At 44.6% G+C, this 60,948-nt stretch overlaps 2 protein-coding genes across 3 annotated transcripts in view; one reads left to right on the top strand and one right to left on the bottom strand.

Moving 5' to 3' along the window:
* The window catches only part of FABP1 (fatty acid binding protein 1), a 6,514-nt gene extending 2,814 nt beyond the window's left edge, over positions 1-3,700 (top strand). The window contains exons 3-4 of the mRNA XM_015112816.3: positions 1,805-1,897; positions 3,578-3,700. Coding sequence (XP_014968302.1) covers positions 1,805-1,897; positions 3,578-3,628 — 144 coding nt within the window. The 3' untranslated portion in view covers positions 3,629-3,700. The remainder of the gene's footprint in view (positions 1-1,804; positions 1,898-3,577) is intronic.
* Positions 3,701-13,298: 9,598 nt separating this feature from the next.
* Positions 13,299-57,779, bottom strand: SMYD1 (SET and MYND domain containing 1). 2 transcript variants are annotated; one of them, XM_015112814.3, is made up of 10 exons: positions 57,533-57,779; positions 40,735-40,911; positions 37,291-37,504; positions 34,224-34,354; positions 31,870-31,908; positions 28,640-28,829; positions 22,387-22,479; positions 19,374-19,537; positions 18,124-18,292; positions 13,299-16,319 (listed from the first exon to the last, which is right to left on the bottom strand). In XM_015112814.3, exons 1-10 carry the CDS (start codon positions 57,667-57,669, stop codon positions 16,161-16,163), a joined length of 1,473 nt encoding a protein of 490 aa, XP_014968300.3. In that variant the 5' UTR covers positions 57,670-57,779; the 3' UTR covers positions 13,299-16,160. The 2 variants fall into 2 exon arrangements, with proteins under 2 accessions (XP_014968300.3, XP_014968301.3); XM_015112815.3 differs by lacking the exon at positions 31,870-31,908 and having other exon boundaries at positions 57,533-57,777.
* Between the last annotated feature and the right edge of the window lie 3,169 nt (positions 57,780-60,948).

Here is a 60,948-nt window from a genome sequence, read left to right on the forward strand (position 1 = left end):
ATGTTTGTCTTTTTATCTCTTCGGGTCACTCTTTATTTCTGCCTCTCCAATTAGAACATTACAGGTCAGGATGATTTTAGGAGGAAAATATTCTTGATGTGCTCATGGTCAAGGGATTTAACTATGGGCCTTTTCCAAATTTTCTTTTTGGAGGCAAAATGTTTAACATTGTCCAGGGTCTTCGGCTCCCTGCTGGGTTCCTGTCATCTCTTCCAGGATGTATAAGGGCTTGGAAGGAGGCCACAAAACGAAACGTTAACGTTCTGGGAAGAATAATACATGCCTGGTTGGGCAGGTGGCTCATGCCTACAATCCCAGCACTTTGGGAGGCTGAAGTGGGAGGATTGCTTGAGCCTAGGAGTTCAAGACCAGCCTGGGCAACATACAAGACTTCATTTCAATTTAAAAAAAAAGAGAAGAAGAAGAAGAAGAAGAATACATACCAAAGCAAAAGATGTATTCTCTACTGGTCAATATTTTGAATTTTGCCACTACCTCCCTCCATTAGCTTGGGAGAATTGAGATTTTACTTGATTTGATTTTAGCATTTGTATTTGGGGCCACTTAGGTGTTCCATGCTCATTTCTAGATCACATGCCATGAATTAAAATTCTGACAAAATAGTCCTGACATTTTATTTAGTTCTTTTTTTTTTTAATACTTTAAGTTCTAGGGTACATGTGCACAATGGGCAGGTTTGTTACATATGTATACATGTGCCATGTTGGTGTGCTGCACCCATCAACTCGTCAGCACCCATCAACTCGTCATTTACATCAGGTATAACTCCCAATGCCACCCATCGCCCCTTCCCCCTCCCCACAATAGGCCCCAGTGTGTGATGTTCCCCTTCCCATGTCCAAGTGATCTCATTGTTCAATTCCAACCTATGAGTGAGAACATGCGGTGTTTGGCTTTCTGTTCTTGCGATAGTTTGCTGAGAATGATGGTTTCCAGTTGCATCCATGTCCCTACAAAGGACACGAACTCATCCTTTTTTACAGCTGCATAGTATTCCATGGTGTATATGTGCCACATTTTCTTAATCCAGTCTGTCACTGATGGACATTTGGGTTGATTCCAAGTCTTTGCTATTGTGAATAGTGCCGCAATAAACATACGTGTGCATGTGTCTTTATAGCAGCATGATTTATAATCCTTTGGGTATATACCCAGTAATGGGATGGCTAGATCATATGGTATTTCTAGTTCTAGATCCTTGAGGAATCGCCACACTGTTTTCCACAATGATTGAACTAGTTTACAATGCCACCAACAGTGTAAAAGTGTTCCTATTTCTCCACGTCCTCTCCAGCACCTGTTGTTTCCTGACTTTTTAATGATTGCCATTCTAACTGGTGTGAGATGTTATCTCATTGTGGTTTTGATTTGCATTTCTCTGACGGCCAGTGATGACGAGCATTTTTTCATGTGTCTGTTGGCTGTATGAATGTCTTCTTTTGAGAAATGTCTGTTCATATCCTTTGCCTACTTTTCGATGGCGTTGTTTGTTTTTTTCTTGTAAATTTGTTTGAGTTCTTTGCAGGTTCTGGATATTAGCCCTTTGTCAGATGAGTAGATTGTAAAAAATTTCTCCCATTCTGTAGGTTGCCTGTTCACTTTATTTAGTTCTTAAATGCACCTCACTTCTATTTGGAGCCAGAGAACTGCAGGCTTGGAATCATAGGAACCAGAACATTTCAGTTGTTGTGACCTGAGACCTGTGCAGAAGAAGCAACTTCATTAGCAAGGCTCTTGCCCCCCACCACCCTTTCCTCACAGGCCATCTCTCTGTTCTCTGCAGACAGTGGTTCAGTTGGAAGGTAACAATAAACTGGTGACAACGTTCAAAAACATCAAGTCTGTGACCGAACTCAACGGCGACATAATCACCAATGTAAGTTGGTAGTGCTCTGAGCCTGTGGCTTCCCGTGCTTGAGGGGAGAGGGGAGGTGAAGCATGGGGAGTGGTTCACATACCCTAATGCCACCCCTCCACCCTCCAACCCCTAAACTTCTTTCCTGTGGTCAGTATCTGCCAGCACTTACTGGAGATCCACAATGTCCCAGGCACTTTACACACATTATCACTAATCCTTTCTGCTCAGCACTAACCAAGCAGCCACAGAGGCCTCCACCTGCCCTGCATGCCCACAGTGCTTCATAAATGCCTTTGCCCATTTAGTGTTTATAAACAGAATCCCATTCATGGTGATATTATGGCACCTGACAAGCCTGGCACAGTCCGGTTATGCAGTCAGCCTTGGTGCCTGGCTGCCAGCCACATCCTATACCCTATTTGGGGGTAGGGGAGGAATAGTGCAGTGTTTCTCCCGCAGGTATGTCCCCCTGACTCTTCTTTGCCCCCAGTATATGCTTTGAGGAGTCACATACAACAGAACACTGCCTCAGGAGGCTGTCATCACTCTGTTCAAATGGAAAAATTCTTTTTTTTTTTTGAGATGGAGTCTTGCTCATCGCCCAGGCTGGAGTGCAGTGGCACCATCTCGGCTCACTGCAAGCTCCGCCTCCCGGGTTCACGCCATTCTCCTGTCTCAGCCTCCCGAGTAGCTGGGACGACAGGCGCCCACCACCACGCCCGGCTAATTTTTTGTATTTTTAGCAGAGACGGGGTTTCACCGTGTTAGCCAGGATGGTCTCGATCTCCTGACCTCGTGATCCGCCCGCCTCGGCCTCCCAAAGTGCTGGGATTACAGGCGTGAGCCACCGCGCCCGGCCGGAAAAATTCTTAAACTAGAGAGAGTGTGAGCATTACCCACCCAATCTGCAGTTTCCCCCTCCACCCCAGCACATTCCCAGGAGGGCAGGGGAGCAGGAGATGAGCCGTCCTGCAGTAAGTCCTGGCCAACGCCCTTTGATAGACTCCATCTCACCTAATCCTCCTGTCTCCTTCGAGGGAGGCTGGATGAGGGATTCAATAGACAGGTTGACCTATCCAAGTCATCAGCTAATAAATGGTAAATCCAGGGCTTGAACCCATCAAGCAGCAACCATTGCATTGCTGCTGAAGCTAAGGGGCTCCTTTTCACCCTGATGGCATGGTATGTCATTCCAGCAGTCTTATTCAAGAGAACTGGCAGGGGTGGAGGGAACATCCTTAAAAACTCAAAAGCTGATGCAGCCACTGTTTTTATAAGCTTCACAGCTCCAGGGGTACAATTATGCACTACTCACTGCCTTCCAGGCTGTGCGCCCAGTTGTGTCCATGTGCATGTATCCTTGGTGCTCAACATGTATTTGGTGCATAGTAGGTACTCAATGAAACTTTGAGAGATTGGATTGGGCTAGTTTGGATGGTCTTGCTATAACAGTCATTGATGTGGAAAAGAATTGAGTCAAAGGCAGGAGGACTTTCCAGGTGAGGAGGAGAAGTGATAAAGACTTGGCATAGGATTTTGGAAAACATTGCTATCCCTTCCTCCAGTCCTGCAGGAAACCAGATGAATTTTTGAATTGTTTCATATGCCAACATATTTGGTGCTGTTTTTTAAGCTTAGTTTTGCTTTTTACAATACAACATCAGATGAACACTTCGTAATTTCTTTTCTGGCTTTCAGACCATGACATTGGGCGACATTGTCTTCAAGAGAATCAGCAAGAGAATTTAAACAAGTCTGCATTTCATATTATCTTAGTATGTAAAATTAACGTAATAAAGTGAACTTTGTTTTTAAAAAAAACTGTCTTTTCTTCTCAATGCCTTTTCACTGATGGTGCTATTGCTCACCATATTCTCATAAACATATTTTCATAAATGTTGATAATCCACGTGATCCCCACTACCAGGTCAAATCCGAAGAGTAATTCCCTGAACACAAAACCCATGCTGGCCACTCAGGTGTCTCTGCCAGGAAAGCCAGGTGTGGCTAGAGCTGCAGGAAGGCCCTGGAATGCCCTTTCCCAGTCAGGCACGTGGGCAAGGAGCTGGAGCCAGAGGATGTGCAGTGGGCTGGCCTTGAGGTGGCTCTCTCAAGGGAGCAGGAAGACTGGGCAGAAAAAGAGAGCTATACCCACAAGCACAGCCACGGTACCAGCCCACCAGCAGACAGGTGCAGAAAGGTCGGCACTGACCCGCCAAATAAACCTTTCCTCCTGTGGGAGGCTAAGCAGGGGGCTTAGTGAGAGGTACCAGAAGTGGACAGAGGAGGCTCAGTGGAAGTTCCCTCCATGCTATGGTCAGGGGCAGAAGGTAGGGGAAGGGGAGGAGTCCCTTCAATACCACTTTGTGCCAAACTGTTAGGGGTTGAATTGCATTCCCCAAAAATTTATATGTTGAAGTCCCAGACCCCCGGTATCTTGGAATGTGACCTCATTTGGAAATAAGGTCATTGCAAATGTAATTAATTACGATGTCATACTGAAGTAGGATGGGCCCCTAATCCACTACGTCTGGTGTCCTTCTAAAAGGGGGACATTTGAACACAGAGACGTGCACATGGGGGGTGTCCATGTGAAGACTGGAGCTATGCTGCCACAAATCAAGGAACTGTTCGAAGCTGAGAGACAGTCCTGGACCAGATCCTTCCCTGACTCCTTCAGAGGGGACATGGCCCTGCCGTCACCTTGATCTTAGGTTAACGGCCTCCAGAATTGTGAGATAATACATTTCTGTTGTTTAAGCCTCCCAGTTTGTGGTACAATGGCAGTCCTAGCAAACTAATAATAGTACTCATATCCCTCAGAGCTGCCATTTCTACCTTCATAAGACCTTTCGGCACCCAGAACTCTATGCAGACCGCAGTAAGCCTTGACGAATGACTGAATCGTTCACATTCCCCCTCTTCTCTTCCCACTTCTAGAGTTGAAACTATTACTTGTTACTTGGACTGTTTCCCAGGCTACCTGTAGCACCTCCCTGCCCCACTCTCACCTGCAGATCTCCAGACCACAACAGCATCCTCCTTAAACGCACCACCAACCATAATGTGTCCTACCTCATTGTCCAGCACATAAGAGTCACACTCCTAAACCTGGCATCCAAGTCCCTATATCATGGGTCAGCAAACTTTTTCTGTAAAGATCCGGAGAATACATTTTCTCAGCTCTGCGGGCCATTTGGTCTCTGTCACAAAAGTACTTAATTCTGCCACTGCAGTGTGAAAGCAGCCACAGCCAAATAATGTGGCTGTGTTCCAACAAAACTCTATCAGCACTGAAATTTGAATTTCATATAACTTGTACATCATAAACTATTACTCTTCTTTTCATTTTTTCTACCATTTAAACATGTGGAAACCATTATTAGTTTGTACCTTGTATGGAAACAGGTAGCAGCCAGATTTGGCCTATGAAATGTAGGATGCTGATCCCTGCAATCATAGCCTGTCCAACCTCTTTTAGCCTGTAATATACATTCTAATCAAACTAAACAACCTCCCATTCCCCTCACAATTCAAGCACCACCTGCTTTGAGATGGCTTCCCAAACCGCTCCGCTGAAAGTGCTCTTTCCCTCTCTGCCATTTTCTCTGGACCAGTCTTTGCAACGCAGTTCCTCCTGCCTTGCACTATTATTTTCTCCATATATTTGCTCTCCTTCTCTCACCTGGAGTGGAGCCTTAGGGAAAAAACACATCCATTGTTTGGAGAACTAAGGCAGACTGAAGGAAAGAGTTTCAGTCTGCCTTTAGAGAATGATATTACTTCAGTAAGAAGTCAGAGTCAGGAGTTACAGGAAGCAAGAAAACAATAGCACACTATGATATGCCATTCACAAGAGTAAACTCCAGATGAACTAAAAAGCTAAATAGGCTGGGCGCAGTGGCTCACACCTGTAATCCCAGCACATTGGGAGGCCAAGGCAGGCGAATCACTTGAGGTCAGGAGTTTGAGACCAGCCTGACCAACATGGTGATACCCTGTCTCTACTAAAAATACAAAAAATTAGCCAGGCATGATGGCAGGTACCTGTAATCCTAGCTACTCGGAAGGCTGAGGCAGGAGAATTGCTTGAACCCAGGAGGTGGAGGTTGTAGTGAGCCAAGATGGCACCACTGCACTCCCGCCTAGGAGACAGAGCGAGATTCTATCTCAAACAAATAATAAAAATAAATAAATAACAAGCTAAATAAATATGAAATGTTAGAGACAGATATGACTATAGATAGCTTCCAATTATAGAAGACTTTTTTATACCAGATTTTTTATTCAAAAACCATCTAGGAAAAGATTAATAAATTTGACTACCTCAAAAATTTTAAGTTTTGTATAAAAAAGGCACCATGAACACAGTTTCAAAAAAAGGCGTGGCTTACATAACAAAGGTTAATAGAATATAAAAATATCCCCCAAATCAATAAGAAAATCAACAAGTCAATGGAAAGGTGGGTTGAGTACATTAATAGACATCTCACAACACAAAATATGTTTAGTCTTGTAGTAACCAGGGAGGAGGGATACAAAATGAGGTACCATTTAAAAAATCAAACTAGTAAAATGTTAAAAGGTTGGAGTTTATAAGGATGTGATGAGCTCTGCCTTTGGTGGCAAAAATATAAAGTGGTGGGCTGGGTGCGGTGGCTCATGCCTGTAATCCCAGCACTTTGGGAGGCCGAGGCAGGCAGATCACTTGAGGACAGGAGTTCTAGGCCAGCCTGGTCAAGAGACCAGCCTGGCCAATATGGTGAAACCCCATCTCTACTGAAAATACAAAAATTAGCCGGGCATGGTGGCAGGCACTTGTAATCCCAGCTACTCGGGAGGCTGAGGTAGGAGAATTGTTGGAACCCGGGAGGTGGATGTTGCAGTGAGCCAAGATTGCACCATTGCACTCCAGCCTCGGCGACAGAGCAAGGCTCTGTCTCAAAAAATTTAAAAAAATTAAAATTAATATATATATATGTGTGTATATATATATATGGTGAACCCCATATGGAGCACCTTTGACAGCATCCATTAATATTTTCAGTCTGAAGTCCCTAAAACCTAGTGAAGCCACTATTGTGTCTCCGTAAAGAAGGGTTTACACACACGCACAAGAAGTGTATAAAGGATGCAGTCGCCAAAAACTGGAAACAAATGCTCCTCAGTAAAAACAGGGTTCGATCAAATGTGGTACAGCCATACTCTGACATAACCTACAATAGAGTAAATGAATGAAGTAGACCTGTATGTACTGACATAGAAATATCTCTAAGACAAAGCACTTCTTTTAAAAACTAAGTTTTAAAAATAATATTGACACTATACTGTCATTCAAATGTTGTTAAAACATGAAACAAAAGTATGTATATACATCTAGGTATGTGAACGTATGGAAAAAAATCTAATGGTTGAACATTATTATCCAGAACACCAGATTATAGCCACTACCTCTGGGAACAGACTGGTGGGAGGTCGAGAGCTTTTTGCATTATTTATATTGTTTGAATCTTCTGCTAACAACTTGTTCTGTGAAACTATTATTTTTAACGAGCAATAAAAAAGGCAGATGACAAAGTAAAAATATTGGGCATGAAGACATGGTTCTAGTTAACTAATCTATAATTGTGGACCTCAGTTTTCTCTCCTGTAAAATGGGCAAGACAATCCCTTCCCTCGTGGCTTTTGTCAGGAGCCCATGAAATGATGCAAGCCAAATGCCATCCAAATAAAACATGTCATTCTTTCCATCCTCAGATTCCTCAGCAGGTGTCAGTCGGGTTTGATAGTGAGATCGTGAGCAGAAACTGTCGTGCCCAGAGAAGTGAACCTCCAACAGCAGATGCAGAGGCTCAGGGAGGAAAAGAGGTTTGCTCTGGCTGACAGACAGTGGCACTGCGGTGCTTTGACTCTGGAGACACGGGAGAAGAAAGTAGTGTAGACAAGGTCTTCTCAGCAAAGCTTCCAGGGATCTGACAAAATTCCCAGTCTCCCCGCTAAAGGGGTTCTTCCGCTGAGAACATTTCTGGGTTTTTGAGGGGATTGTTTGTGCTTTTTCCTGAAAAAGGAGAATTAATTTCAGATGTTGAATTTAGATTTTGTGCAGGTGCCCAGAGAACTTTGGGCCGGAAGCCTGCTTAAATAAATGGAATAAACAGCTGTGGATGGTGTGGGCTATTTTTACCTTGACCCCTCCCAAACTTTGGGCCCCTCCAGGCCTTCTCTCTGCCTGTCCTGTGGGCATCCCACCAACAGAAAGTGCTGTTTCCCATGACAGACCATTGATTTGCAAAGAGCCAGTTTCGGTGTCTATATCCACACAAAAGTAGCCTTTTTTTTTCTTTCTTTTTAACTGACTGCCGTTAAGAGTAAACACAGTGATTGGTGGGCAGGGGAAGGGGTGGGGGTGCTGCCTAACTTAGTCCATGCTTTATCTTCAGAGCACTTTTTCTGTATACACTAGAGGCATGTTGACCATCCTATGAATTTGTAGCATGTCTTACTAGAAAAACGTGGAGACATGGAATTAAATGCATCTTCTTCACATAGCCCAGCCTCTTTCAGTCAAAGCAGGGCTAGGCAATGCTAAGCCCTGAGGATACAGTGATCTCCGGGAGACTCACTGTCAGTGGGACCATAAGAGTGACAGTGTCATCCACTGTGATGCAGGTAGGTACCAGCTCCAGCCCCTGCTGCAGACCAGGTAGGGGTGGTGCCTAGAAAAATCATCTCAGAGGAGGTATGAAAGCATCCAAGGATACTTGCTTCACAGGGAGATGCGGTATAAATGGGGCTTGGCAGAAGAGGAGGCAGAGAAGGAACAGAATGTCTACCATGAGTATGCTTTGACTCTAGCAAGGAGTTTGAATTTGATCCTGAAGACAGCAGAGAATCATTGAGGGATTTTAAGCTGTAAGAGTAACTTGATACTAAATGCTTTGTAAAAAAATAATCCTGGCCACAGTATCAAGGACCAATGAAAAGAACCAAAGCTGAATAGAGAGAGACAATTCAGAGGCTGTGGCAATGGTCCAGGCAAGAGATGCTGGAGGCCTCAACCAAAGCAGTGCCCATGAGAACGGAACATAGCAAAAGGTTTAAGCATATTTAGGAATTAGAATCGATGGGCTCTAGTTACTAGAGGTGGGATGTGCGTTAGCAAGATGTATCAGTCAAGATGTATCAGCAGGAACTAAGGCACACTGTGAGAATGTAGAGAAAGTGTTAGAGCAGGTAGCTAGGTAGACATGAGCAGGGCAGGAGAGGGCCCCCCCACCACCAACGAATGTCAGGCAATCATCAGGTGATGCTCAGGTAGTTGTTAAACTGTCTCTCTAAAATAATAATTGGTCACAGCCAGCGCCAGGGAAAGGCAATCTCCCAATAGATAGAAAATCCCTGAAGACGGTGGTCAGCAGCTTCCCAATAAGAGCCCAGGATTTGGGCAAGTGGGTTCAAGCATGTACATTAAGAGAAAAAATGGCAGAGCTTAACTGATACATGACCTTCCCCTAGGAACCCTCAACTAGTAAGGAAAAAAACATCTCAGATGAGCGTGTGCGCAACTCCACTAAACACACTGCGCATGCAGCCCCGCCCAAGTGCTGGCAGGCCACTGCGCATGCGGACAACCTGCCCCAAGCAAAAATCAAGGGAGGAGAGACGCAAAACCCCAGGAGCATGCCAACATATAAAACCCCAGATCAAGGGTCAAACAGGGCACTTGGATCTCTCAAGTCCCCCGCTTGGCCTTCTTCCGAGTGTACTACCTTTCGTTCCTGCTCTAAAACTTGCTTCAGTCTTTCACTCTAACTTGCGCCCCTCAGACCAATGTTTTCCTCTCGGGAAGCGAGAATCACACTGCTGTGGACCTATTCGGATTTGCCACTGGTAACAAAAGGACTATTTACAAAGATGTGGTTAGAGTAAATGGAACCCATTAGGTAGCTGAGGCACCCAGCCAGCAACTGCAGGAAGCCACCACCACCTGTAGACCTGAAGAGACAATGCAGGGGACAGTGTTACCGGAGCCCAGGGAGACCTAGAGCTGTAGAAGGACCACAACTGCCCCTGGCTGGTCAGTTGTGGGGGGGTGTCCTTCTGCATTCCAGTCTCCTGCTGGTGCTTCTTATTGGTTAAATGAGAAAGGAAGTCAGCCTTTCTGACACAAAGCAGGGCAGAGAAGAGTGGAGAAGGCTTGTGGGAGAAATGGAGAAAAACTAGCACGATGGGAACACCTTTAGTTGCAAGTGAAAGAAACCACCCAAATGGGTTAGGCCAAAAATGAAAAGCGGCAGGGGGAACATGGTTCACCAGCTCATGGAACTAGAAAGGACAGATGGATCCAAAGCTGGATAACAACTCAGTATTTCTCCCTCAATACTAGCTGTGGTCTCTTGGGCCTCTCCACATGGCAGAGAGTATGATTGTCAGCACCTCCATGGTCACAAACTGAGAGCTTGCATTCCTAGAGAACAGCAAGGACTCCTCCTCCTCCAGTTCAGAAGGGAAAGGGTTGCCCAACAAGGGTCTAATTGCCTGGCTTGAGTCACAAGCAATATGGTTGGAGCCACCTAGTCCCAGGTCCCGATTCAGCATACAGCTTGGCATTTGACATCGGCCTTCACGGGAGTGTTTACACCAGGGAAATCAGCAAATGCTACAGATCAGGGCTCTTCTTCACATTGTTTTGAAATCTCTACCGGCACTCCATTGACTCATGGGCCATCACTGTGTGTCAGGAAATGCTGTGCTGTGACAGGTTCAGGCTTCATCCCGCACCAGCCTGTCCTGAACCGCCTCCTCAAAGCCTCCTGTCCCTAGAGAAAGGGCTGGAAAGTGTCCACCAAGGCCAAATATAAGTGCCACTGACTGACACAAGCCACATATCTAGAATTCTATCTGCTGCCTCAAATTTTAGTCCCCTGCACTGTCCCAGCTCTTGGCCATCCCCAGAAAGGTGCTAGGTCTGTAAAAGGACTCCACACCTGCCCAGCACAGGTGAGCAGAAGGGCAGCAGTGAGAAAGGGCTGTGATCTACAAAGAGAGAATTTTAAAACCCTGCCTTGTGAACAGGGAAGAGAAAGAAGGCAAACTGGACATGGCCATCAAAGAACTGTATAGAAAGGAATATTCATTCTCCAGCAGCCTGGACTGCAGGATTCAGGTTCCAGGTCTTCTGCTCAGAGGCTTGCAACTGTGGATGCAGGGCGGGTCTGAGGACTCGATAGCAAAACTGCTGTGGTAAGCAGAGGGAAGTCCCCCAAAAGATGTCCATGTCCTAATTCCCAGTACTGTTTATGTGTTACCTTACATGGCAAAGGGGATTTTGTAGATGTGATTAAGGTAAGGACCTTGAGATGGGGAGATTATTCTGGATGATCCTAGTGGATCCAATGGAACCACAAGGGTCCTTATCAGTAAAAGAGAAAGGCAGGAGGGGCAAAGGAGACGTGATGACAGAAGGGGAGTCAGAGTGATGTGATTGCTGGTTGGGGGCCACTGCCAAGGAATGTGGGCATTTTAGAGGAAGACGCTTGCTCTCCTGGAACCTTCAGAAGAAACACAGCCCTGCTGGTGCCTTGGTGTTAGCCCCGTGACACCCATTTTAGACTTCTGACCTCTAGAACTGAAAAATGATAAATCTGTTTTGTTTTAAGCTACAAAATGTGTGTGGTAATTTGTTCCAGCAGCCATGGGAAATAAACACAACTCCTAAAGACATCTGGGGAACTGTAGCATTGTGCTTGGGTCAGATTGTTCTCAGACCAAGCTTCGTGAGCTGGGGAGGCCAGGACTGGGAAATGAGGACTGAGTTTCTGCCAGAGTGAGCAGAACGGTACCGTGGCTTACAGCCGTGCTGCTGCCTATTGTACTTCTCTAAGAGAGAGGAGTCCTCCTGGCCCAGGTGAGACTGGGTTGTGAATGTAATTAATGCTGGGCCAGGAGGGGCAGGGAGCTTCTAGAAGGGCTATTTACTTTCATGCACTGGATGTTATCCACAACTGTGCATGCCTTGGTCCAGAAGCTTGGACCTCCAACTGCCCTCAGAAATATTGTTATTCTTGGCCAGGTGCAGTGGCTCACACCTGTCATCCTAGCACTTTGGGAGGCCCAGGCAGGTGAATCGGTTGAGCTTAGGAGATTGAGACCAGCCTGGGCAACATAGTGAAACCTCAACTTTACAAAATAAATAAATAAATAAATTAGCCAGGGGTGGTAGTGCACACCCTGTCATCCCAGCAGCTTGGCAGGCTGAGGTGGGAGAATCATTTGAACCTAGGAGGTTGAGGCTGCAGTGAGCCATGATCGCTCCACTGCACTCCAGCCTAGGTGACAAAGGGAGACCCTGTCTCAAAAAAAATAATAAGAAGAAATGTTGCTATTCTCTCTGCTATATGCCCCCAACTATATTTTTCCCTTCGGTATCCTTTAGAGAAGTGTACGCTGTGACTCACCCAAGCAATGGCTATGTCTGCCCTTTAATACATGTATTTATCAATATATCAATGGTGCCGTGGGCAGACGGCTTCATCTAAAGGGTAATCAGAGGTCTTAGATTTGTTTGGCATGGCCTTAAGGAATAGAGGTTTCAGGATGCAGATTTCACCCCAGTTTAAGTGAAGACTTCTTTAATGGTCTTTCTACGATCTGTTTTGCTACTCCCATGTAGTGAAGCTCCTTTATAGACTGACAACACTGCGAATTAATGTGTTCCTAAGTTAGGCCATTACTATGGTTTAAATATTCCCACCATGGCCAATTTTAAGTTATCAGTGTGATATTGATGAATGCAGAGTTGGGAAGAGATGTGCCCTGCCGGCTCTCCCAAGCCGATAAGAGCTAGTTCCATCACACCACTGCTTGCCTCTACCCTCCACCTTCATCTTCTAACTGGGAGAAGGGACACCCCAGGAGAAGCAAGGTTGGAATGCTCAAAGTGTAATAATAGCTAATAATAGTCACTAAGCACATATGATGGGCTGGGTTCTCAGGGCTTTACACTTTAAAAAGTTAGTCCTCACAGTAAACTTATGCAATAGGCAGAAGTCAGGAAACTGAGGCACGGGTGAAATAACTAGTGCAGATAAGATTAGGAAAGCTGGGATAAAGGCAAACTTGGATGGTTTTTCTTAGTGTCCATGTTCTTAGAAATGACACTGAAGTATTTCTCTAAAATTGCACAATCTAATATGGTAGCCACTAGCCACATTGGCTAGCTAAGTATAAATTAGTTGAAATTAAATAACATTTAAAATTCTGTTATTCAATTATACTCCAGTGCTCAATAGTCACAAGCTGCTAGTAGCTACTGTACTGTATTGGACAACATAGATATAATACATTTCCATCATCACAGAAAATTCCATTAGACAGTGCTGCTCTAAAAAGATTGTCAGAAAGAAAGAAGCCACACTTATTGCTTGGAAACACAAAGTGTTTAATAGGATTTGCTGACTGCTATAACATAAAAACTCAAAATAGTTTCATGGTTCTTTTGCATTGAAGTAAGCAAATTCATTCATTTCTTCATTCATTCATTCATTTATTCAACACACATTTACTGAGCACCTACCACGTTCCAGGCAAGGTTCTGGGGATAGGAAGATGAATAGGACACAGCTCTTGCCCGCCAGGAGCTCACAATCTGATGGAGGAGGTGACGTTCTTGGGTGGTGTTCTAAAGAAGAACAGATCACGGGAGAGGAGACAGGAAAAAGAAAAAGTTTCACTTTGGACATGATGAGTTTGCTGGGCCTGCAGAATATCGAAGAGGATAAGTGGGGCTGGAACTCAAATGCAAGATCAGGGAATACAGATTTGAGAATCATCAGCCTTCAGGTGGTCATTAAATGAGGGGCCTGCCTGAGTTTATGCAGGGAGTGTGTGCAGAATGAGATGAGAATGAATCAAGAACAAAACCAACTCCAGGAAACGTCAATATATCAGGGGCAGGGAAAGAAAAAGGACCAGTGAAGGAACCTGAGAAACCAGATCGATCAGAAGATCATCACAAGGAAGTGGGTCACCGAAATCAAGGGCTGGGAGTGATGATTGACGCAGAAAAGCCAAATCACATAGGAACTTAAAAAGTGCCCATTAGATTTGATCTTGGTAAGAGCATTTTTAGTGGAGGAGTGGGAGTGGAAGCCAATCTGCAATGGATTCAAGAAGAAATGCAAAGTGAAGAAAGGCAGATAATAACTATACAACTAAATAAACTTAGTCATGAAGATTACCATCCAAGAGTTCTCAGCATTTTTATTGATTGCACTTGAGAAGGCCAGTGGGGTGAGAAATGTCAAGGATCTAGGATGGAGAAGCAATAATAGATGGAGCAAAGTCTGGGGGTCAAAGGAGGGGAAGGGATCCAGAGGACATGCTGAGCGGGAGGAGGACTCACATTCCAATGGTCTGAGAGGGAAGTAGGAGCACAGACACAGAGCACAGTTTGTTAAAGACAACAAATATTAGAAAGATAGGATGGAAAAAGACTATGAATGAATATGGGGAAATGACCAGTGGCTTAGCAGATGACAATGACAAAGAAGGGGAAAAGGTTTGGGGGAGACATTTTATATGAAGGTAAAGAGTGATAATTTGAACATGCCAGTTAGATCCCTGGGAGAATGTTAGTGCCATCCCTAAGCCTGTGGTGTGGGGGCTTGAAAGACTATCAGTAAAGTAAAAGACTTCTTGTAAAACCTTCTAGAAAGGAAAATCTTCAAAGAAGACCTAAGTGTCAGATACAAGTATTTTGCAAAAATGTGGCCCATTTGCAGAGTTTTCAGCCACTAGGCAGTGTTCAGAGGGGCACAGTGGGTCATCATGTGGTGAGGATGGAGAAGCTAACATTTAGGCATAGATAACAAACATGGGACCTGGTGGGATCAATGGACTTCAAGATGTGGGGTAGAGCTTGGAGGTCAGTGGTAGCCCTGGGTTGTGTGGAAGTCTTGGTGATACCCCCAACTGAAGGGATCTGTTCCAGGATCTCCCAAAACATTGGTGAGAAATTTGGGGTCTCAGAAAGTAACAGGATAACAAGCTAATCTTGGGATTGGTTGATTTTCAAGACCCTCATTTCTTAGAAGGAAATCACAACAGCCTTCCCGGAGATCAGAATAAATTGACCACACCTCTGAAAAGACTCTAACCCAGGTATACAAGAATCCAGATTCAAATGTTCTTTCTGGTGAGAAGAGCAGAAGCCCCAAGAGCATGACAGAAAAACAAACTCAGCAAGGGAAGTAATAATTATTCAGTATCGAGAATGGAGCTTCATGGGGTCCCATGATAGAGTCTAAGCTGGTAAAGACCACCCAGGCACATGTAACCAAATAAAGCCCCCAAGGGCCAATTCTGCAGGGCCCATGATCAACAGGTATGTGTGTTTCCAAGATTCTCTCTCAGCTTCACTTTGATTTTTTAAATCCTACTAGGTAAATAGCCAGAAAAATATCAGACATTATCTAAAATCACAGGGAACCACAAGGTAAGGGTGATGGAGGGAGTTATTCCCTCTCTGTGTGTTCTAGAAATATTTCTAGAATTCTAGCTGGAACCCAGACTTTTTTCCCCCAGGCTTTAAATTAAGACCTCAGGTGGTTTGGGCAAGGCCCCCAGCCAGCTCTTTCCACAAATGCACCATTCTGAAGTGGTTTCAGGTCTCTGAGTAGAGCCTAAGTGGCCCGAACTCAGCCGCTTCTTCATAACTCCACACCAACCACACAGCATCATATATCCTGCTCAGCCAATCATGTCTATTGCAGACCACAGGGGAGACCAGCAGCCCCAGAGACACCTGCACAGATGGGTAAGCAGCCACCTGAGACTCCAGGCACCTGCCACCCTCAACTCAGATGTCATACTTTCTGTGATACCCCCACTGCACACACACACATCACACACCAGACACATTCCCTCCTCTGCACCCTCCTCCATATAGTTTACAATTGCATCTATTATTACAGTGTGCTTTAAATGTTTCTCTACATTTTGCTTCCCCACCCAATGACATTTGGAGCTCCTTTATTGGGTTCTAGGGCCTATCATCCAATAATATTTGTAGGAGGAGTCGGTCTGGGCTGAGATAGAGTTAACTTGAATAGACTTGAATTGAGCCAAAATGGCACTGGGAAACACAGGGCAGTAAATTCTCACAGCAATAAGGTTAAGCATTACCTCAACTTCCTCATCAGGGGTGTCCCCAGAGACCCACCACCTCCAGAGTCTCTCCCTAGCTCCCCAGCCACATTGCCCCTCCTCCACTGGGCAGTCCTCATTGCTTCTTGTGGAACAGAGCTGGGGCTGGCTCATTGCTGGGCTCAGCCATGACCTGCATAGGCTGATTGTTCAGGGCAGCCTCACGCATCTTGTAGTACATGAATTCATTCTGACGGAACATGCGTAGCTCCATCTCCGTCTGCACCCGCATGGCCTGTGGGACACAGATATATCATAAAGAGTGATGGCAAGACCCTAGGACATGCCGGTCTCTGATATACCTTGGGGTAAATTACTTCCAGCCATGGAGATTCAACTCTATCCCCTCAGAACACACACACACATATACACACACACACACACACACACACTCATTCATCGAGGGCCTAACATCCTGGCAGTGTGTCCATTGTCAGGGAGAGGGAGTCAGAACACTGGGAGAGTAGCTGAAGGAACCATTCTCAGAAAAGAGTGTTTGTTCTCAGGAACTGCCCAGTGGGGACCTGGATTTGAACCCTGGCCCCTGCAGATACTAGTGTGGGACCTCACGCAAGTGAAGTAATTGCTTCAGCCATCAGTTTTCTCCCCCTTTTTGTACCTTACTGTGGGTTGGGAAGATTACAGTGTGTGACACACAGAAGAGCCCTCATCCTCCCACATGTCCATTCAAGAAATATTGCTCAAGGGCCAGGCATTCAGAGGCTCACAGCCGTGAGTAAAATCAACAAAGGCTCTGCCTTTGACAGGCTCGGTACCCTAGACATAAAGCTAGTTACCCTGCTTTTCTGCCCCTCACTCCTGCCAATTTTGAGGGGCTAGTATATTATTTCCATTTTATAAATGAGGAAACTTGGGATCTGAATAGTAAAAGGACATCCATACCTGAGACCACGCCAGTCCTGTGTCATAGTCATCCTACATTTTATAACACCAAAGTCTGTCCGCTTTCCCTAGACTGTACTGTCTGAGGACAGCCCTGTCACTCTCAAACCAGCCCATCAAAGCAACAAGGACACCAGCAGCACCATTTGCCAGGCACTAAGTGCATTTCACACATTAACTCATGAGCACTCGTCACAACCCTATCCTTTCCCCATTTTACTGATGAGGAGACTGAGAGCTATACATTCAATATTTGCAAAATCACACAACCAGAAAGCAGTGAAGCTGGAACTCAACCTGGAGGTGTGATTCCAGAGCCTGTGATCCCTAACTATACTCCATGTTACACAGGATACTTTCTAATATAAATGGCTGCGCGTTCGCGCGCGCACACCCACCCCCCCCCCCACACACACATACACCGTTGTTTGCATTTCCTCACTCCAGGTTTGGGGTGTTAAGGTTCAACAGACTCAGGCTTCAAGTCTCAGCTTTGCCATTAACTCGCTGTGTGACTATGGACAGATTGCCCTCCTTCCCTGAGCCTCAATTTCCTCATGTGTGAAGCAAGGTGATATGGTTTGGATATTTGATCCTTCCAAATCTCACACTGAAATGTGACCCCCAGTGTTGGAGGTGGGGCCTGGCGGACGTGCTCGAGTCATGGGAGCAGATCTCTCATGAATTGCTTAGTGCCATCCACTTGGTAGGAGTGAGTTCTCGCTCTGAGTTCACACCAGATCTGCTTGTTTAAAAAAGCCTGGCACCTCTGCCTCTCTCTCTTGCTCCCTCTCTCGTCATGTGACACACTGACTCCCTTTCCCTCCTGGCATGATTAGAAGCTTCCTGAGGCCCTCACCAGAAGCAGATGTCAGCACCACACTTCCTATGCAGTCTGCAGAACCATGAGCCAACATAAGCCTCTTTTCTCTATAAATTACCCAATCTCAGGTATTCATTTATGGTAACGTGAACGGTCTAACACACAAGGGTAGTGGGCTAAAGCATTTCTGAGTTCCCCTTGGTCTAGCTGGGAGTATGTGGACTTTTCTAAAGCAGAGTCCACCAAAACTCACACTCTCATCCTCAGAAACCTCAGGCCAGGAAGGGAACACCAGCCCCAAGATGCTACTTACCTCTAAGTCCTTGGTGATGGGGTGGGAGGGTCCATGTGTCACCAGAAGAATGGCATAGGCTTTGCAGATCATCCCATGCCCCACCTCAATGTTACCAGCGTGCCAGTTGGTCAGCCCTGCCCGCATCACGGCCATGCCAAGTTGGGCATTGTTGGGGTGGTAGAGCTTCCTGTGGGAGCATAGCAAATAATCATACATTATACCAGTCATCCTTATGTCTGCACTTAATTTAATAATGTATAAAGTGCCCTCGTTGATTAAGCCCGTCTGCTCTTCCCCTCAGCACTGTGAGTCTTCTGTAGCCGCCAAGGGGAAACTGAGGCACAGAGACATGGAACGAGTTGCCAAACATTCTACACAGTGAGGCTGTGATAGCTGAAACTCTGGCCTGGGCTGCCCAGCCAAGTCCTTGTGAGAAAAAGGGGCCAGGATCGTACTCTCTGAGCTTGAGCACGGGGAGCTCACAGCTCTCAGGAGCACCTCAGACCTCTCCCCGGAAAGTGGTAGGAAGGTCAAGGGAGAAAAAATAATTTAAATGTCCTTTTTGAGCCAGCATTGTATTTTCACCTGGTTGGCACCATTTTGCAGGGCTTCCTTAGCATGTTGTATAGTTTCTTGTTCTACATTTTGTTCTACATTTCTTGTTCTACATTTAGAACATTTCTACAAAACGTTCTACGTTTTGTTTATGACTAACATCCTCTCAAAGAAATGAACTTGGGTCAACTTATTTGGCCAGAAACACAAATTCGCATGACAACATGGACACAGAAAGCAAGAGAGGGTATTGGCAGATGGAAGGCAAGGGAATTGAATTTTACAATTTTTAAGCAAAGATGATTGATGGCTCTTTTAAAAATAAATAAATAAATAAATAAATAAAAGCTCCCAGAATTGCCTGTGTGGATTACGGGGTGGAGGGCGGGGTCCAATCACTTAAAATCAAGCTGGGGCTAGCCTGAAGGAAATCAAAAGCAGAAGACGACACCCAAGTAATAGATGTGCTGGAGAATTTGGGAAAGACCAGGGATGACAAATAGGTTTCATTTCAAGCACCAACTCTGATTGTTTGGTCATTACCACTGGAGCACCATGATAAAAAGGCTCAGTCAAAAAGAGAGCCGTGATGGATTCGTGACGCCTGCTGTGGGTATAGGAGGGAGAGGCAGCAGTAAATATGCTATCTATTTGCCATCCCTGGAATAGACACACTTCCAAGAGACTATCTGAGACCCAGAATCGTCACCTACATATAGCCGTCCACCATCCTCCTGGCATAGTCCGAGGCCTCCTCAAAAGCCTGGAGGTAGGAAAGGACCTCTGAAACAATGCTCAGTATCCGCAGCATGTAGATGTTGGTGTCAGCAAACACTGGCTCCTGCTTTTGCAGGCACTCCCGGCATAATTTCACAACCTAGAGTGAGACAGAGGCCCTGCCCATTACCATTGCACCAGAGCACACGCTTAATTCACATACGCGACCATCATGATGGTATCAGACACTCATTCTTTTTAAGAGTGGGGCAATTGCTGACAGAGGTGGGAAAGCACAGTTTTGGGGTATGAATTGCAAAGTGGTCCCATTGGCTAAGGGGTAAGGATGGGAAGGGTAATGGTGTGAAACATGGCAGATGCAGCACAGTGCGGAGTTTCCAAAATCAGTAGGTAGCGGGAAGCTATGAAAGCTATACATACACACACACATATAAATGTACAATCAGATCTGTATAAGCACAAGTTCCATATATATATATATATATATATATATATATATATATAGAGAGAGAGAGAGAGAGAGAGAGAGAGAGAGAGACAAGAGTCTCACTCCATTGCCCAGGCTGAAGTGCAGTGGCTTGATCTTGGCTCACTGCAACCTCCACATCCCAGGTTCAAGTGATTCTCCTGCCTCAGCCTTCTGAGTAGCTGGGGTTACAGGTGCCCACCACCATGCCCGACTAATTTTTGTGTTCTTAGTAGAGACAGGGTTTCACCATGTTGCCCAGGCTGGTCTCAAACTCCTGAGCTCAGGCAATCTGCCCACCTCGGCCTCCCAAAGTGCTAGGATTACAGGCATGAGCCACCATACCTGGCCAAAAATATGTTAAAAGAAAGAAAGAACAATACAACAACAAAAAACAATACTAACAAATCAATACAGTATAACAGCTACTTGCATAGGATTTACATTGTATTAGGTGTTATAAGTAATTTAGAGATGCTTTAAAGTATATGGAAGGATGTGCATAGGTTGTATGCAAGAATACACTATTTTATACAAGGGACTTGAGCATCTGCAGATTTTAGTATCTGTGGCAGTCCTAGAACCAATTCTCTACAGATACCGAGATATATATATGCACGCATACATGCATACATACATATATACATATACAAATAAATGTATATCTATTATAACAACACATTGAGATGAGTACTACTAATAATCCCATTTTACCAGATGAGAAAACTGAAGCACAGAGAGGGTAAGTACTTTGCCAAAGTCACACAGATGGTGAGCAATGGATCAAGCACTGAAACCAAGCAGTTGAGCTCCAGCTTCACCACCATTCCTGTGATTCTCCACTCACTGGGCTTAGGAATCATCAGAAAGCTTTTTTAAAACACTGATGTTCAAGTCCTACCCCAGACCAATTGAAACCAAATATCTGGGAGAGAAACCCTGGATGTGTAGTTTTTATGTATAAGCCCCTGGGTGGTCCTTAGGCTCAGTGGGTTTGAATAATTATGTCCTACTGAAGTGTACAAGATGCATGAGCTCCCGGGAAACTACAAAACATCCCCAGAAGGATTCAGCCTTGGCTCTGGTGAGGAAAAAGATGGGCCTGACCACGGTCATCCTGCAACCAGGCTTTTCTGACTGACTCTTGTGTAGACATAGGCTTAGGCCCTACCCTACGAAGTCCAGTGGTCTCTAGATTTTAGGTGTTCATTGTTCTCCTCTCCTTCCTTTGAAGCTCTCATGGGAGAAATGCCGTACAATTCCTTCTGTTTAAAATCAGTGAGAACTAATTTTGCTCTGAGACTTTCCCAGAGTTCATGAGGCAACCTGAGGTGGTGGGGGCGTAGCAGGAAGTGGAAAGATGATGGCTGGCAATCAATTCATCCTGAAAACAATCCTCTTAAACCCATGGGGGCAGTGTCCAGAGTCACACCTAGCCCTGCCAGGTCTGAATGGGGAAGGAGAAGAAATGTAGAGGAGAGAAGCCAGCGCAATGGAGCCAGTGGGGACCTCCTGCTCACTCCAGCTCCCACCTCGTGCCTCTGACATAGATTTTCCATGTTGTACAGTAACACCTTGTTTGTGTGACTGTCTCCCCACCTGACAGAACTCCTTCCAGGCAAGGAGAGTGTCTTATGTTGGCCACCCCAGTAAGGGCTTAGAAATGTGCAATAAGCGAGTTAGTAAAGAAGGAGGAAGAAGAGAAGGAAAATATAAATAGAAATGAATAGAAATTAATCTCCCGCACTGACATGCTCTAGTGGCATTAACATTCAAGTTGTTTAGCGAGCTTGGGGAACAAAAATGCTAATTCATGGTCCCTGTTTTCTGCTGCAGATTGAATGAGTCACATCTTAGAGTGTGAGACTGGAAATCAGTATTTCCAACAAGCTGCTCAGGTTAATTCAATGCAAATACCCTGCAGGCCAGTGTCTGGCAGTGGGTCTCACCTTTGGTTACACATTGAAATCACCTGAGAGCTTTAAAAATCTTGCTATCAGGGTTCCATGCCCGGAGATTCTGGTGAAATTGTCCTGAGTGGGGGCCTGAGCATCAAAATTTTTCAAAGGTGATTCTAGTGTAGAGCCAGCTGAGAATCCCTGGCGCTTCAAGAGCCAAGGATGAATGCTCAGTTGGCAGAGGCAGAAAACTGTAGCTGGCACATGCATTCAATTATGGGAAAGCATGAAACTCACTCCCAGTATGTCCACTGCCATCTGCATTCCCTCATCTCTGATGCCAGGTTTAGACATCACAGATCCCCCAGGGACAAGTGTCTGTCTGCATTTGCTCCCCTCGGACCCAGTCTCAGTGGGTTAATAATCAGTCACTGAGAATACACCCCTAAGAGATGCTAAAGGTTTAGGGGCAAGAAGAGTCATGGTCTCAACCAAGGGACATCTAGAAAAACAACCTGCTTGGTAGCCCCCTGCCCGCCCATTCCCACCCCATTTCCCTCCCTTACTAGAGAACGTTTCCACCCTCCTCTCTAACCCCATCCTCTGTAACAAGTGAATTCTTACCTCATGATACAAACCCTCCGAACGAGCCTTGTCTATCTTTTCCAATGTATCCTTGGAGAATTGTATCATCTCCTTCACCACTTCCTGAGAGGGCTGGGAAAGAGAGACCCATTGAGCTAGAGATGCCTTCGTGAGGCAACCCGTTCCACCTTTGAGTAGTTGCCATCTTTGACATTCAATGTAGTGCAAGGTTAATGCCTTCCTCATTCTGAATGCCTTATTCCTATAAATGCTACCCAAGATCCTGTAGCTATTCCAGTTCTCTCATCACATTTCTGACTTCTGTTTTCTATTAAGCCAAGTCTCAGACCCTTGCTGTCAGCCAATCATTCCAGCCTGTGCAAATTCCTGGCCCTTTGAACCCCAGGGCAGAAACTGACATTGATAGCTATTGCGTTTTCTCTGGCATTTTGGATTCTATCACCCAAAATATTTGCTGGTGTCCCTCTTTGTTTCAAGTCAACCACATATTTCCACAGGTACACCCTTGCATTTTTGTTGTCATCCAAGTCATTGATTTAAATACTAGCCAGCACAGGGCTAAAGACAGACCCCAAGGACTTGACCCAAAAATCATACTCTGATTTGTCTTCGAGTTCATTAAGGAGGGTCCTTGTGATTATAATTATTCAAACTCTTCCAAATGTCTTAGCATCCAGCCTGTATTTCCTTGTCTTAGCCAAAAGGATATCAGGAGAACATCTGTCAGCTGTTCCTGTGAAATCTGGACTCATTAGGATTCTACATTTGCCTAAGAAGCCTAGTGATCTTACAAACAAAACAAAACAAGGTTTTGATATTTGAGGCAAGGAAGTGCCATAATTAAGAAGCCGTTTCCCACAGGGACATAATAATTTTGAAGGAAAAGAGCCAAATTTCTCAAAGTCCAAACAAGAAGTTTACATGCTATGCTTATTCCTATCGGAAGTCCTTTTCTGAAACATTTTTTTTTGCTTAAGCAAATCTTTTATAACTTTTTTCCAAAATGAAAATAACTTTATTATTTATTCTGACTGTAAAATTGACATATGCAAGTTGTGAAAATTAAAACAATATTTAAAAGTATGTTAAAAAATAAAAAAGTAGAAATCCCTAGAACTCACCTAATGACTACAGTTAGTATCTGGGGGAACATTTTCCTACGCATGCATACAGAAATAATATTTAAAATACTTAATGACTGATAGAGAAAAAGCACTGACTAATCAAAGCACAGACAGTGACCATCAACAATGGGTATGTCAGCCTAGCATGATGGCTCACGCCTGTAATCCCAGCACTTTGGGAGGCCCAGGCGGGCAGATCACCTGAGATCAGGAGTTTGATACTAACCTGCACGATAGGGTGAAACCCCATCTCTACTAAAAATACAAAAATTAGCCAGGTATATTGGTGCACGTCTGTAGTCCTAGCTACTAGGGAGGCTGAGGCACAAGAATCACTTGAACCCAGGAGGCAGAGGTTGCAGTGAGCCGAGATCACACCACTGCACTACAGCCTGAGTGACACAGCCAGACCCTGTCTCAAAAAAAAATTAAATAAAATTATTAGATTAAATTAAATTAAACATTGGGCATGTCTAAATGACTTTGCCAGTAAGCACTGGCTGAATTTCAGTCCTATGTGTGCACACACATGCCTATGTGTATGTACGTGCCAATAGGATTGACTATGTTTTCTAACTGGAATTATACCATATATCTGTCTATAGCAATTTTTCACTCAGTATTTTGCAGACATTTTCCCATATCAATATAAAACTATATCATTTTAATAAATGTAAAGTTTTCCACTGTATGAAGCTAGGATAATTTATTTAACCAGTTCTCCGGTTGTCCAATTTTTTCACTATAAAGAATTAGACTCAACAGCTTCCTTTCGATTTGCGGTTCACATTGTTTTGTGAAGTCACCCTCAGTAAACTACCAAAGAGTAACAAGAGAATGGGCATTTGTTGCAATGAAAACGTATCCCTCTCTGTAGACCATCTTCCCTCCTTTTTCCAGCTGTCCTGGACCAGTTCTGCCATGGGTTTTCATCTTGCAGTATGAGAGCCCTCTGGCCAGGACAGCTTGTTTCAGGGTCAGGCTCTCCTAAGGAAAGGGGTACTACATTTGTTCTTCTGCCCACCTCACCCACTTTGGCTTTTGTATAGCTCTTGGCTATCCCTATAATTTTGGCTATCCTTATTTCCATATCCTTCTGTATCTGGGCCTCCCTGGAGTTAGTTATTCTATGTGTCTACCTGCATTTGTTCCATGGCCTGACTCTGATAATGGATGTACCCACCAGTGCTCTAGCTTCTGCTTGCAGGTCTCACTCCTAGCTTAACCTTTGCCTTGACCTTTGACTTGACTGAGATTTCTGGCTTTGGCTGAAATCTCCTGCTGCTACCAGTTGCTACCTTATGCCCCGGAATGCTGTTCAGCCCTCTGTTAACTCAAATCATGTCTTTGTCCCAAAGAAGTCATTTCAGTGTGTGACTGCTTTCCTAAGCCTATTGGAATTAAGCCTATGTCTTGCCTGGTTGTGCAGAGTTCTGTGACTGATGGACCAGAGGTGTGCCATTAATCTGTCAAACCCACATTTCTAGTTATAGCCATAGCTTATTACCCAAGTATGATTCACAAAATCATGTATAGTTTATGACCCCTGATATCTAATCTACTGTAAATTCTATTATCTTTAAATCTCAAAATTTTTAGTGAACCTTCTGGAGTAATCAGTAGCTCGTAGGATAGATTAAGAGAATACCAAGTGGTTAAGTGTTCATCAAAGTCTTGCTCAGTTTGATGATGTAAGGAGGAGTGTCACTTGAAGCTCTGGAAGTGAGTCAATTTTGTTTAAAGAGGCAACTTACAAGATTCCCCAAAACAACCTGGCAGAAAGGTTGTTAATTAGTAAGTGCAACATGTGATAAATCTATTGTGAGAAGGGAAACGGAGTTGTTCCACTTGGCTCCACTCTTCACAATAAAGGCAAGAACATTCTGATTTGCACACAGGATTTAAGGAACCCCCGTGGTGAAAGGCTGCTGTCTCCAGGAGCATCAGATTCTACAGAAAACAAGGAGGAAGAGGGAGGGAGGACCCAGAGGCGGAGGAGAAGGAGCAAGGGTTGGGCGATCTGAGGGGCTGGGGGAGGAGCCAGAGGAGAAGGGAGGAGCCATAGGAAAGGGGAGGAGCCAGAGGAAAAGGAGCCAAGGAGGGAGAAGGGGTAAGAAGGATGTTGGTTCCCAAGCCTGGAGAAATTGGCACATTTCTATTTGATTTTTTTCATTTTATTTATTTATTTATATATATATTTATTTATTTGAGACGGAGTCTTTCTCTGTCGCCCAGGCTGGAACGCAGTGGTGCGATCGCAGCTTACTGCAACCTCCGCCTTCCGGGTTCAAGCCATTCTTCTGCCTCAGCCTCCCGAGTAGCTGGGATTACAGGCGTGGGCCACCATGCTCGGCTAATTTTTGTATTTTTAGTAGAGATGGGGTTTCACCATATTGTCCAGGCTGGTATCAGACTCCTGACCTTGTGATCTGCCTGCCTCGGCCTCCCAAAATTCTGGGATTGCAGGCGTGAGCCACCGTGCCCGGCCTGGCACATTCCTATTTGAAAATCATGAGTAAAGGCTGGAGAGAGACAGGGGAAAAACCCGCCAGGCACTGTGGCTCATGCCTGTAATCCCGGCACTTCAAGAGGCTGCGACGGGCGGATCACTTGAGGCCAAGAATTTGAGACCAGCCTGGGCAACATGGTGAAACCCCGTCTCTACAAATAATACAAAAATTAGTCTGCAGTGGTGGCACGCACCCATGGTCCCAGCTACTCAGGAGCCTAAGGCAGGAGAATCTCTGGAGCCCAGAAAGTCGAGGCTGCGGTGAGCTGAGATCACACTACTGCACTCCAGCCTGGGTGACAGAGTGAAACCTCATCTCAAAAATAAATAAAAATAAAATTAATTTTAAAAAAGAATGATTACAAAAGAAAACCTAAGCAGCCTAAACAAAGATAGTCCAGAGACACAACTTAGTAAAAATATCATAAATTTTGCTATTATTTTCCCATTTAAAAAATATTTGGTTTTTATTTCTACGTAGGTTTACATAAACATATATTGAGGAGCTAGGAAAGATTTTGATGGCATTTGAAGGTTTGAGGATGGTGTACTGATGGAGGCTTATCAGTCTGGGATACAGCGTTATAGAGAAAAGAAAGGAAATGACTGTGATGACATCATAGACAGTCCAGCTTGAGGAAATGGTTAATAAGTTAGTCCAACTCCCCATTTTACAGATGAGGAAACTGAGGCCCAGAAGGAAGAGACTTGGCCAAGCCCAGGTGTTTAGAGTCATAGCCAGTACTAGTACACAGGCCTCATAATTCTTCTTCCAGTATTCTTCCTACTACATTATTATGGACTTTTTTTAATGCCTGAGGAAGCATTTGCTTTTAAAAAGATATACTCAATTTTTTCCTGCTCAGTTAGTATAGGTATTTTTATTTTGAGTTGTTTTAATAGAGAAACTCAATTTGATATAAAATACAATAGAAAGTTTTTGCCTTGAATTCAGGTAGGTTCAAGCTGAAATCATCAATCTTTTATATCAAGAGAAATGCCAACTCTGCAATTCATACTGAAGACGTGTGTGTATTGTCACCAGCTGGTAACAGCATATCTAAAGTGAGGGGATGGGAACTAAAGGTCACACATAGCCTTCTGAACGATTGAAACTGCCAGGTAAACATCAAAAAGTCTAAAGAAATGACCACATGGTTGTTTTATTTTAGAACAGAGAAAAGAGGGTCTGGCCTCATAATAATAATAATAATAATAATAATAATTACATAGTGTGGAAGCAAGATATGAAACAAATACTCAGTGCCTGTCTCCAGGAAGGAAGGCTGGCTGGCTCACAGATAAGACATGCTTTCTGCAGGTTCTGAAAGGTCGGGGTGAGGGTGGGTGCAATAACAAATTCTTCTCTGTAGCGCCCATGATGTAGTGCTCAGTGCCTCTCACATACATCCAATATAAATCTCCTAGAATACAGACCTTTGCTTCTCTGAAAAGAGGTTGTTCCTATAGAAAACATTAATCCTTGGGCCCCAACTGCTTTGTCTCTTCCTGCGAAGGGTGACTCTCAATATCTTCACCCCAGGCATCACTGGTCCTCCTACTTCTGTATGGAGACCGAGTATGCTTGCATGGGCATGGGTGTGCATGTGTGTGTGTGCCTTTTAATGTTCATAAATGGTAGCATACACAGTGTTAGGGGTAAAATTGTATCCTCCCAAAATTCATATGTTGAAGTCTAGCCCCAGAAGCTACCTTAGAATGAGATCTTACTTGGCAATAGGGTCATTGCAGATGTAATTAGTTAAGGTGAGATCATACTGGAATAGAGTGGGCTCCCAACCCCATATAACTGGTGTCCTTATAAAAGAGAATGCCATGTGAGATGCCTCCATGACTGTGCTGATCCCCCTCATCCTCCCCCTGAGCACAGCTTCCCTGGAGGAAATGGACAAGAAGAGTCAGTGCTTTCTTCGGTTTTGGCTTCTCACTTAACACTATTGCAGTAAGTGATTAAATACTTCACACTCACTTCTGCTCTGTTGCTTTAACTGGCTACTCTGACACCTGGCGCCTCAGCGCTCTCTCCCAGCTCAGCTGGGCTCTTGACCTCCCGTCAGCAAGCCTTCTTCTGCTGCTCAACAGACTGACCATCAACTAGCAACAGTTACCCAGGAGTTCAGGATGTTGACCAATCTAAACATAGCCCTGTCTCCACACTGCCCATCCCCATGGGACTAGGAATATCTTTTTCATAACCAGATGACAAATATCTTTGCCCATCTGATCTCAGCACCTTAAATTCTCAACATCCCTCAACTCATAAAGGAGCAACAGGAGGAACCAAAATTTCCAGTGTCTGCTCTGTATGCCACTCCTTTTATACACATCATCTTCTTTAATCTTTATAACAACCTCTTGCAATGGGACCATCATTCCTATTTTACAGTTGAGAAAACTGGGTGACTTCCCCAAACTCAAACACCTGGCAAGTGGCAGTGCCAGGACTTAGCTGGGACCTACCCACGGTGCTCTGCTCTCATACCCTGCCTCCTCCCCAGGGTCACAGCTGCTCCCTAGGAAGCTCATGGGCAAGGCACACTGATTAGCTGTGAAACCACCTGTGACTGGCTCCTGGAGAATATGGACACAAATACCTCAGCAGCAGGGTTGCATGTACCTTGGGATTGTCTTTCACCCCCAGGAAGAGGTCGTCCTTCAGTTTTTTCTGGCAGTGTTCACATGTGCAGTCAAAGTAGTACTGCTTCTTCAACTGCCTCTTGCGTTCTTCACTGACGTTGAGGAAGTCGATGTAGGACACAGTCAGCTCCTCTCCTTCTGAGATCTTGCCCAGGGCCCGGAGCTCAATTCTGGAGCAGGGCGAAAGGAAAAGGTGGCTCGAATCCAGGCCTACTGGAATGGGATCCATGCTCTCCTCCAAGGCTTTGTGGAGTTGGGTCTCAAAGACAATGACTTTCACTGGCAGTCAGAAACCCCCATTGACTCCACAAAAGGAGAAATGTGACCTAAAGGATGATTTTGTGGATAGTTCTACTCTACTCCTTAGAACAGTCCGATCCACTCCATTCAGTTAACTGCTCTGGAATCAGCTCAAATAGACTCCTAGTAGAGAGCTGGGCTTGGTCATAAAACCAGACAGAATGTCCATGCCCATAAGTCTCCCTTTACTTTTAGCTACTGATTGTCTGTAATAAAAGAAGGAGAAATAATAAGGCAGAAACTCCAAACAAGAAAAAACTTGAAAATCTTTTCTGGTTAGTTTGGGGACTACTCTCTCAGAAACATAAAAATTCAGTTACCCACAACCTTGGCTCATTCGGTGTCTAACTCGAAGTCACCTCTTGACCTTCAGTCCAATGGTTCAGGCCAAATTACCTAACGAGACTTAGCCCACTGGAGATCATTGAAGGCAAATAAACAAAGGCTGGCTCTGTTAGCTCACTGCATTGTTCACTTTTGTGTTTATTGGGGGATGTGGCTTGTTGGTTGAAGGTCGTTAGCAAGGGCAGATGGCATTTCAGTTCCCTTCCAGCCTAGACCTGACCCTCAATTACCTATAGCACAACCCACCTTACTTAATGAGATAGGTACTGAAGATGTTGAAGGTAAAAACCTGCTGCAGAACTGACATCCAGCTGAGCCAAACAGGTAGAGGTCAGCCTGTGGATCTCTCAGCCATGCATCCTCCACCACAAGGCCAGACAGCTACAGAAAACAAGTGGTGGGCCCTGCAAGCTGGGTCCTAAACCGTGCTCCTGTACCTCCCCAGAATCCTGGGGCCTCCCTGCCTAGTGGGAAGCCATCATCCAGAGAGCAAGTGGCAGGATGCAGAGGGCTGGGGAGAGTGCCTGCACAGAGATCCATGGTCATTTCTTTTACCTCCCAGAAAGGCTCAGTTAGACACCACGCAAAAGCAAGGGCAAGACTCCAGCACCCAAGAAGAGTCCCAGTCAAAGGCAGCCCCTTCCCTGTGCTCTGAGATGACAATCAAGGAAGCAACTGCTGAATGGTAGTGACGTTCATGTCCAGGCGTCTGAGGTGACCACTGATGGATACAAATCCTTCTCCCAAAGTGAGATACACTGACACACCTATTAATGTGTTAATGTGTATAAAAACAACTCCTGTGGAGTCTGCAAAACTGAAGTGCCTGCTCACCATTTGTCACTCCTTTCCTTTGTTCCTTACCCCAATTTTCGGCAGCAGCGGTTACTGTAGTGATGAAAGGCCAGTAGGAGAGGAAGGCCGGGTGATTCTGCTCACAGTTCTGCTTAGAATCCTAGTTTGTCTGAGCTGCAGGGATGCTCATTTCACAAATGAGGATAGTGACACAAGAGGGATAGGTCCCACAGCACTTTGGGGACAGAGCCAGGATTAGAACTTCATACCATTCACGATTCCCCTCAACATAGTAGCCTTGCCTGGTTGTTTTCAGGCTGCTTCCTGGGTCTTCGATGCACGGGAATTAAGATGCATCAAAGTCTTTGATTTTTAGGACTCTACTAATGTCCTAAGTAATTCCATGTGAGCATCTCCTGAGCCAGGATCTCCAGTATTTAACCCTATTGGGTAAGTAACCAGTTCTGCCCCCACGAGTCCCTTTTACAGAGGCAGCCCACCATAGTGACATATTCTAATTCCACAGTGAATCAGTGGCCAATTGGGCTAGAATTTCCAGTAATTTTGCTTCCTATCATGATTGTGCCAATTCTTGCATGGTCTCAGGGTATCTCCGATTATTCCAATGGTATTAGAAATTTTTCAAAACCAAATTAACTTAATGTGACTTAAATATGAAAAGATGCATATATGTATGCCTCATTTTACCTTACTTGAAACTGGAGATTGGGGGAGAGGAATGGAGACCAGCCTGAAATAAGCACTGCAGGAGGCAGGAGATGAGGGTTTTAGCCCTGTCTCTCCCTCCAACCAGCTTCCTTGGACAAGCTTCATCCCCACCTTGTACCCCAGGCCCCTTCTACCTCCAACAATCTGCAATTCTATAGTTCAGCTAATTGAGCCACAAGTAAGCAGCCTATTTATTTATTTCTCACAGAGGTTAGGGACAGAGTCCAGAGCTACAGAGACTTACAACTAGGAAGGTCCCTAGAGCACTCTCCTCTTGACCTTTCTCTACAGATGTGGAACCCAAGCCCAAGAGATGATGTGAATCATCCAAAGTCACGTGCAGTGCACAGCAACACAGACTCAAATGCACCAACCACTTCTACCCCAGCATTCCCAAAGCCCAAACTCCCACACAGCATTTTGTTCTTAATCCAAAGACCACTTCAAGGGCTGTCAACCCCACCCTGAGGAAAAGACCCATCTAGGGCCATTTGGTTGTCATCAAGAAAAGTCAGAAGTAAAATTTAACCTAAACTACTCATTCGTAGTTGGTCAGAAGCAGTAAGCAGAATACTGGGAATAAACATTTATTAAAAATATCGGTTATAGATGCTATTTTTTGGAGCCCAGTCTGGGTAAGAAGTTGGGGCTTATAAACAGACAGTCCTTTAGTAGGTCAGTCACAGTCCCCATTTCATGGTAAGCAGGGTTTAGGGAGACAAGATAGGCTTTTGCTAAGACGATGTGGACTACAAGGGTTCATGCTTCAAGGTTGGAAGAGCAGTGGAAGTGAGGCATGAAAGGGATGAAGAAAGGAGGCAAAGTAAAGCAAAGACAAGGCAGGTGGTATGTGGGTAAGGAAAAAATGGTTAATTTAAATGCATTAAAATACACCATTCAGCAAAGACGAGACACTGGGATGCAGAAGGACATTATGGACAGATGGCAGTCAAGGAGTCTTGGGAATGGGTGGCTCCAGCAAACCAGGCAAGTGAGGGAGACGGGTCAGAGGAGCAGGGATGCTTGAAAGGACTGACCCACCTCATCTGGGTATGAAACATGGATTTCACTGCCTCATGACTGAAAGACAAAACAGACACCCATATGGAAATCATTATCATTGGCTGGTCAGGAGTGATCCAGTGCAAGGGTGCACACCATTCTGAGTCACACTATCAAAGCTTTGGCCATCACAACCTTTATCCTAGCCCCTTCTAGCTGGACTCACTGGACAAGACACAGCCTGCTAGAGTGGAAAGTGCACTGAATTTGGAACAAGACATTCTGGATTCAAAGGTACTCAACCCTGACCTGAACAAGTTCCTTCCCTTCCCTGTGTTTCAGTGTTCTCACCTATAATGAGACTGTCATGAGACAACGCACTTAAAAGCAGAGTGCTGAAAAAACATGCGCAATGCTGTTATTATCATTCTATTAAGCATCCTGGATGAATAAACATTGCCTCTTTGGATGTCGGTCTTGGAAAGAGTTTGAAGTGCACATGGAGGCTGTTTAGGTCAAATCGATAGTATATAAAAATTGTTGGGGTTCAAACTGGGCCCCTAACCCCATGTCTAGGGTTCTTTCCACTATGGCAGGTGGCTAGACAGGAAATGCAAAGTCACCTCCTCTTGCACAAAAGCCAAGAAGCCTGGATAAAATGTGGCTGCTAGAAATTAGTAGATGCAAGGAAGCCAGAGCAGACACAGAAGAAAGAGTTCCTAGGTTCCTGTGGTTGTTATACCCAATGACAAGAGGAGCCTTGGGTCACTACCACTTAGAAGAGGGCCGTCTAGAAAGCCCAGGCCCATACATGGCTGAATTTGATCCTCTCTGCCATCCAGGTCAAGCTCAGTCAACAGCCCCTCTAGGGAGGATTCCATGAGATCCAGGCCAGTGACCCCAAAAGGCTTCGGAAAGGAAACACAAATGCTGAGAAAAGATTATCATCTGAGTCCAAAATAAACTTTCCCATCTTAAGTGACTTTCTCAATTGCTTAAGAGCCTGGTTTCAGAAATAGGAAGGAAAGGAGAAATCAGGGTACTTGGCATATTGAAGCTTAGGCCCGATTCTCAGCTGAGAACCAGACACCATTGTCTAGCTTCTAGGAAGTTTTTGGGGGAAACTTGCTCATTGTTGATGACTCAAAGTCAGCTTGTATCTGTCATAAGAGCTCATCTCTAAGAGCAAAAGCAATTAATATTGCTCAAGCCTCATTCCCCTATATCTCCCCATCCCGAGCCATGGACAACCAGGGGCTCGTTCCATCTACTGATTCTTCTCCATTTGTGCCGCACCCCCAAATCCATAATGTGCCCTTATTTACCCCTCATCTTCAGGTTGGGGTTTGGCCAATGGTAGGAGAGCAGAGGGTTAGGGGAATGAGGGGTTGGACTATCTAGTCCATTGACTTCCTCTTTTCCGAGCCATGGTGCCAGCTGGCTGGTTTCTCTAGACACAGTTGTAAGCCACAGCTGAGCTGTTGGGGGGCCCTCTAGCCCATGTCCAGCTCTCACTAGCTGCAGAAACAGTGCTTCCTTCACCTGCCCTTCCAGGCCTAGAGGTGGTGATGGTTTCATGTGTTGCTAGTCCCTGGGCACCTCACCATTCCTTGTTAGTTTCTTTTTGTTGTTATTTTGTTTGGTTTGGTTTAGTTTGGTTTGGTTTGGTTTTAGATACAAGGTCTCACTTTGTCACCCAAGCTGGAGTGCAGTGGCATGATTATAGTTCACTGCAGCCTCAACCTCCTGGGGTCAAGTGATCCTCCTGCCTCATCTTCATGAGTAGCTGGGACTACAGGCACACACCACAATGCCCGGCTAATGTATTTATTTATGTATTTATTTATTTTTTATGGATATAGGAGTATCACTATGTTGCCCAGGCTGATCTTGAACTCCTGGCCTCAAGTGATCCACCCCTACTCGGCCTCCCAAAGTGTTGGGATTACAGGCATGAGCCACCAGGCCCTGCCCCTTGTTAGTATCTTAAACCCTGCCCACACTTCTGTAAACTGTCCCTTCATTCAATTGTATTTGGGTAAACCCCTTTGAGTGTGCCTCCTGATTCCTGCTGAGACCTTGACTAAATGACCTCTAGACAGATAATCCTAGGCTTCAAGTTTTAAAATAGTAGTTAAAGGTTTATCTGACACATCTAGGCAGCCCCAAGAAACATACACACTCAGAAATGACCCAGGTTGAATTCTTTGATATCCTCCATGATGCCTTTCTCTCATTCACAATTATTCTGGAATGAGATTTCTATGTGCTATACATTTAAAATCTATGCTAGTTGAGGTTTAGCAGGTTGACTTTGGCTTAAGTCAAGTGGACAAAACACCATAGGTCTCCCCATCCCCATCACACACCCCCCCAGATAAAGACATACTCACTTGCCATTGTTAAATATGACAGTGCAGTTGGGCCAACAGTCATGGTTCACCAGGCCCAGGTTGGGGAAGATGCCTACGCCCACGGCCTGCAGACCTCTCTGATCACTGAGAGTAAAACCGTTGCAGTTAATCTACCCAGAGGAAAAGATGAAAGAGTCAGTCAACAGACATGGACAGAACGCTATTCTAGCTGTTGAAAGCAATTTTAAAAAACAGAGGACCCAGTCTCATCCTGGAGATGCTTAGGGAGTCTGGACACAGAACATTAGTCCCCTGTTCTCTGTGTGACTCCAAATGACGCACAAGATTAGGGCCATGGGACAGTCCCACATCTGCAAAAATGCAACCCTACCTTGAAAGTTTTTTGTGGCTGTATTCTAAAAGAGTCAAAGATGGAAATGTTTTCCTTTTTCTGTATCTGGGTCTTACATGAGTATTCCTCAGTCTCTGTCTTGGTTTTTCTCTCTGTACCCTTCTTTGCACGCGTGTGTGCGTGTGTGTGTGTGTGTATGTGTGAAAGAGCTTTTCCTTTCTCTATTTCCTCTGCCTACTTAGTTTAAACTCCTGTGGCTGTTCATAAAAAAAATTAACATCTCTTTTGATTATTTTGTATCTGGTGAATACTGTTATATTCCCTGCTCACAATTTTTAAATCTGGTGAGTGCCATATTTAACACTTATCACTGAGATTCAAGGCAAATCAAGTTGGTTACTACTGATGTGGCATCCAAGTGATTTTCTTTTCCTTAAAAATAAATTGTTCTTTACAGAAACAGACTCCAAATATCTGCTCTCACAGTATGAAAAATGCAGAAGAATAAATATAACCTAGAATACATTAGTAACTGCATGCAAATTTCCACTTCATCTGTAAATACATCTATGAATACATGCTATATATAACAGAAACCCAGTAGACATTTATTCCCTCACATGAATATTTGTCATAGATATGGAGGAGTGTCACTTTCTCCACTTACTCTCATCAGACATTTAGTAAGTTCATGATGTTAAGCCTGTGAGTACCACTAACAAGCTGTACTACTTGGAGCAAACTTCTTTCTTCTCTGAGCCCTGGTTTTCCCATCTATAGGTTGAATAAATTGGACTAGATGAGCTCCAAGGATCTTTTCAGCTCTAACCTTTGGTAATTATATGACCTCTAGCCCTAGTCCGCAGACCTATTAGGGATGCCCAAGATTGCGCAACACACCAATTCACCCCAAGGCTATAGAACATAACTGTTAAAAGTAAAAGCTTAGACCGGGCGTGGTGGCTTACGCCTGTAATCCCAGCACTTTGGAAGGCCGAGATGGGCAGATCACTTGAGCTCAGGAGTGCAAGATCATCCTGGGCAACATGGTGAAACCCGGCTCCTACAAAAAAATACAAAAATTAGCCAGGCCTATGCTAATTGCGTCTGTGGTCCCAGCTACTTGGTAGGCGGGAGGATGACTTGAGCCTGGGAGATGGAGGTTGCAATGAGCCATGATTGCACCTCGGCACTCCAGCCTGGGTGACAGAGTAAGACCCTCATCTCAAAAAAAAAAAAAAAAAAAAAGGTAGAAGCTCTGGCTCCTGAAAATACAGATTGCTTCTGGAATTTCCCTGGGCACAAGCTAACCATGTGGCTTTTGGAGGTCATGTAACCTCTCTGGACCTAGGTTTTCTGTTCTATAAAACAGAAATGCTGAAAGCATGGACCTTACCTTGTGTTGTAAAGACTGTGTGAAATAATACATGGGAAGCTGTGGTGGTTAATTTTGTGTGCCAACATGGCTGGTCAATGGTGCCCAGATATTTGGTCAAAAACTATAATGTATGCTTCTGTGAAGGTGTTTTTGGATGAGATTCACATTTAAATTAGTGGAGTTGAGTAAAGCAGAGTGCCTGCTAGAATGTGGGTGGGCCTCATCTAATCAGTTGAAGACCTCAAGAGAATAAAGACTCATCTCCCCTGAACAAGGAGTTCTGCCAGCAGAATGCCTCTGGACTTGCACTGCAACTCTTCCCTGATCTCCAGCCTGCTGGCCTACCTTGCAGATTTTGGACTTACCAAGCCTCCACCATTGTGTGAGCCAAATCCTTGGACTCAATCAATCTCTCTCCCTTTGTCCCCCAATATGGTGAAGACTCGAGAGATGTCAGTGTGATGTTTGTCCTCCTCCCTCCTCAGCCTGCTCACCTTCGCCACATAAAGAGCCTGGCCTACCAGGTGGAACACATCCATCCCCACAGCCAGGACCTGAGCCTCCTCATCCACTGGGCTCTCGCCCCCACTTCCGGGACTGTTATGGCCTCACCTGGCTTGGTTGCTCCCACCCCAAAATCCTGACTCCCCTCTCTCTGGCTCACAGCCCCCACTGCTGCAGCCTCCACATCAATCCTGCCTGGCAGACCTGGAAAAAGGTTTCCAAAGTGACTGGTGGGCAGGAAGGGATAGTGATTGGGGGTCTTTATTTTCAATGTGGAGAGGAAAAAGTATAAAAAGTGCAGATAAGTAAGAGGATAAATTACCATCCAAATCTATCATCCAGAGATGGATAAATAAGTAAGATTTGTATGTGGGATGCCAATTCAGATAGAGCAGGAATGGCCTCATAGTAAACAAGGCCAGAAGATAGAGTCCGGGATGAGGGGTCTTCATTTCAAGCTCCTATCCTCTTTCAGTCCTCTTGGCCTCCCCTCCCAGCTGTGGCCTGGCAGTTTCTGGAAACTTCTTAGTTGGACGATCCCAGCTGTCACCATGGCCCCTCCTTTATGAGGAATCATACTCTAGAATCTCTGGCTTTTATTAGTTGGGTCATTTGGAGGCCTGTCCCTGGGCTCTGAAATGGAAAGGGCAGTAGATGTTTCTGCTACATATGGTAAACAGAAGGTGGTTTCTCCAGAGCCTCTGGCTGCCTGGGCTAGATGAGACCTTTATGGAAACAGAAATTAGGGTCCAGGGCGGACAGGGCTTCCGCCTCGTAGTTCACTTCTGAGAAGCCCCACCCTCCCCAAGCAGGAGGAGGGAAGGAAAGAGGAGACAGACAGGGAGGGTGGAGAAGGGACGCAGGGGGCCTACCACTCCGAAGATGTGAGAGATGTACTGCATGCCGAACTGCTGGCTCTGGGGCGGCCAGTACTGCAAGAACGTGTCCACGTCCACCCGCAGCTCCTTCTGCTCCTCCTCCCCAAAGTGCTCCACGTGGTTCTGCAAGTCGTCCACAGACACCAGGCAGCCCTCCGTGAGCCCGGTGCCTTCTCTCTCCACCCGCCACATGATGCGCGCCGCCAGCCTGTGGGATGGGCAGCAGCAGGGGGGCACTACAGCTGCATTCATTCATTCAACACACATTTACTGGGTGTCTCATGCATGCCAGGCACAATGTTGGGCCCAAGATATGGTTTTAAACTAGATAGATGGAATTTATTCTATTGTGATGCTTCATATAGTGGGGGAGAGGTAAGTAAACAAGCACATTTTACATAGAAAGTGCTATGCAGAAAAAATAATACAGGGTGGCATGATAAAGAGTGACTAGGGTGGGGAAGCTAAGGTCTTCCAGGGAAGTGTCACAGAGGAGGCACATTTGAGCTGGAATTGGAAGGGGTGGAGGAGCTGGCTCTGTGACACTGGAGAAAGAGCCCTTCAGGAGAGAGCAGTGAGTACAAAGGAATGAGCTTAGTCTGATGGAGAAACAGCAGGAAGGTAGAGGTGGCGGGAGCACAGGGAGCAAGAAATGGAGACCAAATAAAGGTGGAGGTTTGGGCAGGAGCCAGGTCCCATGGGGTCTGGGGACACAGAGAGGTGCAGCAGCCTGGGTCTCTCTTAACATTGTGGCCTACTGTGATGAGCCTTGCATCAGGAGTCTAATGACCTGTTTCCACTTCTTACTGTGTGAACCTGGGCAAGTCACTTGACCTCTCTGAATCTATCTGGTGGCCAGTAAAATAGGGAAAATATTCCCTGCTGTGCTAACCTCCAGAGGTATTCAGAAGACAAAGTGAGGTAATAGGTGTCTGCATTATATGTGAAGGTGTTGATATTATTATTATTTTTTTTTGAGACGGTGTCTCGCTCTGTCGCCCAGGCTGGAGTGCAGTGGCCGGATCTCAGCTCACTGCAAGCTCCGCCTCCCGGGTTTACGCCATTCTCCTGCCTCAGTGTCCCGAGTAGCTGGGACTACAGGCGCCTGCAACTTCACCCACCTAGTTTTTTGTATTTTTTTCGTAGAGACGGGGTTTCACCGTGTTAGCCAGGATGGTCTCGATCTCCTGACCTCGTGATCCGCCGGTCTCGGCTTCCCAAAGTACTGGGATTACAGGCTTGAACCACCGCGGCCGGCCGGTATTGATATTCTTAATGATTGGGTAGCGTGAAAGTGGAGAAGGCCATCTAGGTGGGGAAACTGTGAGCAGAGGCCTCGAGGCAGCCACGGGCATGCCACATGCAGGACCTGGCCTGGCTGGAGCGGGGCTCTGCGGGAAGAGCAGGAGGCCAGGTGGGACAGGAGGAGACCTGTAGAGACACAGGGACTTGAGTATGAGACAGAGGGGTGTACTTCACCCCAAAGGCCTCTTTGTTAACTATTAGGTGGCCTGTGATGAAGCTTATAACCCAGGGACACTTTAATGTTCCTGCCACCCACTGACTGCTCACTTTTCAGGCACCTAGGGAGGGGATGGTGGTCTAGGACAGATCCTGTTCCTGAGGAGAGACCTGCTGGGCAAAGCACAGGCCCTCTCCTCGTTTTTTTTTTTTTTTAATTGAAATTTTAATTGAGACAATTGCAGATTTACAGGCAGTTGGAAAACAATACAAAGAGATCCCTTGTACATTTTGCCCAGTTTTCTCTAATGGTAACATTCTGGAAAACTAACATCACAGCCAGAATATTATCCCACCTCTGTTATTCAGATTTCTTCCATTTTGCTTATATTCATGAATGTGTGTTTAATTATATACAACGTTATCACCTATGTAGCTTCGTGTATCCACCTGCACAGTCAAGATACTAAACAGTGTCATCACCTCAGGGTCCTTTCTGTCCCCCACCTCTTTTTGAACCATTTTAACCATTTTAAAGTATACAGTTTGGTGGCATTAAGCACACTCACGCTGTTGTGCAACCATCACCAACCATCTGTTTCCAGAACCTTTTTCATTTTCCCGATTTCTCCCGTTTGAGTCACTGAGTTATTTCTGGAGAAATGCCCCGCGTGGGACTCCAGGTGCCTGGAAACTGACGTGTCTTCACAGGGAGCCCAGGGCAGCACTGGGGAAAATACAACTCAGCACATGGAAGATCTGCTGCCTCCAAATAATGAGGAAAGGGTTATGAAGCTCAGAGAATAGAGGTCAATGCGTGATAGATTTCAACTCAATAACTGTCACAGGAGGTGCCATTTACTTTAGTTCTTGAAGCATATGTATTGTTTCAGTAGATGGAGCCAAGGGGCATGGAGAGGTTGACTGAGCCATTTCATCCTGCAGGTTCCTAAAAATCATCATGATATGACAATTCCATTCTGTACCTTAACTTCACACCCTACGCACACAGTGAAAATGCTCCCAGTCACCATTTCCATCTCCTTTGCTCTGCAGTGCTGGCTTCCTGAGCATCTCCCTGCAGCCCAGCACCAAGCCTCCAGGACTTGGGAATCTCTTGCACTGGAGCTACTGGCCTTAAGATTTCTGATGATGGCCACCAGGAAAGGCCGTTAGTTGCAAACTCAAATGCACTCTCTGGTGTAACGTGTATGACCACAGGGAGCAGTGGTGCTGCTGTGACTTAGAAAGCTCTGTATTTTTTCAAAGGTGGCAGATACTACTCAGCTCTAGCCTATTTTGCCAGATCTTCAGTTTTTTTTGTTTGCTTTTGTTTTCCAAGAGAAGTCAAAAATCCTAATTTTAAAATGTGAAATTTCCCAATTTTTAAACATTGGTGGATCAATTTAAAAACACTTGCCCCTTGGCTGGGCATGGTGGCTCACGGCTATAATACCAGCACTTTGGGAGGCTGAGACGGGTGGATTGCTTGATCTCAGGAGTTCGAGGCTACCCTGGGCAACATGACAAAACACCATCTCTATAAAAAATACAAAAATTAACCAGGTGTGGTGGTGCATGCCGGTGGTCCCAGCTAGTTGAGAGGCTGAGGTGGGAGGATCACTTGAGCCTAGGAGGTCAAGTGAGCTGTGATCAGGGCCTCTGCACTCCATCCTGGGCAACAGAGCAAGACCCTGTATCCAAAATACATAAATAAACTAAACACTGGGGAGCCCTACAGCAGGAGTCTGCAAGCCAGTTTCAGCCTGTGGCTGCAGTTTGGAATCACTGCTGTCAACAGCCAGTTCTCCCTGTTAGACCTTAAGGGAGTGAACAGAAGTGACCATATCCAGTCTTTGAGGCTCTTTCCTGACTTGCACTCAGCTTGGCTTCCTTAGATCTGGGAATGCCGTTACAGAGGCCATTCCAGCCTGACATTTGGAAATTTGAAGCACCACCATGGGGCCCAGCTCTCACCTGATGTTCTCATTGGGTACTTTCCCGTATCTCTTGATGGCCGAACACTCATTCTTGTGGTTCAACCAAGCATCTTTCTGGCAGGTGCGGTCGCAGTAATGGGCAAACTTGCACTGCCCACAGCGATGGAGCTTCTCCTGCCTCTTGAAGCAGGTGTGGCACACAAAATTAACAAGGCTGGAAATGGAGAGAGAAGACACGTGATTGGGAGCACAGTGGAAAGGGCACCATACAGCCAGTGGAACACGGCATTCTGGTACTGGGTTCAGCTGACTGGTCCTTGTCTGTCTAAACTTCAGATTTCCATCTTCCAAAATGAGGCGCCTGGGCTTCCAAAGGCCCTTCTCGGCAATAACAATTCCTTTAGCAATTTTTTTTTGTTTGTTTCTTGAGACGGAGTCTCGCTCTGTCGCCCAGGCTGGAGTGCAGTGCCACGATCTCGGCTCACTGCAACCTCCACCTCCCAGGTTCAAGCAATTCTTCTGCCTCAACCTCCCAAGTAACTGGGATTATAGGCACGTGCCACCACACCCGGCTAATTTTTGTATTTTTAGTACAGACAAGGTTTCACCACATTATTCAGGCTGGTCTCGAACTCCCAACAAGTTATCCACTCACCTCGGCCTCCCAAAGTGCTGGGATTACAGACGTGAGTGCCCACACCTGGCCTACCAAATATTTTTAAGTGACCCCCATGTGGAGGACACTCTTATCCTCTGCATATAAGCCCTTCAATTCAGGAAGGGTAAATTCATGACCTACGTGTGTTAGGCATTGGGAATACCACAAATTACTAGAGAAACAATTGAACGTGCAGTGTGGTGAATACTATGACAGGGCAGCACAGGGGGGTCCTAGACTCTTTGGAGAAGACACTTGAATTCCTTATGATACCCTCGCCCAAAGTCACAGGTCATTGGCACTGTGTTGGAGGGGGCATTTTGGCGACATGTCTTTCTCATTGTTGAAATGTAGTGTCCCCTTTCCCAAAGTACAACAAATCATAATGATCTACAGTAGGATGGGACAAGAGCATCATAGTATTGTATGCAAAAGAATATCTACACACTATGATATATGTCACAGTCTGTGTGTTTTGCAACAGTAAAGAATGACAGGGTTACTGATTTCACTGTCATTGACGTATTCTCCCAGCTCACAGCGAGGATGGAAGTGATGAAGAGGAAAATGCAAGCCCATTCGATGGGTGAGGGAGAGAGTTGTGAGAAGATGAGGATCCTCGCCCGGTGCTTCCAGCCTCTTAGTGTTCCCATTAGAGAGCCCTGTGTCCCCCATGTTAAATCCATCATTCAAACAGAAAAGGGCATAGGCTCCATAGGAAATGTATTTCAGGACATAGCCTGACATCCAGAGTGGGGGAAATCTGGTATGATGCACAGAATCTCTGGGCCTCAACCTCATGCTCCTGCAATGTGAGGAAGAGAAATCCCAACCACTGAAGCAAAGAAATAATGAAAACCAGTTCAATGATCTGCAGGGGAGCACTGAGCTCCTGGGAAGCAAGTGGATGGGTAAACTCAGGTAGGAGTCCACAGTCTAAACAGGGACCTCAAAAGTATAAGAACACAGGAGCTTTTAAAACCGCAGAATTCTAGAGCCTGGAGGGAGAAACTTCCACAGAACATTCAAGCACAGAAATCTTTTGTGTACATCCCTGACCATGAATATTCTAATTCCCACAGTGAAAAGGAGTTCGCTGTTTCTGAGAACAGTCAGTTCATTGTTGGCCAGTCCTAATTGTTGCAAACTTCCTCCTTGTGTTAAGCTTGAATTTGCCTCCCCAGAAAACCTACTCCTGTACCCTAATTTGGCCTTCTGGGTCCTTGCCCAATGGAACAAGCCTGGTCAGATCAGTTCTTCAAGAATTTGAAGACCACTGCCTTGCTTCCCATTCATTTCTCTCCTCCAAGTTAAATACTCCCAGATCTTTAAACAATTCCTTGTACATGGTTTCTAGAATTCTTGCACCTTTCTAGTGGCCTCTGATATATCTACAGAAATCCCTGTAGCCACAAGAGGGTGGGTTTAGCTGAGAAATCAAGCAACATGTGCTGGCCAGTGCCAGGGGGTCAGGCTCACGGACCAGCCCAAAGGCCAGGCCTGACCCTTGAGCCTGACCCCTAGCACTGATCCCAGCATGGCATCTAGAAGGGGATAGACAGGTGCAGAGCCAGCTGAGGGCACGGCAGAGGTTACTGCTCTATGCTACATCCTGGACTTCCTAAAGTCCAGGCAGTTTTCAGCCTCTGGCTGGCCAGCTCAACACACCGTTGTATCCCCATCCACTAGGAGGTGCATTGCTACTAATTTGTTAACAATCATAAAGTACTCGAGGGCATGAAAGGTCAGTGTTTATTTCTAATTTAGAGCAGATTCAAGGTTATCCTCACAGTAACAGCTTCCTCGCCCTTAAACTTGCCTTCCCTTAAACTTTCCTAGTGAACGAGGAGGAGAAGAATCACACTAGCATACTGAGAACTGCACAGGTTCCCCAGCCCGTCATAACTAGGCCACAGAGGGTGCACCCTCCCTGAGAACGTCATTTGTCATAAGTGCCCCAGCAGAATAGAGCACATGGGGCCTACAGGGAACCCTGGCCACTTAGTGAACTCTCTAAACCCCTGCCGATGGAGAGCAATGAATTTCTTACATCTACCTCAAGTCAGGATTGCATTTTCTGGCAGGAATTTGCAGTTCATTAGCAGGAACTGGACTGCTGAAAAATCCAAGTAAATTGGATTCCAAGAAGGCTCCAAATCTTGTCTCCTGGCCAAACACAGGTGAGAGCTTGGGTGTCAACACCTCACAATTATGGTGCCCAGAGCAGAGTATACTATTCAGATGTGGTGCCATGCACGCTTGCCGGATCTCCACATTGTGCTTCCATTAGTTTCTTTAGTGAAAACCTCACATTAATTTAGAGTCAAACGGCCGGGTGCAGTGGCTCACACCTGTAATCCCAGCACTTTGGGAAGCCGAGGCGAGCGGATGACCTGAGGTCAGGAGTTTGAGAACAGCCTGGCCAACATGGTAAAACCCTGTCTCTACTAAAAATACAGAAATTAGTTGGTCATGGTGGCACATGCCTGTAATCCCAGCTACTTAGGAGTCTGAAGCAGGAGAATTGCTTGAACCCAGGGACAGAGATTGCAGTGAGTCGAGATCGTGCCACAGCAATCCAGCCTGGGTGACAGAGCAAGACTCTGCCTCAAAAAAACAAAAAAAAAAAGAAAGAAAGAAAGAAAAAAAAAATTAGGGTCAAATTACAAGTATAGTCAGTAGAACCTCCCAAGCTTTCTCAAAGGTGCTGCAGTCAAGCCAGAGTTTCCACTCTGTTTGTCTACACAGCATTGCATTTTCTAGACATCTTTATGGAGGTATGATTGACATACAATAAGTGTTAAAAAAAAAAAAAAAGAACACTTTGATAGGTTCTGACATATGCATCTACCCACAAAACCATCATCACAATCAAGATAATAAACATATCCAGGCTGGGCACGGTGGCTTACACCTGTAATCCCAGCACCTTGGGAGGCCAAGGCAGGTGGATCATCTAAGGTCAGGAGTTTGAGACTAGCCTGGCCAACATGGCAAAATCCAGTCCCTACTAAAAATACAAAAATTAGATGGGCGTGGTGGCACGTGTCTATAGTCCCAGCTACTCAGAAGGCTGAGGCAGGAGACTTGCTTGAACCAGGGAGGCGGAGCTTGCAGCGAGCCAAGATTGCACCACTGCACTCCAGCCTGGGCGACAGAGTGAGACTCTATCTCGAAAAAATTAAAAATAAAAAATAAAAATAAATAAATAAGTAACGACTACATCCATCAGCCTAAAAGCTCCTTTGTGACACTAAATTTTTAAACTTGAAGTGGAGTCTTCACATTTATTCCTAACTGATGGTTTTCAGTGTAGCATTCCAAAACGTCAAGGTCATTTTGAATTTTCTTCTGTCATCTTTCATATTGGTATGCTAATCTCTGAGTCATCTGCAAATTTCAGAGTCTGTCTTAGGTTAGGAACGAGGAAGGAGGAGCAGATGTCCACCTCTGGGGCATCAGGGCTCATACCAGGAATACAAACCCAAGGCAGGAGAGAATGGGAGGAGAGCCAAGAGGTGGTCTGGAGAGGGAACAGTTAGACACAAGCACAATCATGCTGTCTGTCCCTTGTAACCGGTCACTTGTAACTTTATGCTTGTCTGTTCCAAGGTCGCCCATCAGAGAGCGACCCCACACCAGAACTACTCTCATATTTTACACCCAAATTGACATTTTAGAATAGCCTAGTACAATATCCTCATCTTTTTATTCATATACATATATTCACACATTCATATTTCATGTATACACTAATATGTGTGCCTCCCAAACAAAAACATTACTCTTCACAATTCTGTTTTATTGTTTTAAATTTCAAACACAAATGAAAATCACCTAGGTAAACACTTCGAATAACAAATTTTGAGTCTTCATCTTTATAGTCACTGCTTATTTCTAATCTACTTAAAAATGTGGGAATATATGGTATCACAAGGATTGGAGACATAGACTGTGGCCAACACAATCTGGAATAACTCTGAAGTTTAAGAATTTACTTTCACAATGAACACATGTAGTTGAGTCCACATGGCTGACTGTATAACCGAAGGTCCTCAGAATTAACTTCCAGGCAGAATGCAATGTTTATTAAAAGATAGGCAATTTTAAAATGTGCTAAAATGAGGTTTACCCAACAGCAGTTTTTCAGAACTTAGACTCATACGGATTTTGTAGTGAGGAGAAGTATTTTATCCTTGACATTGTTTAGAATTGCTGGTACATGGTGATAACAAAAAAAGATTGACTTTTATTGTTTTTTGTTTTTTGTTTTTTGTTTTTTGTTTTGAGACAGAGTCTCGCTCTGTAGCCCAGGCTGGAGTGCAGTGGCATAATCTAGGCTCACTGCAATCTCTGCCTCCCAGGTTCGAGTGATTCTCCTGCCTCAGCCTCCCGAGTAGCTGGGATTACAGGCACCCGCCACCATGCCTGGCTAATTTTTGTATTTTTTAGTAGAGATGGAATTTCACCATGTTGGTCAGGCTGGTCTGGAACTCCTGACCACCTCAGCCTCCCAAAATGCTGGGATTATTGTTTTTCAATTCTGTACAAAGACCCCTTACTAATGACCTTATTGTAGACATCAGGAATGGACCCCTCACACAACCCTGTCCTTACTTAGTCCATGCTGCTTGTGAGGTTTATTACGGCAAGTTTTCCTAGCCTGGCTCCAAGAGAAAGAATATGTCTCCCCTGGCATTTGCCTCCAAGCTCCCATGAACTAACTTAATACACTTCTACTAGGGCCTGATTAGAGAACAATCTATCTGCTATTAACTGTAGCTATATTATGTCCCTAAGAATAAATTCCAGTGACATGACCCTCATGTTCTCAAAGTCACTAATAACCACCGTGACCAGGAGACAGAACCTTAAGGTGCTGCAAAGCAGCCTTCACTCAAGATTGGGTGACAGGAAGAACATTACACTTATATAATCATTTTATCAGGCTTTGGATCAATTCATGTTATGTCCATGAGATTCTTTGCTATTAAATAATTCATGTTATGTCATGAGATTCTTTGCTATTAAATAATTCATGTTATCTCATGAGATTCTTTGCTGTAATAAACTTCAAATACTTTTCATAAAAAGAAAATGTGATCAATGATTTCTTTTCCCATAGTGAACTTGGGTGGGTTCCAAATATGAACCACCAAATAGTTCCTTCAGGATCACAGATCTATTTTATATCCCATTCTGTAATTTTGCTAGGGCCTAGAGCCAATTTTTAAAAGCTGGTGAAACCCGGGAAGCATTGAGTTATCTTTCTTAAATGTAGGCTTCCTTTGGGATGAAGCTGACCTTCTCTCTATGCCCGCAGCTGCTGGTAGGGCTTAGCCACAAGACTGGAGCTGGGGAGAAGGAGGATGCAGAGTCGAACTTCTGGAACTTCAGTGTGCACACACGTCACCAGCAATTTTGTTAAAACTCGGGTTCAGATTTAGTATGTGGGGTGGGGGCTGGGATTCTGCATTTCTAACAAGCTCCCAGGCAATACTGATGCTTCAACTTTGAGTAGCAAGAATGTGGAGATGAGAGAAAACCCAAATCCTGCTCCTTCTGGTGGGATACACCGAGATGTGTCAAGTAGACAGGAAAGGGAAATTTTTTGTTTTATTTCAAATCTAGTCCAAAATTTTTTTAAGCCTGTCCCTCTGGTTCCCATCTCCCCTCCTTGGCATGGGGTTGGGTGTTACGGAAGGTCAAACCTAGAGTTGGTCAGAGCCGGGTTCTTCTCCTGACTCCAGTATCTACTGGCTGTGTGACCTTGAGCAAGTCCCCTGACTTCTCCAAGCTTTTGTTTCCTTATGTGAAAATGGGAGTAGCAACACCTAGATCTTGCTATCTTTTAGACCACTGACCAGTACTTTTGAATGAAATATACTATTTTTAAAAATTCAAGCAAGATGAAAATTACAAAGAAGTTCTGAAATCTCACCACTCTCATAGTGATTTTAGGGTTAAAAGAAATCACACGTGTAAGGTGGTCTGCACAGAGCCTGGCACTGGATAAGTGCTCAGTGGACATCAGCCCAAGCCACCCATCCTGCCTGTCACTCAGACAGGGCTGGGCCAGGTTAATCACCGAGTTCCTCTCATCCCCAGCGCCAGCTTATTCCAGGCAGCTACCAGAAAGGAAGACAGCGCAGCTACAGGAGAACATTGTATGGGGACAAGGGCACTCCCCTGACAGAAATGCCCATCCTGGCCAGGCACGGTGGCTCATGCCTGTAATCCCAGCACTTTGGGAGGCCGAGGAGGGCAGATTATGAGGTCAGGTGTCTGAGACCAGCCTGACCAACATAGTGAAACCCTGTCTCTACTAAAAATACAAATAACTAGCCAGGTGTGGTGGTGGGCGCCTGTAATCCCAGCTACTAAGGAGGCTGAGGCAGGAGAATGGCAGGAGAACCTGGGAGGCGGAGCTTGCAGTGAACCAAGATCGTGCCACTGCACTCCAGCCTGGGCGACAATGTGAGACTCCATCTCAAAAAAAAGAAAGAAAGAAAGAAATGCCCATCCCTCCCCCACCTTACTGGCCCCAGTGCAGGAGAGCGTCCAAATGACACGAAGTCCTAAAGCCACTTTTTGGATTCCGAGAAAGAGCATTTGTCCCAGGCAGGCTTAGCTGGGTGACCTTCAGCAAGTCTCGTTTCTCCCCAGTCTCATATTCCTATTCACACCAAAAGGTATCAACTCCCACTTACACAGCACTTTGCCATTTCAAAGAGATGTTTTTAGTGATTCGTTTTTTAAAAAATCTTCACAGCAACCTTTAGAGTAGCCATAATCATTATCCTCACAGGGATATTATTCTCTTAAGAGTCCCTGACGCCGGACTCTACTCCCAGCACACAGAGGGCGGATGCAGCTACAAAGTCCACCTGCTTGGCCTGCAGCCTTGAATGTGCCTGCTCCAGCAGCTGGTCCCCTCTCACTCTGCTCTGCAGCCCTGCTGGATTCTGCGATCTGTCAGAGTGAAGAGGGCTGGAAAGGCAGCTGCTGCTCAGCTCCTTGTATGGAAATAGTTGCTCACGGACAGATACATGCAAAGACAAGGTGCCTGCATGGTGGGCAAGCCCCCTAAAAACTCAGCAAGAGAGGACTGGACCAACAGTTCAACAGTTCTGTCTTTCAGGGCTGCTTATAAACTCCCAGCCTGCCAGAAGGTCTCACCTCAAAAATTAGAGGGAAGTGTCTTTTTTTTTTTTTTTCTTTTTTAAGAGACAGGGTCTTTCTCTGTCCTCCAGGCTGGAATGCAATGGCGTAATCACGGCTCATTGCAGCCTCAAACTCCTGGGCTCAAGCGACCCTCCCACCTTAGCCTCCCTAGTAGCTGGGACTACAGGCACAGGCCACCAGGCTCGGCTTGATTTTATTTTTTTTTGTAGAGACGGAGTCTTATTATGTTGCCCAGGCTGGTCTCAAACTCCTGAGTTCAAGTAATCTGCCTGCCTCAGCTTCCCAAAATGCTGGGATTACAGGCATGAGCCACCTCGCCCAGCCTGTGAGTAGATGTCTTAAAGAACATCTCGTCCCTCAAGTACCCAGATAACTTCACAATATTTTAAATTCTTTTTCTCATTCCTTCTTTTTTTCTTCTTTCCCTCTGTCTTTCCTTCCCTCCCTGCCTCTTTCTGCAAGTATTTGTTGAGCATCTGTTATGTGCATTGAGCTAGGTAATAGACGGCCTTAGAAGATAAAGGAGACACCGACCTTGCCTTCAAGCAGTCCCCAGGCTGGGATGGGACATAAACACGTATAAACAAGGCAGGACCCACAACATTCCACGAACATGGTAACTTGCTGTAAGTTTCGAGGAAGAGAGACTACTTCAACGGAGGTAGGGGAGGCAATCTAGAAAGGCAATCACCTACGAGATGAGGAGGCATTGTTCTGACCTCGAGAGATGGGCTGAGTTTGTACTCAGAGAAGGTAGAGGTCTTCCAGAAAGAGGAACTGATATGAGGCAAATGTGTCCATGTCAGGGTATACATATAGGAGACAAAGGTAGCCGCTGGATGAGATCATGAGATTCATGTTTGCACTGACTGTTAAATACCTTGACATAAGAAGTCAGTGGGGGCCAGGGGCAGTGGCTCACACCTGTAATCCCAGAACTTTGGAAGGCTGAGGCAGGAGGATCACTTGAGCCCAGGAGTTTGAGATCAGCCTGGGCAAAATAGTGTCCAGTAGAGAACACTGTCTCTACAAAAAACAAAAATAAAACATTAGCCAGCCATGGTGGTGGGCACCTGTAGTCCCAGCTACTCCAGAGGCTGAGGTGGGAGGATGGCTTGAGCCCAGCAGGTAAAGGCTGCAGTGAGCCATGACTGTGCCATGACACTCCAGCCTGAGCAATAGAGTGAGACCCTATCTAAAAAAAAAAAAAAAAAAAAAAAAAAAAGAATTAGAAGGTACTGTTTTCTTGGATCAAGCCTGGATATTGCCAATTTATTTTTAACATCCCTTTTTTTATTAAAACACCAACTCTCAAGATTTTCTCTGCCACAGCTCACATACCCTACGAAGACCTGTATATATTTACATGACCTAGCTGAAGCACACCCCTCAATTCATGTTCAGAACACATGCTCGGATGTGAGTGGGTAAAGATAGCATTATTATGGGGACAACCTGCCATTTGATCTAATCCATCTTTAAAAGGCAATCATTCTCAGACTTCTGGATTTAAGAATTATTGAGCGATATTTAGCAATACAACTCACAATAGACTGTGTAACATATCGACATGTCATGCCTCTGTAGCTGAAAGTGCCAAATGAAAAGCAGAATTCTAAATCAACTGTGGTTATTCTCAACATCCAATGCAAACATTCAAGGCTGTCACTTGAATACTTTAACACTTACTCATTTTCCGAACTAATTGTTCCAGAATTTCTCTAATCCTTTCATTAAATTATTTCCATTTATAGCATCATTTATCCCCCACTAACCAGCCACCAGCTGTTATCAGATTAAAGGCCACATGTGTGTTTGTGTGTCTGCCAGGGCTAGTCCTGCCATTGCCACAGGCTCACACAGAATTACACTGACTAAACCCCACCGGCTCTGCTGCACCTAAGAAAGCTCATAACTGGTTCCATTTTCAAAAAAAGCCTGGTTGTCAGTAATTTATTTACAAATACTCAACTCTTTCTCATGTTCCCCACTATCTTTTTACCTATACACACACTATATATACATAATCTCCTGAACACTTTCAACTTTGTAACCAGAATAATTTAGAGACTGTTCAAGTTTTTATTTAAAAAACTTTAAAAAAATCCACTAACTGTCCTTGCTCCTTCTTAGCATATTTTGTGATGAATTGGATCAATCTAGAAAATTCTTATTGGTTGGGGTAGACTAAATAATAGCCCCCCAAAAATTGTCAATGTCCTAATCCCCAGAACCTGTAAATAGGTCACATTACATGGCAGAGGAACTTTGCATGTGTGATTAAGTTAAAGACCTTGAGACAAGGACAGTATCCCGAATTACCTAGGTGGGCCTAATGTAATTGCAAGGTCCTTCAGAGGAGGCAGGAGGTCAGAGGGTAACAAGATGTTACAGTGCTGGCTTTAAAGATTCAGGAAGGGGGCCATGAGCCAAGGAATGTGGGCAGCCTCAAGAAGATGGAGATAGTGAAGAAACAGAAGTATCAGCCTGTTTTTAGACTTCTAACCTCCAGGACTATAAGATAATAAACTTGTGTTCTTTTCAGCCATTGAAGTTACAGTAGTTTGCTACAGCAGCAAAAGGAACTAAAGGCTGGGTGCCTAGGGGCTCAAGCTTGTAATCCCAGCACTTTCGGAGGCTGAGGCAGGCAAATCTCTTGAGGTCAGTAGTTTGAGACCAGCCTGGGCAACATGGTGAAACCCCATGTTCTTTCCCTCTCTCTTTCTCTCTCTTTCCTTCCCTCCCTGATTCTTTCCACAAGTATTTATTGAGCATCTGTTGTGTGCATCGAGCTAGGTAACAGAGGGAAGAACTAGACATAAAGGAGTAATAAACAAATGAGTTATGCATATACTTAAAAATTGAGGGCATCAGCCGGGTGCGGTGGCTCACACCTGTAATCCCAGCACTTTGGGAAGCCGAGGCAGGCAGATCATGAGGTCAGGAGATCGGACCATCCTGGCTAACACGGTGAAACCCCGTCTCTACTAAAAAAATAAAAAAAAAAAATTAGCCTGGCGTGGTGCAGGCACTTGTAGTCCCAGCTACTCGGGAGGCTGAGGCAGGAGAATGGCGTGAACCCGGGAGGCGGAGCTTGCAGTGAGCCGAGATTGCGCCACTGCACTCCAGCCTGGGCCACAGGGAAAAAAAAAAATTGAGGGCATCAAAAGAAAACAACAATTCATAATAAAAAATTCAACTTAAAACAATACTAAGATAAGTTTTAACAGATTTAATTGACAAACATGAAAAAGTGAAGTAGTTTTCTGTGTTGGCCAGTATTGGGATGAGGAGGCAACTCCTGTGCTGCTAGTAGAAAAATGTATGTTCTCCTTTGGTGAGGTAATTTGGAAATCTATATCAAAAGCCTTAAAAATGTCTTTTGAATTCAAAATTTGTACTTGTAGGAATTTGTCTTTAATACATAATCAGAGATATATGGGAAGATCTACTAGGAAAAAGAGCAGACCCTTGACATCCAAAACAAAGCATCTACGAATTAGTTCAGCCCTTGTAGAAAGCAGCCTGGAGAGTTCCCCAAAAACTAAAACTAGAATTACCATTCGACCCAGCAATCCCATTACTGAATATCTACCTGAAGGAAAATAAATCATTCTACCAAAAACACACGTGCACTCATATGTTTATCACAGCACTATCCACAGCAGCAACGACATGGAAACAACCCAGGTGCCTATCAATGTTGGATTATATAAAGAAAACATGGTGCATATATACCCTGTAATACTACACAGCCGTTAAAAAAGAACAAAATCATGTCCTTTGCAGCAATATGGGTGCAACTGGAAGCCATTCTCCTAAGCAAATTAATACAGAAACAGAAAACCAAATAACACGTTTTCATTTTGAAGTGAGAGATAAACATTGGGTACATATGGACACAAAAATGTGAACAATAAACACTGGAGATTCCAAAAGGGGAGAGGGAGAGAGAGGGGCAAGAGTTGAAAAGCTATCTATAGGGTACCATGTTCACTACTTGGGCAAGCAGATTATTAGAAGCCCAAACCTCAGCATCCCACAATATGCCCATGTAGCAAACCTGCACATGTACCCCCAAAATCTAAAATAAAAATTAAAAAAAATATGGCATCTAATTAAATTAATATACAAGTCAACAAAAAGAATACTATGCAGCCATTAAAATGGTGTAGAAGGATATTAATGGTTTTGAAAGTTGTTCACAACATCTTATGAAGTAAATAAAACAGGTTACAAAATAATCCAGCTTTTTTGAGAGAAAAAGTATATACAACTTAATTACATTGAACTTGAAATTATTAAATGCACCATTTTTATTCATTACTAAGAAATTAAAAAAATATACCAATTAAACCATAATGAGCCATAGATTTTAGGATACATTATGATTTCAGAGAAGTTAAAATATGTATTCTGGAATTGATAAATATAGCATATTATGTATGTCCCATTTTCCCTCCATTCTGAAATAAACTTCTTTTCCCATATTTTAATATCCAGAATTTAGGGATATTTTGTGTCTTACAATCAAAGCATACATTTAATGTAGTGTTTCTGCCAGGCGCAGTAGCTCACACCTGTGATCCTAGCACTTTGGGAAGCCAAAACCGGCAGATCACTTGATGCCGGGAGTTGGAGACCAGCCTGAGCAACATGGTGAAACCCTGTCTCTACTAAAAATACAAAAATTAGCTAGGTGTGGTGGCGTGCACCTTCAGTCCCAGCTACTCGGAAGGCTGAGGCAGAAGAATCACTTGAGCCCAGGTGGCAGAGTTTGCAGTGAGCTGAGATCTCACCACTACACTCCGGCCTGGGTGACAGAGCAAGATTTCATCTCAAAAAGTAAAAATAATAACAATAATAATGTAGTGTTTCTTCCAGGACTCCCACCCCACCTATAACTCACCAGAATCAAGAAAATATTATATATGCATTGTATTTGCATCAGAAAACAAGGAGGATATACACCAGAATGTTAATAGTTGGGGGGTTTTTTTCCCCCAAATGATAAGATTGCAGAGAATTATTATTTTCTTCCTTAACAACAATAAAAAAAATCAGCATTGCGAATTCCCAGGTTGCCCCATGCTATGTAGAAGCTAGGAGGATCACTTGGGCTAAGGTACCACAGAGCTCCCACTCACTGTCCTCCTGAGAAGTGGAAAACCTCAAAGTGAAGAGTTAAAGGGGCAGAGAGCAATTTTACCCACTCATGCATCACCCCCGGTATCTCAACTACCATAAAATGATGTGTCCAAAAAAGGCAACTCCTTGGTAAAGGTACTTCACTCCCTTCTAGCACCCAACCACAATGCCTAAGGGGATGGCAAATAGACTTCATTTTTAAATGCTAGTTCTCATTGATTGGTAGTAGCTCCCTGGAGGACCTGCTGGAAGGGATTCTGAGACCAAATTGGAATTCAGGAGGAAGGTGTGCCTGATTGATTAGTCAGGCCTAGCACTTAATCCAAGTGCTACATAGTAGCTAGGCCTGAAAGAATTTTCCCAGCTTTATTCTCGCTTTCTTACCTTCAAGAAGAGTACCTGTTTTTCTAATCATCAAAGGTGAAAAGATCTTAACCAGACTAAGGACCATAATTTAAGGGCCTGGAATGTTACTGCTAATGCTAAACTAAGCCCATTCTAGCAAAGACACAATTCAGGTTTACAAACCAGCATTTCACAGTATGGCATTATATTTTAAAGTCAAAGAACACATATATTACTGGCTTAGTAATTACACTCCTGTGATACACACCTCATGTATCTGCTTTCCAAGAGATAGGAACAAAAATGTTCATAGCAACCATTCACAGGAGAATGGAAAAATAAATTTGGTACACAGACACACACAAAGTTTATTCACTTTATTAGTTTCACAAAACCATACAGATGAATAATAAACATTTGAGTGAAAGAAGCAAGGGACATAAAACCACATATAATATTGTACCTTTGTTTAAAAGATCAAAAACAAAACATAACTAATTATATATTGTTTAGAAATATGTGACTGTGATTAAACTATTACTTTTTTTTTTTTTTTTTTGAAACATAGTCTTGCTCTGTCACCCAGGCTGGAGTGCAGTGGCACGATCTTGGCTCCTTGCAACCTCTGCCTCCTGGGTTTAAGCGATTCTCTCGCCTCAGCCTTCTGAGTAGCTGGGATTACAGGCACCTGCCATCATGCCCGGCTAATTTTTCTATTTTTGTAGAGACAGGGTTTCACCATATTGGTGAGCCTAGTCTTGAACTCCTGACTTCAGGTGATCTGCCTGCCTGGGTCTCCCAAAGTGTGGGATTACAGGCATGAGCCACCACACCCGGCCAAAACTATTATTTAAAAGGCAGTAGAATATACAACACAAAACCTAGGATAATTACCTTTGGAGCAGGCATGGGACAGGATAGAGAAGATGTAACATATTGGAATATTCTAGTTAAGTTGGTTTGGTGTTGATCTATTGCTATGCTTTGTATAATATATGTTAGAATATATACAATATAATAGATAATATATATGTTAGAATATATAATACACAGTTTGAAAGAATTAATTTTCATTTAATGCAGTGCTCAATTAAAAATATAATCTTTCTCCACATTTCTGTGGAAGACTAGGAAAGCCTGTCTTGCCATAACATGGATTAGAATAAGCCAGTTTTATACAGTGACTTTTGTGGGTGATGAGTTCCACCTCTGCAATGAAGTTTCTCATCTACGGTGGCTGAGCCTCACCAGGAGCCTAAAGTGCATAAAACTTTCCTTTAATGCCTCTTTGGACTGTCTCTGGTATAACCAAAGAAAGCATAGCTCCCTCATCTGTGCAGTGACAAGTTTGGGTAAAGCATTTTTTGAAAAAAACTATCTCTTTTAGATTTTTTTTTCAATCATTTTAAAGGTCATTTATACCATTTATCCCACTTGTATTACTACTGTAAAAAAATATATGATTTTATGTAGTATTTATCCTCAATGTACATGAAGTGTTTTTATAGTTGTTACTTCAAATCAATGACAAATTATTTATAATAACAAAAACATGGAAACAATCCAAATGGTCAGTCATCAGCAGGTAATAGAACATGTAGCTCTCAAGTACTGTCTCTGAAGAGTGTATAATAGCACAGAAGACGTCAAAATTATTAAATGAAAAAGCATAATAGCTTCTATAATGAGTATATTACAGCCAAATGAAACCTATGTTTTAAAACAAACCAAAAATAGATACCCAACATGTTAAGAGTGGTTATCGTTGTGTGATATCTTACCTTTCTAAATTTTCTGAAATGACAATGCCTTGCTTTTATAATGGAATGAAAGCCCATTCAACTTTAACCTTCTTGAAATGGAACTGATTGGCTAGATTGACTTTGGGGAATTGGAGGCAGCAAATGGAGATGTTCTTCACAAGGCCAGGCAGTAACTCACTGGCAGCACCAGGATTAGTGTTGACAGTCCCTGTGTTTCTGGGTTGTGTTTTCACTCTGAATTCAGCTGACTCCCTAACTGTACTCACCCCTCCCCTGACACACACACATACACACACACACACAATTAATGAAATAAGACAAGCTCCCCCTGAAAAAGTCACCTCAGCCCCATATATTCCTCAGGTGGTGGTAAGCCATATGCCCCAGTTCACACCCTTTTCCCTGAAGGTCTTAGTGGGCAGGAAGACAAGAGAATGTGAATACTAATAAAGTTATCTCTGAGAAGCAGTGCCCTTTCCCAGGGTGGTCAGTGCAGCCAGCCAACCACAAAGCCTGGGTTATCAGACTCAAACCACATAGATGTCAAGCAGGTCACCCCAACCTTGATCTCAGAAAATATTGGCACTTTAATGTCATCACCATGTAAATTTGTTTAAAATTAAGATTTATTACTAATTTAAAAGCTTGGTAGTCTAGGGTGGCCAAGGTAGTGAAGAAGAGGGAATGTACATTTAACAGAGCCTGTTTGAAGAGCCTATAAAACTGAAAACATCACATCCTATGGCCCAGCAATTCCTCTTCTAGTCCTATGGCCTAGAGAACAATCGCACATATGTACAGGTAGACACGATCGAGGATTTTCATTTTTTTATGAAAAATTAAAAACCACCAATTGTCTCTCAATAGGTGAGAGACATGGATAAATAAAATGTCATATATTTATAGGATGAAATATTTAAAATTAAGATTGGTGATTCATATAGCATATGAATCTATATGTATAGCTCTATAAAGGAAAGAGATCTTTGGAATTTAAAAGAAGTATCTATAGATTTATAGTTCCTGCAAGGATAGACATCAAAAACATGTTGTTTAGGGAAAAGAGCAAGTTCTAAAACGACATCTGAAGTATGACACCATTTATGTAAAAAAAAAGAAAGAAAGAAAAGCAAACTACAGCCATCCATTTTGATAAATGCTGATATATACATGTAATAGCACAGGAACATTCTAGAAGGAAATACAATGAAATAATAGCAAAGGTAATATCTGAGGAAAGACAGAGGGGACTGGGATTGGATGATACTTTGATTTTTCAAGGATAAGTGGATTCCTGTGTTATTCATAATTATTAATATACAAACAGTTTATTATTTTTTTAAGTCTCAGCAATTACTTTATCTGGTAATATATTTATAATAAAAAAAAAGCTAAAAATATAGAGCTTTCTGTCGGAAATTGTTTCCCACAGCACCACACCCACCTTTCCACTCCCAGCACACCCTCTCAGCCAAGTTGCCCAATGTTGGGAGAAAGTGCCCCTGAAGCCTTTGCTCACCTTCACCATCCTTCTAGGAGCCACAGCAAATCACACTGGCAACGACCCCTTGCAGAAAAATTTATGCCAGAAAAGTTAGCTCTCAGAAGTGTCATTTTGTTCAAAAAAGAGCACATGAATTTTATCCCTTCCCCTGATGATTTTTGAGAGCAAAGTATTTTAGAGTTTGGCACCAGCCAAACCAACAGGAGAGAAGGCAACTCCCCACATTTCATACCTGTCAAAAACCACTGCGGAATAAGCCCGCTCAGCAAAGATGACATCTGCAGCCCAGAACTCCTTGGTGGCCTTCAGACCCCTGCCTTTGCCCTCAGCAGTGAAGACCTCCACATTCTCCATTCTCCCTATTGTCATCTCAGAGTCTGTCAGGCCAGCGCAGCAGATATTTAACACTGAGCCAAGTCTCTTGTCATTGCTATTTCAGCACCTTCAGCATCCCAAAGAGCAAGACTATAAATGGACAAGCCACCTCCCCTTCCCTGCCCGCTCTCAGCCACTGGGCCCTCACCTCCCCCTCTGCTACTTTTTCTGGAGGTGGGAATGGGACAGGCACGAGAACAAGTGAACTGGGAAGGGTTTCATTCATCACCCAGCAAAGCTAACAGAAGAGAAAATGACCATGGCTTAATATGGTTCTGGGATAGGACCTGAAAAGTTTTGAGAGGTTCCATTGCAAGCAGAAGCTCTGTATATGCTAAGTTCTGAACTGCAACAATCCTGTTCGGCTTTAGTTGGAGTAGGGAGCATTTGGTCAGGAGTGTATTTTTAGCAGCCAGATGCCTCTGTCAATCAAAAGCAGACAACTGGAGTAGTCCAAGAGAAACAAGGTGATATTTGCTGCTCTGGGACCCTTCAGCTGTCAGGCTTGCACTTTCTCAAGTGAGGTGGGCCCCTCGCCCCACCCTTTTCAGTCTCTCTCCCAAGGGTGGACTGTTTTCAGGAAGCAGCAGAAGCTAAACTGAGGGCTGGGCACGGTTGCTCATGCCTGTAATCCCCACCTTGGGAGCCTGAGGCAGGTGGATCACCTGAGGTCAGGAGTTCAAGACCAGCCTGACCAACATGGTGAAACCCCGTCTCTACTAAATATACAAAAATTAGCTGGGCGTGGTAGCAGGTGCCTGTAATCCCAGCTACTTGGGAGGCTGAGGCAGGAGAATTGCTGGAACCCAGGAGGCAGAGGTTGCAGTGAGCCGAGATTGCGGCATTGCACCCTAGCCTGGGCGACAGAGTGAGACTCCATCTCAAAAAAAAAAAGAAGAAGAAGCTAAACTGAGCCCTTGGCATATACGTAACAGTACTATTTAGGCTCCAAGGGGGCATTTTTCCTCTTCAGTGTCACCTAGGTCTCCCACAGCACCCCTACTCCACAGCTGTTCTTAGCACTGCTGGTGATGCTGGTATGCTGGAGGCAGGCTGGATACAGAGAAGGCAGGCTTTAAAAATAGCAACCCCCATCTCTATCTTTCTATCAAATTTCCTTTAACATGTGTCTGCTGCCAGGAAAATACCAACGTGCTCTGTCCTTCTTCTTACTCAGGAGTGAGGACACTGGAAAGACGAATCTAAAATCCCCATTGAACTAAATGCCACTGTTCTTGGCTATCAGGCAGCTCTCACTGAGGTTTAAAAGAAAGACACTTGCAGATCTGGAGCTCTGGCTTGACTTCCATGTAAGATTTTTAGTTCCTCGGATGCATCTACTTCCCGGGGGGGGCAGTGGGCGGGGGCATTTCCTGGATCTTTCTGAGTGTATGGTTTCGGAGTCAGATGAATCTGGGTTTGAATTCTGAGCCTGCTACTACCACTTGAGACGGAACCTGTGAAACAAGGGTGAAAATTTCTACCTCACTGGATTGTGAGAGTTAGGTAATATGTATAAAGGACATAACACAGCACGGAGCACTTCATAAAGTACTCATTAAGTGATAGCTATTTTATTTTATTTACTCTGTCACATTGTCCTCCCTAAACTATCAAGATGTACCAGAATTTTTTTTTTTTTTTTTTTTTTTTGAGAGGGAGTCTGGCTCTGTCGCCCAGGCTGGAGTGCAGTGGCCGGATCTCAGCTCACTGCAAGCTCCGCCTCCCGGATTCACGCCATTCTCCTGCCTCAGCCTCCCGAGTAGCTGGGACTACAGGCGCCCGCCACCTCGCCCGGCTAGTTTTTTTTTGTATTTTTTAGTAGAGATGGGGTTTCACCGTGTTAGCCAGGATGGTCTTGATCTCCTGACCTCGTGATCCGCCCGTCTCGGCCTCCCAAAGTGCTGGGATTACAGGCTTGAGCCACCGCGCCCGGCCAGATGTACCAGAAATTTTAACATGTCTTCAACCAACTGAATCTCCCAAAACCCCTTCGACTCTTGGAAGCATGTTGAAAGTTCATTGTCTTATCATATATCCTGAGTTTTAGATAAGAATACATAGCCATGAGAGCAAGAGAATGCCTCTGCGGCTTCTGATGTACCCTGAAGAGCAAAAGAACTTAAGACATGTAAAGTTAGGTGCCTCAAAAAGTAAACACTGCATGCTCCCAAGGGGAAAAACAATTCTACAAAACAGAGAGTTAAAAAAAGGGAAAGAAGGCCGGGCTCAGTGGCTCACGCCTGTAATCCCAGCACTTTGGGAGGCCGAGGTGGGTGGATCACTTGAGCCCAGGGGTTGAGACTAGCTTGGGCAACTTGGTGAAATCCCATCTCTACCAAAAATACAAAAAATAAACTAGGTATGGTGGGCGCATGCCTGTAGTCCCATCTACTCAGGAGGCTGAGGTAGGAGGACCACTTGAGCCCATGAGGCAGAGGTTGCAGGGAGCTATGATCGTACCACTGCACTCCAGCCTGGGTAACAGAGCAAGATCTTGTCTCAGAAAAAAAAAAAAAAAAAAGAAGGAAGGGAAGGGAAGGGAAAGGAAAGATGTTTTCAGGAAAGGAGAGGAAATATTAAAAAGGTTTTTTCACTGTAATCCCAGCACTTTGGGAGGCCAAGGCGGGCAGATCACGAGATCAAGAGATCAAAACCATCCTGCCTAACACGATGAAACCCCGTCTCTACTAAAAATACAAAAATTAGCTGGGCGTAGTGGCACACGCCTGTAGTCCCAGCTACTCAGGAGGCTGAGGCAGGAGAATCACTTGAACCCAGGAGGTGGAGGTTGCAGTGAGACAAGATCGCGCCACTGCACTCCAGTCTGGGCGACAGAGAGAGACTCCATCTCAAAAAAAAAAAAAAAAAAAAAAAAAAAGGTTTTTTCAATCCAGGTTGACTCCCAGTGAATACCCTTTATCCACATTGCCTACCAACTCAAGGTCTTGCAACAACTAGTCTGCCCTCAGTGGCCAGGGGCTCAGCCTGGCTCAGATGAGCTTGTTCCCTAGACTCAGCACTCTTGGAGCAGGTTCAGCCCAAGCCATGGTGAAAGAAGAAATTTACCTGCCCCAAGACCACACGGAGAGAGGAAGCCCAGGGCTCTAATTATACCTGTGGGCCTCAATCTTACCAGAATGATGGCTATTATATTATTAAAGGGTGGTAGACAGAATAACAGGCCCCAAAGATGTGCAGATTCTAATGCTTAGACCTGTGAATATGTTACCTTATATGGCAAAAGGAACTTTGTGAATGTGATCAAGTTAA

The sequence above is a fragment of the Macaca mulatta genome, chromosome 13 (genome assembly GCF_049350105.2).
Source record: "Macaca mulatta isolate MMU2019108-1 chromosome 13, T2T-MMU8v2.0, whole genome shotgun sequence".
NCBI classification, from domain to species: Eukaryota; Metazoa; Chordata; class Mammalia; order Primates; family Cercopithecidae; genus Macaca; species Macaca mulatta.

What these genes read in the sequence shown, in the direction of transcription:
- SMYD1 (XM_015112814.3), bottom strand. Translation starts at nt 57,669, where the DNA reads ATGACAATAGGGAGAATGGAGAATGTGGAGGTCTTCACTGCTGAGGGC. An exon ending in GTACCCAATGAGAACATCAG is followed by an intron (nt 37,505 to 40,734) that starts GTGAGAGCTGGG and finishes CCCATCCCACAG; the next exon opens with GCTGGCGGCGCGCATCATGT. An exon ending in CGGAGGGTTTGTATCATGAG is followed by an intron (nt 19,538 to 22,386) that starts GTAAGAATTCAC and finishes GTCTCACTCTAG; the next exon opens with GTTGTGAAATTATGCCGGGA.